Source organism: Dromiciops gliroides, chromosome 2 (assembly GCF_019393635.1).
Source record: "Dromiciops gliroides isolate mDroGli1 chromosome 2, mDroGli1.pri, whole genome shotgun sequence".
NCBI classification, from domain to species: domain Eukaryota; kingdom Metazoa; phylum Chordata; class Mammalia; order Microbiotheria; family Microbiotheriidae; genus Dromiciops; species Dromiciops gliroides.
In genome coordinates, this window is record NC_057862.1 from 396,663,851 (window position 1) to 396,727,107 (window position 63,257).

Sequence of the window (63,257 nt, forward strand, 5' to 3'; positions counted from 1 at the left end):
CCATTTAACACTAGCTGTGTGACCCTGGGCAAGTCACTTAACCCCAATTGCCTCACCAAATATATATATATATATATAAACTCAGCTCAGCCTTTTTTTTTTATATTTGAGAAATGAGACTTTTGTCAGAGAAATGCTATAAAAATTTCCCCCCAATTTCTAACTTTTCTTCTAATTTTGGCTGCATTGGTTTTGTTTGTGCAAAACTTTTTTTAATGTTATATAATCAAAATTATTTATTTTATCTACTGTGAGCCTCTCTGTCTCTTATCTGAACATGTATTCTTCCCCTATACATAGATCTAACAGGTGATTTCTTCTGCACTCCCCTAATTTGCTAATGATATCACCCTTCATATTTAAACCATGTATCTATTTTGAGCTTATATTGTTATATGGCACAAGTTGCTGGTCTATGCCTAGTTTCTGCCAGCCTACTTCCCAGTTTTCCCAGCAGTTATTGTCAAATAGTGATTTCTTGCCCCAATAATCAGAATCTTTGGCTTTATCAAACACTAGGTTACTATGCTCCTTAACCTCTAAGAGCCCCCTTCTCTTTGATATTGCCAACACCTTGGGACAGACCCTCATCACCTCAGTCTTAGATTATTGTAATAGTCTGCTGGTTGGTCTCCCTGCCTCAAGTCTTTCCACACTTCAATCCATCCTTGACTCAGCAGTCAAAATATTCTACCTAAAGTTCACATCTTACCACAGTCATTCCAGTCTTTCCCTATTACCTCTAGGAATAAATACAAAGCCTTCTGACTCTTAAAGCCCTTCATAACCTGGCCGCTCCTTCCTTTCCTGTCTTCTGACACTTTTACCCCCTTCCATGAACTCTGTCATCAAGTGACACCAGCCCCCTTGCTATCCTTTGCACATGGTGGTACATTTTCTTTTCTTTTCTTTTCTTTTTTTTCCAGTGAGGCAATTAGGGTTAAGTGACAGGGTCACACAGCTAGTAAGTGTTAAGTGTCTGAGGCCGGATTTGAACTCAGGTACTCCTGACTCCAGGGCCGGTGCACTATCCACTGCGCCACCTAGCTGCCCGGTGGTACATTTTCACTGGCCATCTCTCATGCCTGGAATTTTCTTCCTCCTCACGTCTATCTCCCAGCTAAAAACCCACCTTTTACAAGAAGCCTTTCCCAATCCCCTTTCCCTCTGTGCAGAAAAGTGCCTTTCCTTTGTGATGATTTCCTATTTATTGTCCATAGCTATTTCCATGTTGTCTCCTTTACTAGACTGTGGGCTCCTTACACATAGGAACTACCTTTTGCCTTTCTTTGTATCCTCAGTGTTTAGCCCAGTGTCTGGCACAAAGTAGGTACCAAAGATAGTAAACTCTTGTTGATGACTTGAATTTTGGAGGTCTCTAAATTTGTATCATGTCTGATGCTGGTTAGTGTCTCCTACAGTTTATTCATCTCTCCATCTTTCGTTTCTGAACTGGGGCTTTGGGCCAAGGCTGGCTTCATCCTCCTGCTATGCTTTTGGGTGGGGGTAGTGAGCCCTGCTTAATCTCATACTGGGTCATCTGGATTCCTGTGCTGTCCTTCTCCTGGGCTTGGGCCCACTGGATCTTTGACTTTCAGAGTGCTGGATGTTCAGGGATCTCTATAGCATCTCAGAACAAAGTAGTAGGGACCTCAGAGTCGGGAGGGCCTGAGCTTAAGCAATGCTGCTTCTCCTCAGGGATTCCAAGGGCCCAGCTCTGTATATGTGTTTGCAGCTGTCCCCTGGCTTTCTTGGGAAGCCTACCATTCTTGCTGCCTCTGGAAAGAGATAGCTGCAGGCTACTCCTATCTCCAACCATTCTCTGGTTATGTTGAAAGACTACAGGCATTTTTTGTTTGTTTCTTTTTTTTTTTTTTTTTTGGTGAGGCAATTGGGGTTAAGTGACTTGCCCAGGGTCACACAGCTAGTAAGTGTTATGTGTCTGAGGCCGGATCTGAACTCAGGCACTCCTGACTCCAGAGCCAGTGCTCCATCCACTGCGCCACCTAGCTGCCCCTGTTTCTTTTTGACTACAGGCATTTTTGCCTGTTCTGGTACCAGCTTTGATGGCTGCCTCTTTTCATACTGTCTGTGGGCCGCTGACTGACTTTTTGTGTGATTCTACAGTAGTAAAGGTCACTGACTGCATTCCTTGATCATTATCCAGTCTTGAACTAATATCAGCTTTTTGCTCAAATAGGTGAAGAGGAGTTAGGCAGCCTTCTTTTATTCAGGCAGCCATCTTGGTTAGAAATCCCCTAAACACCATTTGTTCTGGGAAAAAAAGTTGGGGTTTTTAGTGGACCACAAGTTATATATGAGCCACCAAAATGATGTAGTGGCCAGAAGAGCTATTTGTGATCTTGGGCTGATTTAAAAGGAGCAGAGCTTCCGGGAATAAGCTTGTGAAAGTCTCCCTTTTCAACCCTTACCTGAAGGACTGAATTCAATTCTGGGTACCAGACTTTCAGAAGGACATTGTTAAGCTGAAGAGCATCCAGAGAAGGGTAACCGGGATGCTAAAAGGCTGTAAGTCTATGTCATATAAAGACTGACTGAAGGATCTAAGCATGTTTAGCCTAGAAGAGAAGGCTCAAGGGTGACATGAGAGATGTCTTCTGTCACCTGAAGGCTGTTACTTAATAGAGAGACTAGGTGGCGGCTAGGTGGTGCAGTGGATAGAGCACTGGCCCTGGAGTCAGGAGGACCTGAGTTCAAATCCGGCCTCAGACACTTGATACTTACTAGCTGTGTGACCCTGGGCAAGTCACTTAACCCCAACTGCCTCACTAAAACCAAAAACAAAAACAGAGAGACTAGATTGGTTCCGTTTGACCCCAGAGGGCAGAACCAGGAGCCCAGATTGCAAGGTGCAGAGAAGCACATTTAGGTTTGATGTTAGGAAAAACGGAAGGGTTGAGGTATCTTTAATGTATGTCCCTCCCCCATATCAATTTAATATCTCAGTATCATTGATGCCAGTGATTATTTATTTATCAATTTAACCAGTTGAATTCTCTTCAATATTGATTATCCAATTAACATCCAGTAGCTCTCCCAGGGATATTTACAAAAAGATATATAAGGACCCAAAATATAAAACGATTCCCCCAAATGGAGGCACATTCTCCCCTCTATGGAAGAAAATGAGTCCCAGAGGGAGAAAATGATTGATCAAAGCTCACAATACAGCGTGGGGTCATGCACTGTCTGTGTCTTTAACCCCAGCCACTTTGGGGAGGTTAAAAGTCCCATACAGATGTATGAGACTATTATATGATACATCCTGTTCAATGCTAGAAGTCTTAGTATAAATTTATGCACCCATTTTTCAAAGCCCCCCAGCCTGAGAGTGTTCCTCCTCCCTGGGATACCAGCCATACCCTCAAAGCAGGCCCAGGGATAAGGTATGAGAAGTTTTTTAAGCCTGGCTTGTTCTCCTTGTCCCAACCCCTATCAAGACTCTGGAGAAGAGGGTGTGGGGAAGGACAGGGGCTGACTAGAAAACCATGGAGGAATGTGCCCTCCCTTGGGGCAGGGGAATGAAATCATGGGAGAAGGAGAGGAATGTGGGGCAAGTCTCATCATGGTCCCCTCCCCCCTTCCTCTTCTCTTCTTCCCCTCTTTCCAGGACCAACCACTCCCCTTCTCCATAAAGACCACCCACACTCCCTGTGCCTGGCCTAGACTATCTTCTTTCCCCACCCCCACACCCTAAAGACTAAATAAAGCCTTTAAAGAGATACCATCTGACATTGGGATGGGGGAGGGGCAAACATTCTGGGATATCTCACTGGAAGAGGAAAGAAGGTTTCTTGGAGGGGAGGGCACAGATTGTTTGAGTCAAAAAAAAATATCAGATTGGGAAAGGACCTTAGAGATAACTATTCCGACTCTCATTTTACAGATGGTAAAACTGAGGCCGAGGATAGGAACTGATTTGTCCAAAGTTTCACTGCCAGTTAGTGGCACAAATAGGAGTAAATCAGCTAGGAGGTGCAGTGGATAGAATAATGGACCTGGAATGCAGGAAGTTGTCATTCAGTCATTTTTACAGTCCTGTCACACCCTTTGTGACCCTATTTGGCGTTTTCTTGGCAAACATACTGTACCGGTTTGCCATTTCCTTCTCCAGTTCATTTTACAGATGAGGAAACTAAGGCAAACAGGGTGAAATGACTTGGCCAGGCTCACACAGCTAAATGTCTAAGGCCAGATTTGATCACAGGAAGGTGAGTCTTCCTGACTCCAATCCCTGTGTTCTATTCACTGCGCCACCTAGCTACCCCTAGGTATGCAGGAAGACCTTTGGTCAAATCCAGCCTCAGTTACTTACTAGCTGTGCGATTCTGACCAAGTCACTAAGCCTCTGCCTCAATTCCCCCATCTATAAGATGGAGATAATAATAGCACCTACCTCCCAGGGTTGTTGAGAGGATCAAATGAAATAATATTGCTAAAGTGACTTGCAAACTTTAAAGTGCTACACAGATGTTAAGTGTTGCTGTTTGTTGTTCATTTCCTGATTCTCAGACCACTGAAAGAAGCCGTATGAGTGCCATGCACATCTAGGTTTATGTATCAGATTTTTAGATTGCCAGCCACTATTCCCAAACAAGTCAACTCTGTCATTTCGGTTTTGATTTCCAGATACCAGATTGATTTTTCTTCTGTCTGGCAGCTAGAGAAGTGAGTCACAGGGCCCCTTACTGATTAGTCAAATGGTTAGGGATAAGTCCTGAGCCCCACAGGGAAACTCAGCATCATTTCAGTCTCAAATAAAGCCACAGGACTCCAGGATTTCTTTTCTAGGAAGCCTGGAACAATTCATGAAGAAAAGCACATTGCTTCTCCTGCCCACAAATTAGCTACAAATTATTGGTGGCCCCTGCTTTAACTAGATCCTGGAGCATATCAGGAGGGGTGGGGGTGGGAGAGACCCTGGATTAGGAGACCTGGGTTAAGAGTCATGGTTCTCAGGAGAACATTGTACACAGTATCAACAACATTGTGCGTTGATCAACTGTGATAGACTTGATTCTTCTCAACGATACAATGGTCCAAGATAGTTCCAAAGGACTCATGATAGAAAATGCTCTCCAAATCCAGAAAAAAAAAAAAAAAAAGAACTGTTGAATCTGGATGCAGATCGAACCATACTATTTCAATTGTTTTTGTTGTCGTTTTTCTTTTTTTGAGGTTTTTCCTTTTTGCTCTGATTCTTCTCCCATTACATGACTAATGCAGAAATATGTTTAATGTGATTGTACATATATAACCTATATCATATTACTTGCTGTCTTGAGGAGGGAGAAAAATTTGAAACAAGAAAACTTATAAAACCAAATGTTGAAAACTATCTCTACATGTAACTGGAAAATAATAAAATATTTATATGGGGGAAAAAAGAGTCCTGGTTCTGCCACTTACTGACTGTGTTACCTTAAGGGAGTCTTTTCATCTCCCAGGGCCTTAGTATCTTCATCCATGTGACCCACATCTCAACCTCCTTAGCAGGAACTTCCCTTTTACAGTCTCACTGTCATTTTGAAATTGCTGATTTAATTGAGAAGAGAATCTACCATTTTCAGGGTTTGAGAGAAGTCAGTGCTCAGCCTAGGATTTAGCTGGTCCTCTTGAACACCTGTAATTCTCCTGTTCTCTTCGTTCACCCAACAGCCAAGGTCAGTCATTCCCTGAGTGATGCCCAGATCCGGAAACTGGTTTTGAGTGATTCATCACTCCCTTCCTCAAGAAAAAACAGTGGCTCCCCATTGCCCTTTAAAGTCACAGATTAGAGCAGGGAAGGACTTTAAGAATAGATCATCGAATCTAATCTCTTCATCATACAGAGGAAGAAAGCAAGGCCCAGACAGAAACATAGCGAACACTCAGCCTAGAATTATCATTTGGCATTCAATGCCCTCTGTGATCTAACCCCAGGCTATCTTTCTAAACTTAGCATGTTCTCCTGCCCCGTATCCCTTGCTATCCTCTACCCTACATGTCTCCTCATTCCCTTCCTTTTCCTGTCTATGTGCCTTCTTTCGTGCTGTGTTCCTTAACCAGATTGCCCTCTACAACCCTTCCATCTACATACCTCAATCTTACCATCCTTCATGGTCCAGGTCACATCCCACTTCCATCAGGAAGTCTTTCCCAACTAAAGATCCTTTCTTGTATTTCCAAAGTTAATACCACTAATTATCTCATATCTGCGAAGCCTGATGCTCCCAAGTCTTTTTCCCTCCTATGCCTCACAGTGACAAAAACAAGGCCAGTCACAGTAATAAGAACAATTGACATTTAAATAATGCTTTGGGGCAGCTAGGTGGTGAAGTGGAAAAAGTGCTGGCCCTGGATTCAGGAGGACCTGAGTTCAAATCCAGCCTCAGACACTTAACACTTACTAGCTGTGTGGCCCTGAGCAAGTCACTTAATGTTCACTGCCCTGCAAAAAAATAAAAATAAAAATAATGCTTTAAAGTTTGCAAAGCTCTTTAGAATAAGGTAACATGACCCGACTTGGTGCTATCAAATGGTTCAATCACATCAGAATTAATATCAGAAACTGATAAGATTTTATCAGTAACAATTACATCAAGGAAGAGGCAGCATTACCATCTGTTTTGTTGCTGGGACCATGATACCTTTCCATTTGACTTGCAGCTGAAACCTTCTATAGAAGTTGTTGCCACAGAATATAAACTCCTTGAGAGCAATGATTGTCTTGTTTTTCTATTTGTATCCCTGATGCTTAGCCCTGGGCTTTGCACATAGTGCTTAACAAGTCCTTCATTCATTCATTCACTCATTCATTCTTTTTTTTTTTTTTGGTGGGGCAATGGGGGTTAAGTGACTTGCCCAGGGTCACACAGCTAGTAAGTGTCAAGTGTCTGAGGCTGGATTTTAACTCAGGTACTCCTGAATCCAGGGCCGATGCTTTATCCACTGCACCATCTAGCTGCCCCCATTCGTTCATTCTTACAATCTGTATGACTTTGCCCAAATCACTTAAATTCCCTAGACTGATGTTTCCTCAATTGTAAAATGAGGGGTTTGTACTAGAGGCTCTCTTCTATCTCTAGATCTATGATTCACTATCCACATTTTGCAGATGAGCAAACTGAGGCTCAGAGAAGTTAAATGACTTGCCAGTAGTCATATAGCTGATAAGTATCTGAGGTAATATTTGATTTTCTGACTCCAAGTTCCATGTGCTCCCCACTACTCTATGCTGCCTGTCCTTGTTCGTCCTTTGTTTTGGAGGATCAGTGACATCCCAATGTTGGAGTCAGCATATGTTGGAGTCAGCAATGTTGGAGTCAGCGTGTTCAGCTGTGGCCAATCAGTTCAACATGAGTTTCGAAGGCACTACCACAGATCGGGCACAGGTGGTCCTTTAGAATGTTTATTAGAGTGGAAGTGTCTCTGGATCTGAGCAGCTCACATTTCCTTTGTGCTTTGCTCATGGAATACAGTGCTTCTTTGATGCAGGCAGGCCATGCTGGACCATCCTGTGCCAGCATTTCCCATGTCCCACAGTCAATATTGAAGTTCTTCAGATACCTTGAAAGTGTCCTCATACTGCTTCTTCTGACCACGATGTGAGTGCTTACCTTTTGTGAGTTCTTTTAGGTAAGTGTGCATTTGGCATTCCAACAACATAGCCAGTCCATCAGAGTTGCCTTTTCTGGAGTCTGAATGCTTGGCAGTTCAGCTTGAGAAAGAACCTCAGTGCTGGTACCTTATCTTGCCAGGTGATCTTCAGAATCTTCCTTCAGCTGAAAGTGATTCAGTTTCCTGGCATGATGCTGGTAGATTGTGTAGGTTTCATAGGCATACAACAATGAAGTTAACACAGAGGTTCTGTGGGCTTTCATTTTGGTATGCAGCCTTATACCTTCTCTGCCACACTCTTTTGGAGCCTCCTAAATGCTGAGCTAACTCTAGCAATAAATGCATCAACCAGATCATCTATGTGGACACCAATGCTGTCTCCCCCCTACCTAACAATAATAAAATGTCATGCATAGCAAGCATTTAATAGACTACATTACATTGTTGCTGGGAAGAGAGACAGGCAGGATGTGAGAGTGATGAAGGCAATGTGTAGCACTCTGTGCTGGACTTATCACAGACTCATCCTCTCCAAGCGAAACATTTGAATTCAGCAAAAGCAGTGGCCCCAAGACAAGATGACTGTCAGGAGACTCGATGTTAACAGGCTACAGCATTTCTCAGTGCATGAACAGTTTATTGCTGACACGGAGGGAAAGCTAAATCAGCACACGGTCAGCAAACAGTGGAGTGGAAGAGGAGTGGGAAGCTTTCAGAGACTTGGTGTATAGCAACACATTTATTCATCTGGGCCAGAAACCTCATAAACATCAAGATTAATTTGACAAAAAATGATGGGGAAATTCAGAAGCTGCTAAATGAAAAATGGGAAATCTACAGGGTTTATCAGTGGAATTGTTCCTGTTAAATGGCAACATTAACTCCATCAAAAGCAAAGTGCAAAAAAAGCTCCCCTGACATATTTGTTGATGGGAATATGTATTGAAACCCCAATATTCCTATATAAAAAGTTCATTCCCTTGAAAGGGATAGCACATTATTATGTGGTGCTCTGACTAACTCCCTGGGGTGAAGGTGATAGGATCATAGAATACCAGAACTGGAGGGGACCTGGGAGATCCACTAATTCATCTCTTTCATTTTACTGAGGAGGAAACTGAGGTCCCCAAAGATTAAGTGATTTGTCCATGGCCACACAAGTATTGAATGACAGAGTCAAGATTTAAACCTAGGTCTTCAGACTTGAGATCTCAGCTGGTTCCAGGCTACGCTGAGAATATCCAGGAGGCAAGAAGATGAATTGTGTCTCTGAGGATGATGACTTTAAGACTTCAGCCTGTAGAAGAGAATGCTGTACATATGTGTCTCCCAAAGGGTGAGTTCCTCCGAGACCCTGCCAGCTACTTTGTCACTAGGCTTCAAGGGGAGTTTCTTAGAAAGATCACATGTATTATAAGAACCTGAAACTCCTACAACCAGTTGGGCTATTGTATATATGATGACTAGGCATTCCTTTTTCATCCTGAGGTCTAGCAGAGGCTACAACCTGAAGGACTGGTACTGAACAAGGCTCTTAGAATCCCCAGGCTGCTAAAGCCTTGCTTGCTGTGTGACTCTGGGTCTCTTTGAGCCTCAGGTCACCCCATCTTTTTTTTTATGTACAAGGTATTTTATTTTTTCCGTTACATGTAAAGATAGTTCTCAACTTTTGTTTATACAAGCTTTACAATTTCAGATTTTTCTCCCTCCCTCCCCTAGACAGCAGGTAATCTGATATAGGTTATATCTATATATCTATATACATATACATATACATATATATACACATAATAACATTAATCCTATTTCTGCATTAATCCTGTTACAAGAGAAAAATCAGAGCAGTTATGCAAAACCTCAAAATAGAAAAAAAAAAAAACAACAGCACCCAAAACAAAAGAAATAGTATGGTTCAATCAGCATCTATACTCCACAGTTCTTTCTTTTTTTTTTTCCTTGGATTTGGAGATCCTCTTCTGTCATGAGTTCCCTGGAACTCTTCTGTACCATTGCATTGGTGAGAAGAATATAGTCCATCACAGTAGGTCAACACTCAATAGTGATGATACTGTGTACAATGTTCTTTGGTTTCTGCTCATCTCACTCATCATCAGCTCACGTAAGACCCTCCAGGTTTTCTCTGAACTCTTCCTGCTCATCATTTCTTACAGCACAATAGTATTCCATTGTATTCATATACCACAACTTGTCCAGCCATTCCCCAATTGATGGGGCATCCCCTCAACTTCCAATTTCTTGCTACCACGTAAAGAGCAGCTATAAATATTTTGTACATGTGGGTCCCTTTCCCCCTTCCATGATTTCTTTGGGCAAAAGCAGGTCACCCCATCTTATCTCACTGCCAGTCTTAAGGGGTTCCCTCACCAAGATTCATCTTCCTGGCCATGTCTGCCACAAGGAAGTATGCCAGTTGAGCTTGACATTCATAGAGGGGGAGTCCATGGAGACTATCTAATATCCTTTAGGCAGCTACTAGTGATCTGCTAGAGACACTTAAACATCAGTGGATGAGATTATCACTGGCTCATTTCTCACAGATCCCAAGACTTCCAGATGGCTGTCTGCATCAACAGGGACTGAAATATTGACCTTGGAGGACAACCTTTCTGACAAATAAAACTGAGCATTCATTGTGCATATAGACCTATGTGTACTGGGCATGACTAGGGGGAAGGCAAAGGAAGGTAGAGACAATACCTTTGAGGAATTTACAGTATGTCTAAGACAAAGGGACAGGACACTGACCAGTGTACCAGTATATTTATTTTCATATCAATAACTCGTAAAACCTATAACATGCTTCCCTACTTTTCCAGTCTTTTTAGACCTTATTCCTCCTCCCTCCCCTACTCTGTTCCTTGAAAAATACAGTCCATCTCTCAGTGGAGCATTTTCATTGGCTGGACCCCTGGCACGGGATCCTCTCCTTCCTCTCTTCCCAGGCTCCCTTCAAGTCCCACCTAAAATCCTATCTTTTACAGGAAGCCTTTCTGGATTCCCCTCACTTCTAGTGCCTTCTCTAGGTTGGTTATTTCCAATTTATCCTTCATATAGCTTGTTTGCACATAGTTGTTTGCATGTTGTCTCCCCCATTAGACTGTGAGCTCCTTGAGGGCAAGAATAGTCTTTTACTTTCCTTTGTATCCCCTGGGCTTAGCACAGTGCCTGGCAAATAGTAGACAATTAACGTGTTTATTCACTGACTTACTGATCCACACCTGGACACCTAACCAGTTATAGCACTATAGATGCAACCACAAAAAGGCCAAAATTTCTGGGAAGGAGAAGGATAAAGAAAGGGAGATGCTGAAGGAACTCGTCAGGCAGGTAATGAGTCTTGGAGGGTTTCCTGGAAGAATTAATCAAAGGAAAGAGGAATAGTGTTTGTGATCAAGGAGTCTGCATACTGCAATAGGTCGATGTTTCTATATTCAACTCCTCAGCACACAAAAAGGGTCAAACCTGGGCAAAAAAAAAAAAAAAGGTTAAATAAGGAAAGTGCAGGGCAGCTAGGTGGCACAGTGAAAAGAGTTCCCAGCCTGGAGTCAGGAAGACATCTTCTGGAGTTCAAATCTGAGCTCAGACACTTATTAGTTGTGTGACCCTGGGCAAGTCACTTAACCCTGTTTGCCTCCGTTTCCTCATCTGTCAAATGAGCTGGAGAAGGAAATGTCAAAGCACTCCAGTATCTCTGACAAGAAAATCCCAAATGGGGTCACGAAGAGTTGGGCATAACTGAAATAACTAAACAACAACAAAAAGAAGGGGCAGGAAATTTGCAGGGGCAGAGAATTGGTGGAGCCCTTCCTAGTTGGAAACATATTTTCAGGAAGGAGAGGGTAACAATATCACCCTCTTCTATGTGTATCACGAGAGATGAATCTGTTACACACTTTGCCTTCTGTTCTTGGACCATCATCTCTATTGCCTCCTCACTGGGAACCTTGACTTTGTCCCTGGGTCCCATGGCTCTGATAGGTGAGCTTTTGCCTTACTTTGTAGGGCTCATGGCCTTCACCTTACTTCCCCATTGATTCCACACCATGCTACCGGGCATATTCCCACCATCTTTTCAAGGTCTTCTTTATGTGTAGTCTACCACTACTAGAATGTAAGCTCCTTGAGGGCAGGGACTGGCTTATTTGTTTGTATTTGTGTCCCCAGTGCTTAACACTGTGCTTCTCACATAGTAAGCACTTAATAAATGCTTTATCTATATAGAATGAAGAACACTAAGCTCCTATTGATGAAAAGAGTGCTCATGTGTACTGGTGCTGTTTCCTGGTAAAATAATTCTAATATATGCTTTGATAGTTTCTCTTTCTAGTCTGCAGGATGATTGTTTGGGTTTGTGCCTTGTCGCTGTCTTGTGGGGATCTATCCAGAAGCTTCTCGTCCTCTTTCAGAGAAAGATAAAAGGAATTATCTCCCCTCCCTTTAAGGACAAAAGAAATTCTTTCTCCTAAGCTCTCTGTACTTGCCATCATTAACCACACAAGTTAGGATTAGCAGCCAGAAAATGTTCATATGTATGCATAAATATTTAACAATAATGGTAAATGTCTGAGGGACAAATTGTTAGAAAACAGCTGTCGGTAGCCCATAGTTGGCCTGGAGGAAGAGCAGGAGAGCAGGTGCCCAGCAATGAGGTATGTCATACTGACCTTATGCATCTCAATTGCTCCAAGTAGCTCTAGAAGATGAACTCTCCCTGTCCTTTTTCCAGAATCCTTTTCCAGTGCCAAGTTCAAAGGGCACAAATTCTAATGGGTAACTAGAATCCTGGAGTGCTTACTACCTGGCCAGATAGGAGGTGGAAGGTTACAAAAGTAACTCCCCAGTGCCAATCCCCTTCTTCCAAAAGGCTTTGAGTTCTTGCCAAAAGGCAAGAGTTCAGAGGATTTTGGAAGGAACCTTAAAGAACACATGATTTTGAGCTAAAAACAACTTTAGAGACCACAGGATTTAGAGCTAGAGAGGATTTCAGAAATGATCTTCAAATAGCTAATTTCACAGAGGAGGAAATTGCAAACCAAAGAGTTAAATGATTTGCCGAAAGTCATGCAGATTTTAAGTAGAAAAGCAGGGATTTGAACATCAGCTCCAAGTTCAATGTTCCAAAGAACTAAACCATCCACTTCTCACCATGTCTGGAGCCCTTTAAGGTTTATACCACTGGGTCACACTGAAATGAGAAGGCATTTTAAGATGGAATTGGGAATCTGACCTTCACTTTTTGAACAATTTAATGGTGTGTTCATTCTGGATATCAGCCTTTAGAAGTCATCAGTAAGCAAAGGAAAATACAGTCACCAGATGTTTCCATTTCATTCATGCTGCGCCTTTTCAATTGAGGGGAAATTTATAAATAATGGAAACAGTATGGCACAATGGAAAGTTCTAGGTGTCAAGTCTTGGCTCTTGCCACAAATTGGTTGTGTGATCTTGGGTAAGTCTCTTTCTCTGGCCTCAATTTCCTCATCCTTAATATGGGGGAGGGGGCTTGCACTAGAGAATCTTTAAGGGCTCCCTGAGCTCTGATATTCCATATTCTAAAATAATTTGGAGATTTTTGACCCCACAAATCTCAACGTAGCTGAGAGGGACTTGGAAAATAGCTGGATTTGCCCCCCCCCCCCTTCTTCCTAAAGGTGAAAATACTAAATGCCATCAATTTCCTAAGCACATCCCGGGAGGGAGTATGCATTCAACCCAGCTGTCAGTGCCTTTTCTATCTTCACCCACAGACTTAGAATAATAGAATGTAAATATCCTTGACAGAGACTGTTTTTCAAATTTTGTGTTTTTCTCCCTGGTACATTTTGTATACATGCACACAGAGTATGTTGGATTGAACTGGATTGATCACTGACATTCAGAACCCCAAGATTTTTGGTCAGCAACCAAAACACATTATGATCTTAAATTGTCCTCACAAGGAAGGCTGGTAGATTATTTTCTTTTACAAAAATTTTCAGCAACAAGTGTTGAAGCACCCAATCTTGTTTGGTAGAACACCCCCTTCTCATAATTAAGATTTCAGTCAATCAGTTAATAAGCACTTATTAAGCACCAACTATGTGGTTGGCACAGATAAATACAGGGAATACAGGGGGCATCTAGGTGGTACAGTAGATAAAGCACTGGCCCTGGATTCAGGAGGACCTGAGTTCAAATCTGGCCTCAGACACTTGACACTTACTAGCTGTGTGACCCTGGGAAAGTCACTTAACCCTCGTTGCCCTGAAAAAAAAAGTGGGGATACAGAGACAAAAAACAAAATAGGGTACACACAAGATAAATGCAAAGTAATGGAGTTGGGGGAATACTAGAAGCTGGGGTGATCAATAAAAGATGATCAATAAATCAAGCAGTGTCACTTAAGCAGCACTTTTTTTTTGTTAGTGAGGCAATTGGGGTTAAGTGACTTGCCCAGGGTCACACAGTTAGTAAGTGTTGTCTGAGGCCGGATTTGAACTCAGGTACTTCTGACTCCAGAGTCGGTGCTCCATCCACTGGGCCACCTAGCTGCCCCCTAAACTGCACTTTTTTAATATTATTTTAAGCTGGGCTTTAGTGTAAGGAGGTACTTGATCTTTTTTTTTCTTTTTCTTTTTTCTTTTTTTTTTTTGCGTGGGGTAATGAGGTTTAAATGACTTGCCCAGGGTCACACAGCTATAAGTGTCAAGTGTCTGAAGTTGGATTTGAACTCAAATCCTCCTGAATCCAGGGCCCGTGCTTTAATCCACTTCCACACCTAGCTGCCTCATTAAGCTGAATTTTTAAAGAAGCTAGGGTTGTTAAGAGGCAGAGGTGAGGAGGGAGTGCATTCCAGACTTGGGGGAGGGGGTAGCCTGTACAAAGGCACAAATAAAGGAGATGCAATGCCATGCATGAGGAATAGTGAGTAGGCCAGTTGTGTTCAAGGCTTTAAATCTACTATGCCACACCAGGCTGTTTCTTTCAGAGTAGGTGCTAAAACTGGCTCTCCAATGTCTTCCAAGTCCTTCCCCTTCCCAGCTTGTGTATCTGAATAAGGGGCTTCATAACTTGAGTTTATATATGTAAATCTCTCTCATCTATCTATCTGTCTGTGTCTGTCTAGCATCTATCTCTATCATCTATCACCTATCAATATATCAATCTCTATCAATCATCTATCTATCCATCCATCCATCCATCTATCATCTATCTATCTATCTATCATCTATCTAATCTATCTATATTTATGCCATTGAATTGGCACTTTGAACCAGTCCTTCGCTGTTCATCTTCACTTTGTTTCCCTCAGGTGAACAGCACCCTACGTATAGCCCCAAATACCTTGGCCATAATGAGAACACACACATTGGAAAAGACCTTGATGTTGGGGAAGATTAAAGGTAAAAGGACAAAGGGACAGCAGAGGATTGGATGAATAGATGGTGTCTTGGAAGCAATAGAACATGAGCTTGGATAGACTTTGAGAGAGAGTGGAGGACAGAAGGGCCTGGCATGCTGTGGTCCATGGAGTCACGAAGAGTCGGACACGACCGAACAACAAAACTGACCCCTTCCCCAATCAAAGCGAGGGAATTGTCCCTCCGAACTCTTTCGGGTAGTCGAGAGCCAGCTAGCTCCCCTGGCAGCCTCTCCTAGACGGGGCCAAGCCAGATCAGACTCTGATGACCTAGGCCGTCGAAGCCAAGCCCAAACTCGGCCAAAGGAGGTTTTGATGGGACCCGGCCGATCGAACCTGGCCGAGATAAGTCTGGCACAAGCGACCCACCGGTACTGGCCTCGCCGCGCCAGCCCGGGTTCCAGCCCCTGACGATTCTTCTCGCCCTTCTCCCTCTCCCCTCCCCCTGGGAGGAGGAGACTCGGCTTCCTTCGTCCCTCCTCCTCCTCCTCCTCCTCCGCCGCCGCCGCCGCCGGCGCTGCCGCTTCTGCTGCAGGAATCTCGGCTGCCAGGCCGCCGGCTGCCCAAAGCCCGCACCGCTCTGCGTTCCGCGGGAGTGAGCTGAGCTGAGCTGAGCCGGGCCGGGCCGGGTCAGGCTGGGCTGGGAGCAAGGTGCCCAGGTGAGTCAGGGCGCTGGGGAAAGGGGAGCCGTCCTCATCCCGGGCCATCCTGGAGAGAGAAACTTTACGTCCCTTCCATAGGGCGGGCAGGCGAGCACTGAGGCTTTAAGAGCCAGCGTAACTACAGAATTACCGAGTTTTCGGGAGGACGGAGGGGTGTGGGCATCTGCCAGTCAGAAGCCTCGACAGTCCCACTGCTCCTCTAACCTAACTTTCTTCCTCCAACTTTTTTTTTGGGGGGGGGGGATTCCATTCTGGAGTGTGTTTGTGTATCTGTCTCCTGAGGGACCAAATCTCCCCTTCCCTGGCCCTAACCGGGTGTTGGGGGGAGGGGGGACCAGGGTTTGGAATGCAGCGGTCCCCGGGTGGGGGGAAGTGGGGGAGGCCAGGGGTGGGATTTGGAGCTCTCCCCACTGAACTTAACGTGGTCACCATGGCGAGCGTAGGATAGACTAGCACCGGCGGCCAATCCTGGTGGGGAACCCTCTCCTCTTGGTCTGCCCCCCCCTCTCCGCAGGGGCCAATGAGGACCTCGCAAAAAAGGGTGGGCGGGACCTTCCAGTGTAGGGGGAGGTGGGGAGTAATTGGGCGCGGGGGCAGCGGGAGGAGAAGTGAGGTACGGAGGTAGGAATATCCTTAGGAACTCCGAGAAGGGTCCGTTCTGGCCCTAACCCTTGAGCACTGGGTGGTTGAAGAGAAACCGAGTATATCTCCTGGGAGAAAGGGAGATTTGGGTAGGAGCAGGAATGCACATCTGGAAATGTGATGCGTTTATCAGAGGCCATAGTGGGCAGGTGGAGGGGCCAGGCAGGAAAGAGATGAGTTCTGGCTTGAAAGTAGGGAGTGGGTCCCACTTTCTTCATCATTAAATGGGCATCATACTAGTGCTGCTGGCATCACAACTGCGCAAACGACTTGCAGTAACCGGTGTGTGTACAACTGATAAGTTTCTAATGCTCACGAATTCTCTGATTTGATGTAACAAATAACGAATTCTCCCCCCCCCTCCCCGCCCAAATCCATTAAACCCCTCTTCTCTGCAAAGCATTGTACTAGGCACCTGGGGGAGTGACAGGCCTTAAAAAAGAAACCAGCCCTGCCCCAATGGAGCACAGAATCTGGGGGGTTGGGGGGGGAATTGATATACACTGAAGATCAATACCCTATTGAGATTTATGATTCTATTTTGGGGGGTGTTTTTCTTACTGGTTCAGGTTGCAGCCTTTCAAAGAAATAGAGGAAAGTTGCTGTGGCCCAAAACTTCAGCATCACCCTGCAGCCTATCTGGTGATGAACTAGACTAGTGCTCAGAGAGGCATGCAGACCACCCCCCCAGCCCATATCTGAAGACCACCACCCTCAACACGCAATTTAGCATAGAAATGCAAAAGAAAATACTTATAGGTGTTCTGAAAAAATTTCTAGAGGGGCTATTTGTGTTAGATTTTAAAAGAAGAGTAAGAATTAGGCAAGTGAAGGAAGAAAAAAGGGACATTCTAGACATAGGGAAAGCATGAACAAAGTTACAGTGGTTAGATAGGTCAAGGGGTGTTTGTTGGCAGAGGAGGGGGAAGAGCATAGTCCAGTTTGTCTAAGCATAGAATATACAGAAGGGAATGGTTTGAGGTAGAACTGGGAAAGTAGAACTATCAGATAGTTTAGGGCCTGGATGCCTTGCAGAGGAGTTTGACAATAGAGAACTCCCAGAAAATTTTGAGCACCCAAGCCACATGAGCAGATAACATGCATAATAAAGATTATTTAATGCTTCTGTTTGATATTTAAAGCCCTTCAGAATTCAGCTCCTGCTGGTTCTAAACAACTCATTATTCTCTCTCATATACTCCATGTTCCAAGCAAACTGTGTCTACCTGCTTTCCCCATAGATGACATTTCATCTCCTGCCTTCTGCTTTTTGCTCAGGCTGTGCCATACACCTCCAATGTTCTCCTTCATTTCTGCCACTTAGAATCTTTACCTCCTTCCAAGGTTCAGGTCAAGTGTCACCTCCTATAATGACCTTTCCTGATCCTCCTCTGTTACTTACTACTACCTGTGGGACCATGAGTAAGTCTCTTAATCTTTTTGAGCCTCAGTTTTCTCATCTGTAAAATGAGTTAGCACTAGATCTCCCTTCTCTTTTCAGTCTATGATGCTACAGTTCCCCTCAGTTGTTAGAGTTCTCCCTCTCTTCACTGAATTACTTCGTATGTATGTTGTACTTATTTGTGTACATGATCAGATGAGATAATGTTGATAAATCCTTTGCAAATCTTGACCTGCTATCTATGTTATTTTATTGCTATTGTTTCCCCCTGTAGAATCTAGGCTCCTTGAGGGTAGGGGTTGCTTCTGATTTTTGTTTTTGTGTCCTCATCCAGTAGTAGGAGCTTAATGAATGCTTACCAAATTGAGAAGTTTAAAGGGGGGGAAATGATGAAGTCATTTGGACATGTTGCATTTGATGTGTTAATAAGGCATACAAGTAAAAATGTCCTAAAGTCAATTGGAGATACTCAAAAAGAGGGATCAGGACTAGAAAAGTAATGAAAGGAAGAGAGTGCAGTGGGAAGACCCATTCCCCCCCCAACCCCCATAGTCATGTAGGTAGTGAGACATTATCCTCTTAGTTTCCAGTGGGAATGGGGGAGGGAATTTAAGAGATGTTGCAAAGATGAGATCAACAGGATTTTTAAAATTGGGTTCCAATTTTTATCCCTCCTTTCCTCCTTCCCCTCCCCCCTCCCTAAGACGGTAAGCAATCAGATGTGGGTTATACATGTATGATTATATAAAACATTACCATATTAGTCATTTTGTACAAGAAAACTTGAATAAAAGAAAAGAAAGTGGAAAAAAAGCATGCTTAGTCTGTGTTCCATCAATATCAGTTCTTTCTTTGGAGGTGGATAGTATTTTTTTCTTAAGAAATGCTTATTTGTTGATTGATCAATCAAGGCAAGAGTGCAAAGGTGCTGTTGGCTCCCTAGGTACTGTGTGCTCTCTCTCTCTCTCTCTCTCTCTTAATCAACAGGATTTTGTTTTGTTTTTTTGTTGTTTTTGCAGGGCAATGAGGGTTAAGTGACTTGCCCAGGGTCACACAGTTAGTTAAGTGTCAAGTGTCTGAGGTTAGATTTGAACTCAGGTCCTCCTGAATCCAAGGCCAGTGCTTTATCCTTCTGCACCACCTAGCTACCCCCCTTCAACAGGATTTTGTAATTGATTGGATATGAATGGTGAGGGAGAAGGAAGAATTTAAGATACACCTGAAGTTATGAACATTGGAAACTAGGTGAATAAAGTTGTCGCAGACAGAAACAGCAAAGTCAGAAAGAGAAGTTCAAGGGGAAAGCAAAATCAGTTTTGGATGTGTTGAGTTGGATGTGTTGGTGGGACATACAAATAAAAATATCCAGTTGGAGTTGCTGGTCTGGAGCTCAAAAGAGAGAATCCAGTTGGAGGAATAGAGATTTGGGAGTTATCCACATGGAAATGTTAGCTGAAACCAAGGAAGTCAATGAGATTGGTAAGGGAGAGAAATAGCATTGGGAACCTATATCAAGGGGTTGAGAGGTGAGGAACCAGTGAAAGAAACAGGAAAGGTTAGAAAGATAAGAGGAGAACCAGGAGAAGGTAATCTTTCTCTCTCTCTGAAGCCAAGGGAGAAAGTATCCAAGAGGAGGAAGCAGTCAGCAGTGTCAGAAAGCTACAGAGGAGATGGAGAGGTTTTTTTTTAGAGCCTATTAGATTTGGCAATTCAGACCTTATGGTGACTTTAGAAAAGGTTCGATAGAGTAGTGGTGGTAGAAGCCTAATTGTAGAGGGTTAGGAGAGAATGGGTAGTGAGGAAATGAAGATGTCAGGTATTAGATACCTTTTTCAAGAAGTTTAGTAAAAGAGGATAAAGCACTAGCCCTGGATTCAGGAGGATCAGAGTTTAAATGTGGCCTCAGACACTTGACACTTACTGGCTGTGTAACCCTGGGCAAGTCACTTAACCCTCATTGCCCCACAAGAAAAAAAAAGAAGTTTAGTAGAAGAGAAATGGAGCAGAATTTGTCTTGTTCAATTATTTCTGACTCTTGGTGACCTCATTTCGGTGTTTTTTTTTTTTTTTGCGAAAATACCGGAGTGGTTTGCTATATCCATTTTGTTTTTACAGATGAGGAAACTGAGGCAAACAAGACTAAGTGACTTGCCCAGGGTCACACAGCTAGTAAGTGTCTGAGGCCACATTTGAATTCAGGAAGATGAATCTCCTGACTACAGGTCCAGTATTCTATCCACTGTGCTACTAAGCTAGATAGATGTAAAAAGGCAAAAGAAAAATTTCCTTTTGTTTGTGAATCAGGGTGATCTGAGTATATCTGTGGGTACCAAGTCTTTGTTTAAATAACTCCCATGACAGGGAACCCACTACCACCAGAAGCAGCCATTCCATCTTGGGTATCTTTAAGAGTTAGGGAGCTTTTTCCTGACACTAAGCCTTAAATTTGGCTTCTTTGCAACTTCCACTCCTTACTCCTGCTTCTGCCCTTTGGGACCAAATAGAACAAGTCTAATCATTTTTACACATGAGAGCCTTTCATATCCTACCTCTACCCCTCCTAAACTTCAGCCATGAACTTTTTTTTTTTTTTTTTTTTTTTTTTTTTTGGTGAGGCAGTTGGGGTTAAGTGACTTGCCCAGAGTCACACAGCCAGTAAGTGTCAAGTGTCTGAGGTCAGATTTGAACTCAGGTCCTCCTGAATCCAGGGCCAGTGCTTTATCCATTACACCACCTAGTTTCCCTAACCATGGACTCTTGCACCATACCCTATACCATTCTGGTTCCCTCCTCTAAACAGTTTCCAATTTATCAGTGTCTTCCCTCACTCCCCAGGCTGGAAGTGCAAAAACCACCATTGACCCAATCCCACTGCTGATTAGCACAAAAGCTTTGACCTGCTCTGTTTCCAAGCTGACCAATTCACCAATCTTTAGGTAGTCTAGTGGATCCACTGCTCTCAGGCACTTAACACACTGGGCTATCTGGCACCAATATTACAATAGTATCAATACCTGATTGGCTTCAGTCCTGCTGTACCTCAGAGATCCTAGACTCAAGCAATGCACCAGCCTCAGTCTCTCCGGTAGTAGGAATTATAGGCATGCTTCATCACATCCATCTCAATGTTATTTCTAAAGCATGCTGCCCATAACTGAACATAAGTTTCCAGATGTGGTCTGAGCAGGGCAGAACACTGATGGACTGATTATTCATCTCTTTATTCCTAGATGCTATTCCTCTCTTAAGAGTGATGGACTAGATTTCTAAATTTTCTTCCTTAGATCTTACATGCTGTGATTCTGCACCTATGTTGGTAAGGCAGGGATTCTGGGGAAGGAGTAGGGCTCCATGGGCCAGAGCAGGGAACTTATGAGACCAGGATCATGGGTTCAATACTCATGTAAGCCAATTCATTTTACTATTTCCTTGACCATACACTGTACTCTATGTGATGCAATGGGTAGAGTCAGGAAGACCTGAGTTCAAGTCCTGCCTCAGAGACTTGCTAGTTGTATGAGCCTGAGCAAGTCACTTAACCCCTTGAAGCCTCAGTTTCCTCATCTGTAAAATAAGGATAATAATTGCACCTAACTTAGAGTGGTTTTTTTGAGGATCAAATAAGATAACATACATATGTATAGCACTTTATAAAACTTAAAGTGCTATGTAAATTCTAGCTAAAATTATTCCTAAACTCAGCCTTTCTGCACACCCTCTTTCACAAGGGACCCTGAGTGAGAGAATTTGGAGGCATAAGGGCAAATCTATTCCAGCCCCTGTCTGTTACACAAAGCCCCTGGATCCTCAAATATTGCTTAATCTTCATGACACCAGGGGCTGGATGTACCTTTGAACTGTCTAGTCAAGGGGAGGACATTATAGAAGGCTTTTCTGATGTTCAGAAGATCCATTAAAGAAGACACCTGGGGGAAAACTGCCTTGTAGATTCTGCATTGGTAATCAGAAAGTGGGCAAAGGAATTGCTCTATAAGCTAGGCTGTCTTCTATGCTTTCCTACCTTGGTGGTGAGTTCATTGCCTTGAATTGATCCATGAGATATATAGGAGGCATCTGAGAAGGACTTAGGGTGGGACAGGGTACCATCTTACCAGACCCTAAACTGAGTTCCTTACCTCTGTCCCAATATGGCAAGGGGACAGGAAATGAAATCATGTGAGGATTGGTTGAAGGAACAAAATTTATAGGTAGCATGAGAGATTTCTCCAAGTATCTGAAAAGGGAGCGAGCAAACGGGATGTTTGTACTCACAGGGTCAGACTAGGGAAGTGGAAGTTATATGGAGGCAGATTTTTTATAATATTCAGAGCTATTCCAAAGTGGAATAGACTGCCTTGTCGTGGGTGGGGGGGGGTCCCTCATTATTGTAGATCTTCAAGCAAAAGCCAAACAATCGCTTGTTGAAGTTGCTATAGAGGGATGCCTGTTCAGATTGGGATTGGACTAAATGCCCTCTGACATCTTTTCTAGGTCTGAGATTCTGTGTCCCCTCTGTTCTGATCACCCTTTAAGGCATAGGCCAGGGTTTCTTCCCTTCCTACGCTCTTGGGTCTCTCCACAGTTACCCAAGCCCAGCATGCAGGTTATATGGGAAAAGGCTTCCTGACACTGTGGGCTGACCATTCTCTACCCCCCTGTACTTATCCAATTAAGGCACCCTCCCATTGAGGTTTCCTGCAGTGGCTCACCAGCCTGGCAGGTCCAGCAGGCCTGTGGCCCACAGATCTCTCTAAAGTCTTCCTCCCAGGGGCTGACAAAGTGTGGCCTCAAGTCTGGTACTGGAGAAGTATTAGCAAGGAATGGGGAGGTGGGTGGGTGAGGCAGAGTATGGCTGTCCCTCTGGGGAAACTCATCCTTCCCTGGAAAGCGTGGAATTCCCCCTGTCAGTGCAAGGAAGGGTAATATGGAGTGAGAGGAGACTGCTGGTCCTGCCTGGCAGGCTCTTTCCAATCCCCATCATTATTATCCTGGGTCGATATTTAGTGGTCAGTTAGAGCCTCATTTGAAGGAGATGATGAGAGAGGATTCAGTCTTTGTGTGGGCCAGTCGGCCTTGTTTGGTCTAAGACCACAGTCTGTCACCCCAGCTCTGATCTCAGGTGCTTTTCAAGTCAACAGACATTTGGTCAGTTTCTATTCTGTGTTAGACTCAGGAGGAGAAAGTTGAGAGAAGATACCTCCCCTCATGGAGCTTACAGTCCACAAGGGGATATGACGCAGACACAGATAACTAACCAAGTTGTGCCAGCTGTCTTCAAGCATGTTAAGGTCTGTCATATACAAGAATGATTAGACCTACCCTTTTTGGCCCCATATGGGAGAACCAGAAGAAGTTAGTAGGAATTGTATTAAGAGGAAAAATTAGACCTGAGATCAGGAAGAGCCATCACAATGGCAACCTCCCTCTGGTTCTGTGAAGATGCAGCCCTTGACTGACTCCGTGCAGTCTTTGATTTGTATCCTTGGTGCCTAGCCTCATGCGGCAACTGGCTCTTAGCAGGTGCTGAATAAATGCTGTTTGTCGATTGATTCTAGTGCGACATAGGATCACTGGGTCATGGATTTAGAGCAGGAAGGGACCTCAGAGACCATCTCGTCCCCCTCCTTCATTTTACAGATGAAGAAATTGAGGCACAGAGAGTTAAGTGACTTCCTTGAGATCACACAGTCAGTCAATTAGTCAATTAGCGTTATTAAGCTCCCTACCAGGCACTGTGCCTAAGCACTGGTGGTAAGTAGCAGAGCCTGCATTCCCATCCAGGTCTCCTGACTCCAAAGCCAGCACTTTTTCCACCATTCCACATGTCCTCAGTAAGCATTCAGACATCCTTGGTGATATTCTTTTATAGCAGTTGCATACGGATACCCAGCCTCTCTCACTCATGTGGTGATTAAAAATTTATGGGGTGGGGGCAGCTAGGTGGTGCAGTGGATAGAGCACCTGCCCTGGAGTCAGGAGGACCTGAGTTCAAATCCGGCCTCAGACACTTGACACTTATTAGCTATGTGACCTTGGGCAAGTCACTTAACCCCAAGTGTGTCACCAAAAACATTATGGGGTGCCCTATCTATGTCCCAAGTTTTAGGGAAAATTAGCTGGGGTTCTAATATATTGCTACTTAGAAATTAGAGGCTACTGCACCAGTTTGGGGGCATTAAGCATATTAATTAAGCATATTAAATGTTAGAGAAAGTGAGTACATGGTTAGAAGCCCTATATACCTAGGATAGAGAGAAAGACCCAGAGGGCAGTGTGGGAGAGGCAAGGGCATGCAAAAAGAGAGCTAGAGACCCCTCTTCAGGGTTTTTAACCTGTCTCAGGTAGAGGTGGGTCACTCCACCTTGATCCAAGCTAATTGGCCAGTAACATTCAAGTCCATTGATTGGCATGACTTGAGGGTGGTCTTAATTGTGATTTAACTTCCTTTGAAATTCTACTGACTCTGGGCTGGCCTTAAGAAAGAACAGGCGAGGCTCTCTGGGTCTCATAGAACCCCATTATTTTCTCACACTCATCCTGCCCTTGAGTCACTTGCACTTCTGTTTCTTGTGGAATGCTGCTATTGCACGATTCATTGCCACAGCTGATATTTACACAGACCTTTAAGGTTTTCTGAAGCATTTTATGTGCATTGCCTCCCTTGATTTTCACCACGACTCTATGAGTGGGTCCTATTGTCGTTTAGGTCATTTCCAGTCATGACCTACTCTCTGTGACCCTATTAGGGGTTTTCTTGGCAAGATCCTGGAGGAGTTTGTCATTTCCTTCTCCAGCTCATTTTACAGATGAAGAAACTGAAGCAAACAGGGTTTAAGTGACTTGCCCAGGGTCACACAGCTAGTAAGTATTTGAGATTGGATTTGAACTCAGGATGATGAGTCTTCCTGACTTCCAGAAGGAAGAAAAAGGTAAGAGAAGGGGAAGATATACTCAGTTGAATGTAGAATTCCAGAGAATAATAGCAAGGAGAAAGAAGATTTTCTTAAATGAGCAATGCAAAGAAATAGAAGAAAACAATGAATGGGAAAAATAAGATATCTCTTCAAGAAAATTAGAGATATCAAGGGAATGTTTTATGTGAAAATGGGCATGATAAAAAATGAAAATGATTAAGAAGCTGAAGAGGTTAAGAAGAGGTGGCAAGAATGTGCAAAAGACGATACAAGAAAGATCTGAACATCACTGATAACCATGATGGTGTAGTTATTGATGTAGAGCCAGACATCCTGGAGAATGAAGGCAAGCATTACTAACACTAAGGCTAATGGAGGTGGAGGCTAGTGGAATTCCATCTGAGCTATTTAAACCCTAAAAGACAATGCTGTGAAGTGCTGCACTCAATATGCTCCAAAATCTAGAAAACTCAACAGTGGCCACTGAATTAGAAAGATCAGTTTATGTCCCAATCCTAAAGAAAGGGCAATGCCAAGGAATATTCCAATTACTGAACAATTGTGCTTGTTTCACACAACCAGCAAAGTTATGCTAAAGATTCCACAAGCCGGGCTTCAGCAATATGTGAACTGAAAATTACCAGAAGAGCAGGCTGGTTTTCAAAGAGAGAAAGGAACTAGAGACTAAATTGCCAACATTTGCTGGATTATGGAGAAAAACAAGGGAGTTGCAGAAAAAACATCTACTTTTCCTTCAATGACAACACTAAAGCCTTTGATTATGCAGATTGCAACAAAATGTGGCAAGTCCTTCAAAGAGCTAGGAATACCATGATCATCTGCCTTGTCTCCTGAGGAATCTGTATATGGGTCAAGAAGCAACAATTAGAACCAAACATGGAACAACTGGTTGGTTTAAGATTGGAAAAGGAGTATGACAGGGCTTCTATATTGTCACCGTATTTACTTAATTTATATGCAGAGTTACATCATGCAAAATGCCAGCGCTGGATGAATCAAAAGCCAGAATTAAGGTTGCTGGGAGAAATATCAATAATTCCCAGATATGCAGATTATGCCACTCTCTGACTTGAAGTTTAACATCAAAAAAACAAAGATCTTGGCAGCTGGTCCCGTCACTTCCTGGCAAATAGAAGAAGAAACAGAAGCATTATCAGATTTTATATTCTTGGGCACAAAGATCACTGTATATGGCACTGGGGCCATGAAATTAAAAGACACTTGCTCCTTGGAAGGAAAGCTATGGCAAATCTGGACAGTGTACTAAAAAGCAGAGGCATGACCTTGTCAACAAAGGTCAAAATTATGGTCTTTCCAGTAGCAATGTATGGCTGTGAGAGTTGGACAATAAGGAAGGCTGAGCACTGCAGAATTGATGCTTTCAAATTGTGCTGGAGAAGACTTTTGAGAGTCCCTTGGACAACAAGGAGATCAAATCAGTCAATACTTAAATTAATTCAGACTATTCACTGGAAGGTCAGATACTGAAGCTAAAGCTTAATTACTTGCTAATTACTAATGAGAAGACAGGACTCATTGGGAAAAAACACCCTGATTTTGGGAGGGATTGGAGGCAAAAGAAAAATGGCGAGGCAGAGGATGAGATGGATAGAAAGTGTCATGGAAAAATGAACATGAACTTGGACAGATTTTGAGAGATAGTGGGGGATAGAAGGGTCTAGCGAGCCATAGTCATGGGGTCACTGTGAGTCAGACGTGATTGAACAACAACAGACAGCATATGGCATACCTTTCTAGAGACTCACAGGAGAGCCTATGACTGGATAAAGCTAGGCCCAAGAGGCAGAGGAAGTCCAGAAATTAATTTATTAGATAGGTAGATCTTATTCTCATCTAGCAGGGTTTATTTTCTTTTCCCCAAAATCTGAATCTCTTACAGACTTCACACTTCTCTCAGTGGCACCACCATTCACCTGCCCTCTTCACCGGGAGAATTTCTGAAGACTTGGTCAGAACAGTGAATCACTGTTAACTCTTCCTTTTGCTTCCAGCAAAATAGGACAAACTTCTCCTTAAAACTTCTAGAAAAAGATTTTGGAACAGTTCTTGCGAATGATTAAAAGCGGTCAAGAGAGAAATAGTCAATAAGAATTTATTAGGTGCCTTCTGTGAGCCAAGAACAGTACAAAGTGCTGAGAATATAAAGAAAGGCAAAAGAATGTGGTCCCTTCCCTCAAAGAGCTCTTATTCTAATGGTGGCCTGAATCAGGTGCTTCAGAGTACTTTAGAACATGGTCAGTCATTGAAGACGCCAAGATCATCCACTCCATCCTAGGCCATCACTTAAATACAATTCAAGACAGCAAGGCGATATCATTGGTCCTCTTCTAAAAAGATAAACAGTAGCCCTCTTCATTTCAAAGGCTCCGGTTATCTTTAATCCTTTCCTCTCCCTCAGTCATTCTACCTCCACAATATCTCTTCAGTTCAACTCAACAAACATCTAAGAGACACATGGTAGGTGCTTAGTAAACTCTTAACTGTTATATATAGGGGCACTGTGAATGGAGAGAAAGACAAAAATGGTTCCTACCCTGAAGGAATTTATATTCTACTTGAAGGATTCAATTGACACACTGAAAAGTAATCTCAAGTGAGGAAAGGTTTCCTGAGGGAAACTAAGAACTCTTAAGAGGCAGAGGTGTGGAGAGATCACATCACAGTTATGGTAGACAGACAGACAGCCCATAGAGGAGCAAAGACCAGGAGATGGAATGTCAAGTTGGGGAACATCCAGTAGACCAGTTTGAGGAAAGGAAGGGAGAAATTAGAGAACCCTTTCTGGAGGAGGTGGCATTTAAGTTGGGATAAAGAGTAGGTAAGGACTTGATAGTAAGGAGGACCCTTTGGTAGAGGGAACTGTGTAGACAAAAGCATGGAGATGGGAGAATACACATATGCTGTTGCAAATAATGCATACTCTATCAAATAGTCCAGTTTGCCTGGACCATAGAATATGAGAGGGGAGAGTCATATGCAAGTCATATGGAGACATATTATAGAGGGCTTTAAATGGTCATCTCTTATACCTCTTCCCTCTTCTCCATCATCTTTGCTACCAGAGGGCAAGTATTTGGCTTAGTGGATAGAGCACTAGGCCTGGATTCAGGAGGACCTGAGTTCAAATACAGCCTCAGACACTTGACACTTACTAGCTGTGTGACCCTGGGCAAGTCACATGACTCCTGTTTGCCTCAGTTTCCTTATGTGTTAAATGGGGATAACAGAACACCTACCTCCCAGAGTTGTCGTGAGGGTCAAATGAGATAATCATTGTAAAGCACCGTCATTGTCACCTGGTCCCCTTCCTGGATTGTCACAGTTGCCTCCTCACCCTTCGTACCATTACCACCCCTTGAGGATGTTTCACACCTCTGCCAGACCCATCTTGCTCATGCATCATATTCTGGTCATGCCATTCCTCCTCTCGAAGATTTCTAGCAGACTTATTTTAACATCCGTGCTCCCGGACAAATTCTGAACTGCTCCACTTCCGCGCCTTTGTCCACACTGCTCTCTCTACTGGAAGGTCCTTCTTCCTCCTCCATAGCACACATTCTTGCCCATTCCTTAGAGCCCAGCTCCAGTGCCACTTCATCCACAAAGCCTTCTCTTGGCTGCTCCCTTGCCTCCTCTCCCCCAGAAAGACCTTTTCCTCATAAGACCTCACAAAATACTGTGTTCTGCAGTTCTCTGTTGCACTTACCAGGCAAAGTGTATTATAATTATCTATATTATTGTTTTAGCCCTTCTCTACTAGACCAGAAGCCTCTTGGAGACTTATCTAAATTCGTATCTCCCTGTAGCATGATGCTTTGCAAACAATAGAGCTTAATGGATGTTCATTGACTCTTTTTTTTTTTTTTTTTTTGCGGGGCAATGAGGATTAAGTGACTTGTCCAGGGTCACCCAGCTAGTAAGTGTCAAGGGTCTGAGGCTGGATGTTTACTGACTCTTGAGAAGCACCTCAATACCATGGAGGTAGGTGGCTTTGAAACATGACTCATCAGACCCTGGGCAAGTCACTAACCTTTTGGGGTTAGTTTTGGGTCAGTTTCCTCATCTATAAAAGGAAGGGATCCCTTCCAGCTCTGGATCTCTAGTCCTGAGATCTCAAGGGTTCTGGGAACTAAGAGTAGAGAACAGCCTCATCCTTCCTCTCAGGGAGCCGCATGAGGTTTGGCTGTGAGGGTGTGAATGGCTGAGTGGAAAATTGGCGGAAGCCTCTTCCAGCTCCCCATCTCTCCCCACTCCAGCCCCTCTGTCTGTCCGATGTCTAGCCTTGGTCTTTCATGTGGGTCAATCTGTAGTGCATTAGTGAGCAATGGGTGTCATTCTCTCCTCGCTCTCCCTGCCCCCGCTCAGTTATGTGGGGAAGTCTCCTGGAAAGGTCACAGAAGGAGCCAGGGAGAAAAGCAGATCCTCACCTTCCCCCCTCCCCACCCCCCCAAGCTCTAGCTCTAGCAGAGCCTCTGGATCGCTCGGCTGGAAATGCTGGGACCCAGCCACATCGCCCGGGCCTGCCGTGGAGCAGAGTAGGGAGGAGGATGTGGCTTTAGGCTCTGATCCCTCTCTCGGCAGCTCTCCAGGCCGACCCTAACCCTGCCTCTGCCTCCCCCATTCTGACCACTGAGGAATGTCTTCCCCGCTTTGTTGTTCTCTGAATTTGGGGTCTGGCCCTGGCAGGGGGAGGGGGTGGGGGAGGGGGGAAGAGAGGAGGAACCCCATCAACAGGAGCCACTGGGCCTGGCTGAGAGCAGACATTCTCTCGATGCAGACCGCTTGGCTCCCTGGGAGCCTCTCCAGTTTCCTGCTTTCTGGGCTTTCCAAAGTATTTTTTCTTTCCTCAGAATTCTTCCCATATGGAGCTGCTCCAAGAATACAAGGAGAGGGATTAGTGTGTATATGTATATATGTGTGTAGCCATGTCGTAGAATCCTATAGAGGGTCCATGTGTAACTAACTATACCCATGCAGTTGTGTGTATGCGTGTCTGTGTATGTGTGTGCGACTACATAAGCACAGCTGTTGCCCCTCTGTATGTCTCTATAATATAGCATGGATGTGATCTTGGCAGGTATTGTGCATATGTCCATGTCTGTATATGTGGCAACCTTGATATATGGGCCTTGGGGCGGCAGCAATATGTGTTGTGGTGAGAGGGAGGTAGGAGAAGACAATGGCAGGATGTTGGCCAGAAACCCAGACACCCTCTGTCTGGCATGGAATTCTCCTTTTCCCCAGTCCTTCAATGACTGCAATTCCCATCAGGAGGAGATCTAACCTTGGATTGGGGTGGGGAAGCATAGCTGCAGCTTTTCTTCCCAGGGCCTGATATAGTTTCCACGGACTGTAGGAGGACAATAGATCATAGATTTAGAACTGGAAGGGACCTTAGAGATGCTCCAGCCCAATCCTCTCATTTTATATGGGAATAAACTGAGATCCAAAGGCGGGTAAAGTGACTTACCCAGGGTCATACGGGGAGTAAGTCATTGGGCCAAGATTGAAACCCAGGCCCTCTGACCGTGAGCCTAGAGTAGTGGTGTCAAACAAATAGAAAGGGGTGCCACAAAAATGTACCTAAAGATGGTACCTAAGGATGGATCAATATGCAAGCTGCATATGGGCTTAGAAAACCACATATTAACATCATCCTTGTTCTATTATATTTTATTTATTTTATTAAATTATATTTTTAATGTAAATTTAAGTACATTACAATTACATTTCAATCTGGTCTAGTAGCATGTTTGATATTTCTGGCCCAGAGCTCTTTCCCTTACACCACAGCTTCTTGTTCAGAGAAGCAGAGATCAGTATGAGCAAAGTGAATAAAGTGGTCAGGAAAATCTTCCAGGAAAAGTTTGGGTATGGGACTGTGCCCGCTGTTAGTCCTCAGGATGTATTTCTGGACCTCAGCTCAGCCTCCGCCCCCCCCCACACACACACACACATACACACACTCCTCAAACCAAAGGTGTGGGATCCAGGATTCTTGCAAGGGGTGGTGTGCACATCTTTTGACTTGATCTCTCCTTCCCTCCCCACCCTAGAGATCCAAGGAATCTCTGTCTCCTTCTCTGTCTGTCTTCTGCCTCCTTCTCTGTCTGTCTTCTGCCTCAGTTTCTCTTCCAGGCAGTAATGTAGAATTGGCAGGCATCCATTTTGGCCAAGATGGCTGAGATGTCCTGTATCTTGGATCAGTGTGTGCTGGGTATGTAGGCTTATGTAGAAAGGGGAATGGACAAGTCTGGGGCAACTATGGGAGTAGGAAGAAGCTGAGGCAGCACCCAGAGAGACAGAATGCAGGAGCCCAGAGGGTCACTTCAAGTGTGCACAAGGTCAGAGCTGGCATGGACAAGATAATTTTTCCTAGAGTACTTTGGATCTCTTCTTTGCCCCCATCACACTGTATCATTGGTGTACATTTATTATCTCCCCCATCTCCAGTAGAATGTAAGTTCCTTGAGGGCAAGCTGGGACTATGTTGTTCTTATTTTTCTATTCCTAGTACTTTGCACATGGTACATAGCATAATAAATATCAATGTATTTCTTGAAAGAATGGGGCCTTTTGGGGGCAGCTAAGTGGCGCAATGGATAAAGCACCAGCCCTGGATTCAAGAGGACCTGAGTTCAAATCCGGCCTCAGACACTTGACAGCTACTAGCTGTGTGACCCTGGGCAAGTCACTTAACCCTCATTGCCCCGCAAAAACAAAAACAAATAAACAAACAAAAAGAATTGGGCCTTTTTAGGCTTAGCTAGAGAGGACCTTAAAGGTCATCTAGTCCAACCATCTCATTTTACAGGTGAGAAAACTGAGGCCCATAGAGTAGAAGTGGCTTCCTAAAATTATATAATTAGTAAGTAGTCAGTCAATCAAGCATTTATTAGGTGGCTTCTATGTGCCAGGCACTGTGCTAAACATCGGGAACACAAAAAGAGGCAAAAGTCAGTCCCTCCCCTCATGGAGCTTACAATCTAATGGGCAACAAAACAAGTAAACATAGATGTACAGAAAAGCTACATACAGGATAAATAGGAAATAATTAACCGAGGAAAGCCATTAGAATTAAAAAGGGTTGGGAAAACTTCCTGTAGGAGTAGGATATTAGTTGGGTCTAGAAGGAAGGGAAGCTGGTAGGCAGAGATGAGAAGGGCAGGCATTCCAGGCATGGGGGACAGTCAAAGAAAAACTCCAGAGCCAAGAGGAGGAATGTCTTGTTCATGGAACAGCAAGGAGGCCAGTGTCAGTGGATTGAAGAGTGTATGGAGGTACAATGTGTAAGAAGGAAGGTGGCAAGATTGCAAAGGGGAGGGCAGCTAGGTGGCACAGTGGATAGAGCACCAGCCCTGGAGTCAGGAGGACCTGAGTTCAAATCTGGCCTCAGACACTTGACACTTGCTAGCTGTGTGACCTTGGGTAAGTCTTTTAACCCTCATTGCCCCGCCCCCCCCAAAAAAAAGATTGCAAAGGGGAGCTAGGTTCTGAAGGACTTCATTTATTTATTTATTTTTATCTATTCATTTATCTCTGTATTCATTCATTCTTTTATCTATCTATCTATTTTTTTAGTTAATTGGTTATTTATTTTTCAGGGCAATGAGGGTTAAGTGACTTGCCCAGGGTCACACAGCTGGTAAGTGTCAAGTGTCTGAAGCTGGATTTGAACTCAGGTCCTCCTGAATCCAGGGCCGGTGTTTTATCCACTGTGCCACCTAGCTGCCCTGCTCTGAAGGACTTTAAATGCTAAATAGAGTATTTTGCATTTGGTCCTGGAAGTGATAGAGAACTACTGGAGGTTATTGAGTGGGGATGTGATGGGGGCCTGGTGGGGAGGGGTAACACAGTTGAACCTGAGCTTTAGGAAAGTCATCATGGTGACTGATTGGAGGATGGATTGGAGAGGGGAGAGATTTGAGGCAGCAGCCCCAGGTGTGAGGTGATAAGGGCCTGCACCAGAGCGGGGACAGTATCAGAGGAAAGAAGGGCACACATTTGAGAGATGTTGCAAAGATAAGATTGACAGGCCTCAGCAACTTATTAGATACGGGAGGTAAGAGATAGTGAGGAGTCATGGATGACATCTAGGTGGGAAACCTGGTAAACTTGAGAATGGTGTTGTATTCTACAGTATTAAGGAAGAATAAGTAGCATTGTCACCATTCAGATCCAGGTGCTCTGACTCTGAATCCAGTAGTCTTCTCCTGTCACACAGAACAATGACAAGATTCGAGCCTATAAAAGCCAAGAAGGGGGATGGAGATGAGAAGCAAGAGCCTAAGACCTGACCACTAATTCCTGGATGCTCGGAGGAGGGCAGCCCCTTGAAACTTGAAGGAAAACATTGCAGGCCAGATCCTGCTTCACATGGTGTGGAGGAAATTTAGTGAGGAAACTTCCCTGAGAGGTGACCAAAGTTGGAGATATGGGGGGCCAAAAGTCACAAAGGGGTCTGATGTTTGGTTTGGGGTTTGTTTTTGGTTTTTTTTGTGAGGCAGTGAGGGTTAAGTGACTTACCCAGGGCCACACAGCTAGTAAGTGTCACGTGTCTGAGGCTGGATTTGAACTCAGATCCTCCTGAATCCAGGGCTGGTGCTTTATCCACTGTGCCACCGAGCTGCCGGGGTCTGATGTTTTAATAACTTTTTGAAAATGATTTTTTCTTTATTTTTCACCATTTACAAGATTTGATTTTCCACATGTAATATAGATTAATTTCATGTATGTATATATATATATTGTATATGATGCTCTGGTATCATAAATTAAAAACAAAAGTAAGGGAGTTATTAAATGTTAATGTCTTTTGGCCCACCCTGTACAACAAAGTTCTGGAAGTGCTTGTGTAGACTCCAAGAGGGCAGAGCCATGGTAGGTTATTTAGGGAAGCTTGAAGTGTTGGGGACCCTGTGGATACCTGATCTTTGAAAGTGGCACCAAGGAGAATAATCCTGACCTCCCAGAAAGGAAGGCCCCAGTTAGGTACCAGTGCCCAACAGAGGCAGAGCCTTGAGCTGGATGAACTGCATACCACCTGATATTGTGGGAGAAGAAGTGCAAGGGGGGCCTCCCCAGGATGCTCTGGGCCAGTGCTGAGATTTCTGGACTGGGTTTTGCCGGATGAGCAGGGAGGGAAGAGCTACGGAGAGAAGTAAAATAGACTCCCAGCTCCTTCTGAGCTGAGAGTGGGGAGAGGCAGGCAGAGAGAGAGAAGAGGGAGGGACAGTGGGGAGGAAGGGAGAAAGAAAAAGGGGGAAGGGAGAGAGGAAGGAGCACCTGAAAAGCCAAGATTCCCAGCCTGAGTCACTTTTCTGAAGTACCTAATTCTTGCAGTCATAGATTGGAAAGGACCCCAAAGGCTGTCTACTCCAGCTCCTTCATTCTATAGATAAGGAAACTGAGGCCCACAATGACTTGCTTGTGGTCACATGGGTAATAGGCATCAGAGGTGGAGTTTCAACCAAAGTCCACTGAATATAGTCTATGTTCTTTCCATGGTACCATAAAGCCACTGAGCTGAGTGACAGTCCCACTATGCAAACCAATGTGAGGTGGTAGAAAATTATGTCACGGGAGCCAGAAGATCTAGGTTCTAACGTTGTTCTGATTTGCTGTGTGACCTTGTGCAAATGTCTTAAGCTCTCTGAACCTCAGTATGTTTTTTTCTTATCTGTTAAATAGGGATAATAATCCCTGCCCTACCTTTCTCCCAAATGGCATTATTTGGACCAAATTAAATAATAGAGGTGAAAATGCTTTATAAAGACTACTGCCTTTTCTTTCATTGTGACGTAAACTCAGAGTGTCGATATTATTATTGTTTTTGTTTTCTGTCCCAGCCTCTGAGGACACCTCTGTGGAGGAGTCAACTGGCCCTCCCAGCGGGACAGTGAGGGCATGACCAGCTGCTGCCATCAGTCACCACACAGGGACAGGACCCCAACCAGCCATGCCATTTGCAGGACCCCTGTGAGAGTCACAATGATCAGCCAGAGGTGCCAGCCCACCCTCCTTCCTGAGTTAAGCACTGCTGTTCCCAGAACCAGCTGAGTTGATGCTCTGATTCAAGTCTGCCCTGGAGCCACCTGCCAAGTCCAGAGTGTGATCCCTGCTCTTTGGCACATGCACCATGAGTCACAGTGCCAGCTCCAGGCTGGCCGACTCTCCACAGCTCTCCAAGAGCAGCCTCTTGAACATCCTGGGCAGCCCTTCGCCTGACCGGATGGGCCTCCCTGACTCTCTGCCACCCACCCCACAGAGCGGGACCCCCTCTCCAGGGCCCCCACCACTGCCCCTGTTGCCTAGTGGGTCCCCAGGGTTGGATGGTGACTGGGAGAGCCGGGAAGAGCTGCGCCTTCGAGAACTGGAGGAGGCCCGGGCCCGGGCAGCCCAGATGGAGAAGACCATGCGCTGGTGGTCAGACTGCACGGCCAATTGGAGGGAGAAGTGGAGCAAGGTGAGAGCTGAACGAAACAAGGCACGGGAAGAGGTGCGGCAACTTCGGCAGAAGCTGGAGGCCTTGACTAAAGAGCTGACAGGGGCCCGGCGGGAGCGGCAAGAGGCCCTGAACCAAAGTGAACAGCTGGGCAAGGAGGTAGCTCGACTTAAAGGGGCCCGGCTGCATGAGGAAGAAGAGGAAAAGGACCCCCAGGAGTGCGAGGAGGCTCAGGAAGAGGAAAAGGGCAGGGGCAAGGAGAAGGAGCTGGACAACAGGGTGATCTCAGAGAAGGAGAGCCAGGGGGGTGGCCTCGAGCAGGAGCCTGTGCGGGATGTGGGCTCAGAGAAACCAGCCAAGAATAAGGTAAGCAAACGGTACCTGAGGAAAGGAGAGCCTCTCTCTACTTGGGAACCGGCTGGGTTCATGCCTGTGGTCAGGCCACCGGGCACAGTATCCAAGGACGTAAGGGCCAGAGGCCTAAAGCTCTGTATTAAAGCCCCTCTAAGAGGTGTGCCCAGAAATGTTGGGGCAGGCAGGAGCCCTTCCCCCTAATCTGGATTCAGCTACTCTAGCACTTCCAAAAGCCAGGTGATTCCTTCTATCTCCCCACCACCAGGCCTGGGGGCTGGAGAGAACCCGATTGGATCGTGAGCCTGTGGATGGTTTATCCAGAGCTCTCCAAGAGCAGCTTGAGACCCACAAGTTCTTCCTTGGGGCCAGTGGTTTGTTCCTGGTGATCAGGGCTTCTGGATGGATGCCTGAGTGACCACAGCTTGGGTGCTGGGGGAATCCGGGGCACAAACGATCCATCCTGTGGATCTATGACACTGTCTAGGAGAATCTGTGGTCAACTGAGTAATAAGAACCCAAATCGCCAGATCACTCATTGAGCACTAGCTATGTGCTTAACACAATGCTGGGCCCTACTGGAAGCAGATAAAGGGGCTAGAAGTGAAGGAACACTGCCCTAGAGCCTAGGTCCTAATCTCTGCTTTACCACCGGCTGGCCATATGACTTTGAACATGTCATTGCCCCTTGGCGATCCTTTCTCATCCCTTTTCAGTTTTTGATGTCCAGTCATTTTCAGTTGTGTACGACTTCGTGATCCCATATTTGGAGTTTTCTTGGCAAAGATACTGGAGTGGTTTGTCCTCTCCTTCCCCAACTCATTTTATAGATGAGGAAACTGAGGGAACCAGGGTTAAGCAACTTGCCTAGGGCCATACAGCTACTAAGTGTCTGAGGCTGGATTTGAACTCAGAAAGATGAGCCTTCCTGATCCTGGCACTCTGTCTGCTGCACCACCTAGCTGGCCAGCTTAGTTTTCTGTACAATACAAGAGCTGGATCTCTAAGTTCCCTTCCAGCTTTAACACTTGAAATTTCATTTCTGTCACTGTGTACCATGGGAACCATGGATACAGAGCGACAGATGGGGAAACTGAGACCCAGAGATTGGAAGCCACATCTCCCAAGTCCCCTGGCTAGTAAGTGGCAGAGCCAGGCCTAGAGCCCAAGTTTCTTGACCCTGATCCAAAGACTTCCCACTACACTAAGATTAGCATTCACCCTAAACCCAAAGTAACAGGGGCTGGAAGAGGGAGGGAGCCTGCTGAGTAATGCCCCAACCTTGGCGGGGTTCTCTACAGGAGCTGGAACTGATGGAGAACCTTCTGAAGAGCAAGCAAGAGGGGCCCGAGAACTGGGAGTCACGAAGCATGGGTAGCGTCCGGGCTACCTTCAGCCGGCAGGAGCGGAGCCGACTACTTTGGGAGGAGGTGTCCACCATCGAGGAGGATGTCACCAAGGTGACTGCCCTGAAGCTGCGGCTGGATGAGTCCCAGAAGGTGCTGCTCAAGGAACGAGAGTGAGTATGGGCAGCTAGTGGGCATGTGGGGTTCTTCAAGGGGACCTACTCCGGCTGTGTTTGAACAGCTCTTGTGGCCAGCCGATCAACACAATGGCCGGCGGGTTGCAGCAGCCACAGAAAAAAACTGGGACCCAGCCTAGAGGGCAAGGGTGGACCTCTCAGCATAATCTGGAAGACAAGATGGCAGAATGTGGTATGCCTGGCCAGGAGAGAAATCCCAGCCCTGAACAAAGGCAGGGAGGCAGACTGGGGTAGAACAGTGTACACCAGTACTGGGATGAGCCCAGAGCGATGTACAAACCCAGTCAGGTAGTGTCAATGAGGCAAAGAGTAGGGGACACTGGTGGGGGAGACTGCCTGGAGATGGTGGTGGGTCTTCTTTTATATTTTAAAGGAGGGAAGGGATATGAAGCTGCTGCTTCCCCAGTAGGACCTTTGACCACTCCCCTCAATAACCAACACTTCCAGGAGGGAACAGAGAAATACAAGCTCCAGTGGGAACACTGCATGGAAATCCCTAAGGGATAGAACAGGGAGAACCAGACTCCTGAAAGGCTAACCAGGCCTTCCCCACCTACCCACCCACCCCTAAACCCCCAGGGATAAGCTGTCACTGAGCAAGAACATTGAAAAACTGGAAGGGGAGCTCAGCCAGTGGAAGATCAAATATGAGGAACTAAGCAAAAACAAGCAGGAAGTACTGAAGCAGGTGAGACCCTCTCCTACCCTCTGCTAGACTTTCTAGCTCCTTTCTCCCATGCACCCTCCGTCCTTAACCTTCTTCATTTAGGGAGGTGAAGACAGAACTCTTGGTCTCTTGTGTAGGCTTGCCTGTGTCCACCAGAGGGTGCTCTCAGCCCAGGAGAAAAAAGTCTGGCTTAGGAGTACAAAAAAATTAGTAAGAAACATTAAAAGCTGGAGAAGACTGGAAATCCTATGATCCAGCTTCCTAATTTTATAGATGGAGAGACCCTGAGACCCAGACGTAACTTTCTTCTTTCCTCCCTGCTTCCACCCCAACCTGGCTTTGAGCGTACGACCTGCTTCCCCCTTATGTCCTTGAACATTGAAACCCTCCAAGATGAGCTTCATCAGTGCTTTCCTTTAATCTGCCCCTTAAGACTTCTTAGCATTGGGGCAGCTAGGTGGCACAGTGGATAGAGCACCAGCCCTGGATTCAGGAGGACCTGCGTTCAAATCTGGCCTCAGACACTTAACACTTACTAGCTGTGTGACCCTGGGCAAGTCACTTAACCCCAATTGCCTCACCAAAAAAAAAAAAAAAAGACTTCTCAGCATCTTTATGAACTTTCCTCTTGGTCATCAGAGAGGAGCTATCCCTATCTGTCTCTTTGGGCCTATTCTCTTCCACTTCTGGCATTCCTAAAAGTTACTTCAGTCTTTCCCTTTTCAATGACTTCTGCCTCTGTTCCTAAAAACATACACAGGGCTTCCCAGTCATTCTTTCTTTTCTTTTCAACCTTCCCTTGACCATTTAATGCCATCCAGCTACTATCCCATTTCTCTTCTTTCTTTCATTGCAAGAATTTTGGGGAAATTTTCTCACCCTGATACCTTGATCTTATTACTACCCTCCCACAACCCTTTGTAATCTGGCTTCTTTTACAGTTGTACTAAAACTGTTCTCTCCAAAGTCGCTGGTGACCTAATCTCCAAATTCATTGGCCTTTTGTCTTTCTTCATTCTCCTTGACCTCTCTGGGACTTTTAACTCTACTGACAATGTCCTCCTACTGGACACCACCCTCCCGTGGCTTCGGAGATAACACATTTGCTTGTTTTCTTCCTCCTCTAACTGTTACTTCCATTTCTTTTGCCGCTTCCTCATTCTTTTCCTGACCCTTTGAAGTGGCCTTATCGTGTCTCTACCCCTTCTCTCCCTTGGCCATCTCATTTATTCTAATTACTTCCATTACCACTTCTGAGCCTGTAATTCCCAAATCTACCTAGTTCTAATCTACCTTTGGAATTCCAAGCCCATATCTCTAATTGCCAATAAAATATCAGACTGTCCCACCTCTCACTCACCATATCTAAAACTAAGCTATCATCATTTCCCTCCATCTGCTCCTTCTGACTTCCCCATTTCTATCTGTAGCACCACCGTTCATCCTGTGTCCCTCTTTTGAAATCCTGATCTTATAGTTGACTCTTCTCTCTTGCTGACTTCTATTCAAGTAGTTATGACAGAAAACCATACTGATGTTCCTTCCCATATTGTCCTTCCCATATCTCACACCAGCTCCTTCCTTCCATGATTACTGTTATCAGTCTAGTACAACCCTTCATCACCACCCACCTGACCTAGCACAGTATCTTCCAAGCAGGTTTTTCTACCTTCACTTTCTTCCTTCCCTTCTCCCAACTTTTCCTCCATTCATCCTATTTTTTTTAATGGCTACATCACTCCTCTGCTGAAAAATCTTCAGCGGCTCTTTTGCTTCTTGAATAAAGTGCTACCTCATTTGTCTGGGATTCAAGACCCTCCTTCATCAAATGTCACCCAGCTTTATCTCATATTCCTCCCCTCCATATACTCTATGGTTCTGCCAAAAGACTGCTGTCTGTTCCCAAAGAAACTGCGTCTTCCTGCCTCCATGCCTTTGCTTATATAGTTCTGGCTTCTCTGAGCCCACATCCCGCACAGACTCCCTCATTTCACCTGTTGAACTCTTACCTATCCTTCAATGCCCGGCTCAAATGCCAACTGCTTCCTGAAACTTCCCTGATTTCAGGGAAGTCTCAACCTTCCCCTTCAGACTTCACATAGCAGTTTGGTTTTGTACCTTTCTATTGCACTTATCATGGAATGTTATGAATTATACTTAAACGTGTCTGTCTCATTCTCTTACTTGGCTCTAAGGTCTATGAGGGCAGAGACTAGGTCTTAATTAAATTTTTTATCTCCTCCATTCTCTAATACAGTCCTCTGTACAAGTAGGCAACATTTGCTGAATGAATAGAGATAACGTGTATTGTAAACAAAATGCTAGATGTGAGATCAGGAAGACCTGGGTTCAAATCCTGACTCATATAATAACTAGCTATATGACTCTGGGAAAGTCATTTAACCCTTCTGGGCCTCAGTTTTTTTCCTCTGCAAAATGGGCTAGATGGGGTTAGACTTGAAAACTTCTGAAGTCCTTTGCAGTGTTAAACATGTGTTTCTGTGATCTACAAATGACTTGCACACAGTCACACAAACTTAGTGAAAGAGCCAGGGCTAGACTCTAGATCTCTAACTCCCAGTCGAGGACTATACATTGCACTAAAAATAATCACCACATAATTAGGAATTGATAGGATTTTAGAGGTCAACTAGGTCCATCATGCTCAAACCCTCTTTGGATGACCCAACAACACTAGGGCTTTCTTCCCACCCCATGGAGACACAGCTCTTTTATCCAATCTTTGGAAACCAAGTAGGTGGGCCACGTGACATCCAGGGTCCACCAGGGCTCTGACATTTGTAGCCTAAGGGCATCCCTACTCTAACATTCTATGTTCTAGAGTCCCTTCCAGTACTCAATCTGTGGCTCTGACTCTGTGCTCTACTCTTCACCCCTCTGCCCCAAATTGTCCACCTCTGTCCTTGCTCTCTGGATTCTCTGGTGACCCAGACACATGGGGTGGGGAAATTGGTGCTGTCTCCACAGCTCAACATCCTTAAAGAAATGCACCAGGATGAACTGGGCCGCATGTCAGAGGACCTGGAAGATGAACTTGGGGCTCGGTCCAGCATGGACAAAAAGATAGCAGAACTTCGGAGTGAGGTAAGGTGGAGAGAACACAAAGGGTTGGAGGGAGTCAGAGGCCCAGCCACCAGGCTCAGCCTTGGGTCTAAGAACCTTCCAGGACCCTGGTCTTCCACCCTAGCCAGGCAGGCATTTATCATTAATAGCACTTCTGCTACGGGCAGGCACAGTGTGGGGAGAAACAAGGCAAAAAGACAATGTTCTCTGAGCACTTGGTATGTGAAGATCCTATGCTCAATGCTGGGAGAAACATAAAGGTGGCCAAGATCCTTTCAGTGTACTCAAAGAGGGTCTGGTTTAGTTAGGGAGATAGGTGTAATGTGTGTATGTGTGTGTGTGTGTGTGTGTGTGTGTGTGTGTGTGTGTACACACACACAACTATAGTTTTATATATACATAGACACATGCACACATGTACATACATCTATTCATACATATACACAACTGTAGACATGTCTGACAGGCATATATATACATATATAGGTATGTGTATGTGTATATAATGTGCTCGTGTATATGTTTCTATATGTATGTGTACATTGATGTCCATGTCCATATACATCCATACACACAAATACCAATAAAATACAGAGTTCCCTATCCTTGGGGATCTTCCAGTAATAAGGCTTTATTCCTCAGGAAGCCCCCATCCTCTTTGGGGAGGACACATACATGTGAGGAAGACATAGGACACGTATAGCACAAACATACAAACAGACCCCAGCTAATTATAGCTGCTGCAGCTGGACTTACTTCCTGTAACCAGAAATGGCCCAGCAGAATTGGGAGCTGGGGGAGCCCAGCTGGGAGACTCTTTCATCTCCCACGTGAAGAGTAGGTCCCCTTGCAACTCTCCTCCAATTTTGCTTCTCCCCCCCCCCCAGATGGAGCGTCTGCAGGCAGAGAACGCCGCCGAGTGGGGCCGTCGAGAGAGGCTGGAGACAGAGAAGCTAAACCTTGAGAGGGAAAACAAGAAGCTTCGGGCCCAAATTGAGGACCTAGAGGAGGTGCTGGCCCGAAAGCGGCGTCAGACAGCCAGCGCCCTGGATTCCGACCTCAAGGCCATCCAGGCTGAGCTCTTTGAAAAGAACAAGGTGGGGGGACCTGGACCTGGGTAGGCCCTGCAGCCCTGGTGAGGGGGAATGGAATATCTAGCATTGCTACATTTATGTGGCGCTTTTAAGATTTTCCAAGCATTTTACGTATATTATCTTGTTTGATTAACAACCCTTTGAAATATCCCCATTTTACAAATAAAAAAATCGAGGCTGAGTTAAGTGACTTGCCCAGAGTCACATTTTAGCAAGGTTGCAGGATGTAAAATAAACCCAGATAATTCATCAGCATGTCCATACATCACCCACAAAACCTGCAAGAAGAAATAATAAGAGCTACCCCAAATTGCTAAAATTATTATTTCAACTGGCTTTTTAGTTGAATTTTTAGGATTTTCCAAGTATATCATCATAGTGTCTGAGTAGGAGTTGATTTCAGGTCTTCCTGAGTCCAAGTCCAATGTTCTAGCCTCTAACCCATGGCCAGAGCACAAGAATCAGCCGCAAGCAGGGAACATCCAATCTCTTCTACTAGAATGGCCTCTGGGGACACAGTCAATAAACATTTATTAAGTACCTACTATGTGCCAAATTCTGTGCTAAGCCCAGGAGGTACAAAGAAAGGTGAAAGACAGTCCCAGTTCTCAAGGAGCTCATGGTCTAATGGGGGAGACAACATGAAAACAACTATGTACAAACAAGATATCGACAATAAACTGGAGAAAATCAACAGGGTGACAGACTGTAGACTGTGAAGTGAAAAGCAGAAATATTATCTCCATTTTTTTTTTTAACCTCAGGAACCCACAGTCAAGGAAGACTTAGAAAAACTGTGAGGGAGTCAAGTTTGTTTTGGGTGCCTTTCCCCTTTTTTCCCTGGAGGATTGTGTCCAGTTCTGGATACCCTATTTTGGGAAGGATTAATAATTCAAAGGGTGTCCAGAGGATGTAACTAGGGTAGTGGAGGACCTCAGGATCATGGCATATGAGGTTCCAAGGGAATGGGAAGCTTCTTAAAAGCAGAGGCTGTTCTCTTTCTTTCTTTTTTTTCTTTCTCCTTCCTTTTTTCTTTCTTTTCCCTTTCTTTTTCTTCCTTCCTTTCTTTTTCTTTCTTTTCTTCCTTCCTTCCTTTCCTTCTTTTTCTCTCTTTTTCTTCCTTTCTTTTTCTCCATCCCCTAACATAGCGCCTATAGTAGACACTTAGATACTTGTTGAATGAATAAATCAGTTGAAGGAACCAGGGATATTCATTCTAATGGAAAGAAGTCTTCGATGAGACATGATATCTGCCTTTAAATATTTGAAGGGCCATTTAGAAGAGGGACTTTACATGTGCTGCTTGACCACAGAGGACAAAACTAACAATAATGGGGGGAAGTGAGAGACAGATTTTGATGAAAAGAAAACCTTTCTCCAATTTAGAGTTGCTCAAAAGTGGAAGGGGTCGCCTTGGGAAGCAGTGAGTTCCCCCTCCCTAGCTGTCTTCAAGAAAAGACTGCATCATTTGTTCTATATTTTGTAAGGTAGATTCTTGCTCAACAGTGGGCCTAGATGGTCGCTAAGATCCCTTCTGAATCTCAAATTCTATCATCCTCTGGTGGTGCCCCTTTCTTCAAGGACCCAGAGTCCTCTTTCACTTAGCATTTGGCAAGCCCATTCCTATCCTAGCAATCAAAGGAAGAAAGCCTCTTCATTCCTCTCTCAAGAATATCAGTTACCCGTTCATGGCCGAAGTCTTCTGCCTCTTCTCCATTTCTCTCCCTTCTTGGCATTTCCACTATACTTTTCCCTATGGCCTCCAACCTCCCTTTCTCAAAAATCTTTTCTCTTGGTCTCCATGATATTGTTTTCTCCTCTTATTTCATCTTAGCTTCTTAATAAACAAGTGTGTCTTAAGTGCTTACTTTTTCAATTCAGTTCTGCATACTTTATTGAATATCTGCTATGGTAAGGTGGCCATCCAATCAAGGTGATTCAGCCCATCAAGAATTTACCATCTAGTTGGGGGAAAGAGATACATATGGATGGAATTAAGTAACACCGAAGACAATTGGTTACCACAGTTCACTAGCTGTGTGACCTTGGACAAAGTCATTTCTCCTCTCTAGACCTCAGGTCTTCCTCTGTATAGTGATGAGGTTGGATCCTTGAAGTACTTTCTGGGGCTGATTCCCTATGCATCTAGGCTCCAAATGCTTTAAAACTTCAAAGAAGATCACTGGAGACTAGAATTGAGGAAAGAGATAGGCTTCACATTGGGCTTTCCAGGATGAATAGGATTTGGATGGAAAAGGAATAAGGAAGACCATTCCAGGTAGGGACCATGAGCTAACCTCAGCCAGATTTTCCCTCAAGAGTATTGTCTGAGTCACTCCTATACCTGTAGATTATTTTTGTTGTTGTTCAATCATTTCACTTGTGTCTTCCTCTTTGTGACACCATTTGGAGATTTCTTTGCAAAGATGCTGGAGTGGTTTTCATTTTTCTTCTCCAGCTCATTTTACAGATGAGGAAACTGAGGCAAACAGGGTTAAGTGACTTGCCTAGGGTCACAGAGCTAGGAAGTATCTGAGGCCAGATTTGTACTCAGGAAGATGAATCTTCCTGACTCCAGGTCCAGTACTCTTTCTATTGTGCCACCTTACAGCCCCATAGACCACTTAACAGGTTGATAAGGCTCTAAAAACCAATTTACACTAAAGTGTTGATGACCAATAACTGCTTTATAAAAGACTTACATTTTAATTCCCACCTTCCATGTTTTAACCTTGAGGAATGAACCTCTGATGATGAAGTGTCAGATGTAGAAAAAGAGGTGGGAGAGATACCTTGGAGAGGAAGAATTTGCCTCAAAACACCCCATTTCCCATAGTGGAAAGAGTGCTAGACTGGGGACCAAAATATTTGTATATGAGTCCTGGCTCTGTCTTGTCACCCCCTTATTCAATCAACTCCATTGTTCAGTCATTTTAGTCATGGCCAACTCTTTTTGACCTCATTTAGGGTTTTCTTGGCAAAGATATTAGAGTGATTTGCCATTTCCTTCTCCAGCTCATTTTACAGATGAAGAAACTGAGGCAAGCAGGGTTAGGTGATTTACCCAGGGTCACACAGCCTGAGTCCAGATTTGAACTCATGATCATTCTTCTTTCCAGGCCAGGTACTCTATCCGCCATGCCACTTTGCTGCCCCTATTGTCCCCTATAGCTCCCCATTGCCTTCACAATCAAATAGAAAATTCTCTGGCTTTTAAAGCCCTTCAAAACTTGGCACTTTCCTGGGGGCAGCTAGATGGCGCAGTGGTTAAAGCGCTGGCCCTGGATTCAGGAGTACCCGAGTTCAAATCCAGCCTCAGACACTTAACACTTACTAGCTGTGTGACCCTGGGCAAGTCACTTAACCCCCATTGCCCCGCAAAAAAAAACCAAACAAACAAACAAACAAAACTTGGCACTTTCCTACCTTTCCAGGTCTTACACCTTCCTCTTCTCCCCTCCAGTCCAGTGAGACTGGCCACCTTGTTCCCTGAACAAGAACCTCCATCTCCTAACTTTGAGCATTTTCCCTACTTGTCCCCCTATCTGGAATACTCTTCCTCTTGATCTCCCTCCTGGCTTCCTTTAATTCTCAAATAAAATCTCACCTTCTGCAAGAATCCTTTCCTAGGCCTCCTTAATCATGGTGTGTTCCCTCTGAGACTGTCTCCAACTAATTCCGTATATTTCCTGTTTGTTTCTCCCCCTTCCACCAGACCATGAACACTTTGAGAGCAGGGACCGTCTCTGCCTTTTTTTTTTTTTTTTTTGTATCACCAGCACTTGACACATAATAGGTGCTTAATACATGCTAATTGATTGACTGACTAACTAGCTATGTGAAATTATGCCATTCACTTCCTCTCTTCCAGCCTCAGTTTTCTCTTCTATAAAATGGCAATAATTTAAAAAATGTTAATAATAATATTTGCACTACCCACCTCATGGGTTTGTTGTGAGCATCAAATGAAATTATGTAAGTAAAGAACTTCATGAGTCTTAAATATGTCATATCGCTAAATTATAGAATTAAGAGAACATCAAGTCCAATCCATATCTAAACAAAAATCTCCTTTACAACATACTCAGCAAGTGGTCACCAGCCCTGTGCTTGAGGATGTCTAGTGAGAAGGAACCCAAGATGCCAGGTCAGACAGCTGGGCGGTAGCTTAGTGCAGAGTGATGAGCCTGGAGTTAAGAAAACTTGAGCTCAAATCCAGCCTCTGAAATGTACTGATTGTGTGACTGTGGGGAAGTCATTTAACCTCCGTTTGCCTCAGTTTTCTCAACTGTAAAATGGAGATAATAATAGCACCTACCTCCCAGGATTGTTATAAGGCTCAAATGAGATAATATTTGTCAAGTGCTTAACACAGTATCTGGCACGTTATTGTTGTTTCATGACCAGCTCTTCATGACTCCATTTGGGGTTTTCTTGGCAAAGATACTGGTGTAGTTTGCCATTTCCTTCTCTGGCTCATTTGACAGAGGAGGAAATGGAGGCAACCAGGGTTAAGTGACTCACCCAGGGTCACACAGCTAGTGAGTGTCTAAGGTCAGATTTGAACTCAGGCTTTCCTGACTCCAGGCCCAATGCTCTCGCTACTGCACCACCTAGCCACCCCCTGGCATATAGTAGGTGCTGTATAAATGCCATCCTCCTCATTATTTTTGCTATTTTTATGTTTGCCTGTATTCAAGTCATTGATAACAATGTTAAGTGAGACATAGATGACATAGTAGATAAAGAGGTGGCCTCACTCAGGAAGACCTGGGTTCAAGTCTCAACCTCTGACACACACTGGCTGTGTGATCCAGAGTAAGTCTTTTATTTTTGTTTTTTTATTTTTTTGTAGGGGCAGTGGGGTTAAGTGACTTGCCCAGGGTCTTACAGCTAGTAAGTGTCAAGTGTCTGAGGCTAGATTTGAATTCAGGTCCTCCTGAATCCAAGACCTGTGCTTTACCCACTATGCCACCTAGCTGCCCCAAGAGTAAGTCTTTTAAATTCTCAGTGCCTCCCCCTCCCCCAGCAGCTCTCTAAGACTAAAACACAAGGTGCAAAGATACTCTTCTGCTTTAGTAGAATGAGTCATTCATCAAGAGCTCCTTTACATTGATAAAATAACTGATCTAATTTCAAAAACAAAAACAAACATCAGAGCCCAGAACCAGCACAGATCCCTGGGGTACTCTACTAGAGACCACCTTTCAAGGGGATTTTTTAAAACCTGAATTTTCACTGATACAGGGAATCCCCAATGTGAAAACCTCCTCTGCCAAGGCAGTTCAGTGCCTTCTGTGTACCTTAGAGCTTTGAAGAGTTTCCTGAGGCCCTAAGAAGGGCCACACAGTCAGAGTGTGTCAGGGGCAGAACTGTGCACAGGTTGTCTGAACGCTGAAGCCTGTTTTTTAATCCACCAGCATGTGTGTCCTGCCATCCAAGTGAGGTGGATTCAGGAGCACTATTTAGCATCCTTCTCAGGCTCCTTCTCATCCACCTCACCCTTAGCCCCTGCCTTCTTCGCAGGAGCTGGCAGACCTCAAGCATGTACACACCAAGCTGAAGAAGCAGTACCAGGAGAAGATGGCAGAACTGGCCCATGCGAACCGGCGGGTGGAGCAGCATGAGGGTGAGGTCAAGAAGCTGAGACTGCGGGTGGAGGAGCTGAAGAAGGAGCTGGCCCAAGCCGAAGATGAGGTGATGGGGCCAGGGGTGTGACCTCGCAGTGGTGCTGGTGATAATGAAAATAATAGTAATAATAGTTGGTATTTATGTAGGGCTTTATGATTTCTAAAGTGCTTTACATATATATTAGCTCATTTGATCTTCCCAACAACCCTGGGAAGAAGGTGCCATTATTATTCCCATTTCACAGATGAGAAAGGGGAGGCTGGCAGAGGTTAAGTGATTTACCCAGGGACACCCAGCTATTCAGGATTTGAAGGATTTTTTATTTTTAAAAATTTTATATATACACATACATATGCATATATACACATTATATATAATTTTAAAAATTAAACGTGTGTCTATATACACACACATACACATACATTTATTTAAAGAAGGACAGATAGGTATAGTGTTTCTTGGGCTAATGAGATTATACATAATATAATATATTTATTTAAATATTTAAAATTTAAATATATAAATAATTGTTCTGTTATGTGGTTTTTATGTATGTATGTACATATATGTATATATGGGTATGTACATATATACGTACGTACATACATACAAGCAAAATTTCATTAGCCCAGGAAGCAATCTGTGTCCTGAGCTTGGCAAAACAGGGGGTCTCCTCATATTTTGTCAGCTCCTTCCAAAAATTCTATATGGTAGATGCTATTATCTCCATTTTATAGACAAAGAAACGGGGACTGAAAGAAGCTGAGTGACTTACCCTAAGTCATATAGCTAGTAAGTATCTAAAGGCAGGATTTGAACTCAGGGCTTCCCGACTCCACCTCACCACCTAGTTGTACAGCTCCAGTGTTGGGGCTCTGTGTTATATACTACAGGATAGAGAGATAAGGGAGGTACAGCCCCTGCCCTCAAGGAATTTCCCATCTAGAAAGAAAACTGAAAGGCAGACATAAAAAGTGAACCAATGATCATATAGAGACAGCTCATGTAGTGGAAAGAACATTAGGCCCAGAATCAGTAGGCCTGCCATTGAACTCCAGTTTTGACCTAGAATTGATGCCTTGAGCAAGTTACAGCCTCTCTGAGCCTCAGTTTCCAAAGGAAAATAATCTTTGCACCATCTGCCTCACAGGATTGTTGTAAGAAAACCAGGTTATATTATAATGTAAATATTATATCCTACCAGTTTATATTATAATATAAATATTAAATTATATCTGGTTATATTATAATGTAAATATTGTATCCTATCAGGTTATATTATAATATAAATATTATATTATATCAGGATATATTATAATATAAACCTTATATTAGGTTATGTTATAATATGCATTTTATAAAAAGATTAGTTCTCATTATTAATGTAATTACTGATGGTTGTCGTTTTTAAAAATAATGATGTGATGCTAGGCAATAGATGGAGAGTACTAAATCGGTAGGGGGAAGGGGGTTACAGGCCATAGGAGTTCAAAGGAAGGAGGAATTGCTATGAGCTAGGGGGGTAGGGTAGGGACAAAGATGGCTTCAGGGAGGAGTTAGAGATAGGCCTTGGAATAGGCATTGAAGGATGGCCAGAATTTGGAAAGGCACAGGAAGGGGAAAAGCAGCCAGAGAAGAAGGCTTGGGTGGAGGGAACTGTGGATTTCACTTGCCCACAGCAACCCTGGGTCATCATCTCCTGGAGGGGCAGGAAGAAACCTGTGCCCAGGGTGATTGTTGCTGTCTCCACCCCATAGCTGGATGAAGCACATAATCAGGCTCGGAAGCTGCAGAGGTCCCTAGATGAGCAGACAGAGCACAGTGAGAACCTGCAAGTACAGCTGGAGCATCTGCAGTCAAGGTATATGTGTGTTTGAGAAGGGCATGGAGGCCCTGGGGGTCAGGGGGAGCAATAGCCTGGGGGTGCCACCTCTCCCATGAACAGAGTGATCACGCCCAAATTTCCTGTGATGCTTCAGTGGTTCAGGGAAGACTCCCTGAATTCGGGCCCTTGGTATCCTGGGAGATTGGGTGAGCCACAGGGATCAGCTTTGGGGTAGCCCCCACGGAGGGTTTCCCATGCTCAACTTAGTCAGGCAATTCTTACCATGAATGGGCCTGCCACAGTGGACAGAGCCTGGAACGGGGTATTTGGGGGGAGAAGACTCAACTCCTTCAGTATCCAGGGGCAGGATCCTGTTGTTGTCCAAACAGGAAGGGAAAGGGGCCCAGGGGAGGAGGAACCTGAGAAAGGAAGAGGAAGGGGATGGAAGAAATACTTGGGGGGTGGGGAGCACCAGGAAGATGCCAGCACAGCTGGAAAAGTGAGGATTGAAATCTGGGGAAGGGGGGGACCCAGAAACAATGAGAAGAACAGGAAGGACAGATATCAAAGGCAGGAAACAGGGATGGAAGGGTTAAGGAAGAGTGGGATCTGGAGGGTAATTGGCAGGTCAGATAAGAAGCTCCTTGGGAAATGAATCTCTTTAGCTTCCCAACTTTGGCCCTGCTCCTCAACAAACTGGGCCCCAACCGAGAATAGAGATTTGCATGTATCTGATCTGGGCTCAGCCCCCAACAGCTGAGGGTGCCCCAGATATCCGAATATGGTAGGAAAGTATAGTAAGCCTGGGTTGGGGGGAGTCTGGGAATCCTCATAAATACATCCCCACTGTCTCCTCACCACTCTTCCACCCCAAGGGGGATGGGAGCCCCAAAATGATTGGTCCAGGACCCTCTGTCATTGACAAATAGCAGAGACCATCAGCTGCATAACAACTCTTCAAACTGGTCTAATCCACTTACCCTTTTCGCCCTTCCTGGGCCCGGTGGTGGGAAAGAGGTGGCCAAAGGGAAGGGTCAGCCCTGAGTTGATGAGGAGGAAATGTTCAGTAAGTGCCTTTAAAGAGATTGCCTTATCAGCGAGTGTGTGATGGCTGGTCCCTGGGGAGCTCTACAGGCCTGGACTTTCATTCACCCTCTCACCATCTATCAAACTTCAGCTTTCACTCATTCTCACACACTCCAGTTTCTCCCTCCCCTTTCCTCTTTCTTAGATTCCCATTCCTTTTTGCTCTCTCCCCTTCTCTCTCTTCCTCCACCCCTCCTGACTTACATTTCTACTCTCTAACTTCTCTTTCTTAATGTCCAGCTTTTTCCTCTCTCTGTGACCTCAGGCAAGTCTTATCCTGTGTCTGGGTCTCAGTCTCCTTGTCTATCAAATAAGGGTGCTGGACTAGGTGAGGTCCCTTCTGACGTGAGGTATTCTGTATTCTCACATTCTGTAATTCAGTGCATGTTTTCTACTTAATTAACTTCCTCTTTCTTTCCTCACCTGCCTTCCTTATTCCTTTGCCTTGACAAGAAAAGAGTCTATATTACACACACACACACACACACACACACACACACACACACACACACACACACACACACACACGGCAGCTAGGTGGTGCAATGGATAGAGCACATGGAGCAAGGAAGACCTGCCTTTGTAGGGCCTCAGACACTAGCTGTGTGACCCTGGGCAAGTCACTTAACCCTGATTGCCTCTCAAAAATTTTTTTAAATAGTCTCTATATAAAGGACCAGGCTTTGTGGCTGGAAGCTCCAGGTCTCTCCATAAGCCCTGCTCATCCTTTCTTTTTTTTTTTTTTTAAAGTGAGGCAATTGGGGTTAAGTGACTTGCCCCGGGTCACACAGCTAGTAAGTGTTAAGTGTCTGAGGCCGGATTTGAACTCAGGTACTCCTGACTCCAGGGCTGGTGCTCTATCCACTGCGCCACCTATCTGCCCCCTGCTCATCCTTTCTTAAGGCCTAGAGTTGAATCCTCCTTTATTTAGCTGCTGAATTCTCCACTGGCCTTTCTCACTTTTTGTTTCCTAACTGGAGCCTCTCAGGAAAGAATGCTTTAAGTTCCTTATAAGGGAGCAGCTAGAGTGCATAGTAGGCCCAATTTGTCCTTCTTCCCTAGTAAATAGAGTCCCCTCCTCAGGCCCTGTCCTCCAAGATACTTGTGTGGCTAACAGCAGTGATGTACCTGAAGCCAAGACTCCCTGAGAGGCCAAAGGACCTTTGATTTCCATAAGCAGGATTAGCCAGTTTTAAAAATCTGCAACCCTACCCAGGCAGCTAGGTGGTATGGTGGATAGAGCTCTGTGCCTGGAATCAGGAAGATGTGAGTTCACATCCAGCCTTAGACACTCATGAGCTGTGTGAACCCTGGGTAAGTCGGTTGAACTCAATTTGCCTCAGTTTCCTCATCTGTAAAACAGCATCTACCTCCCAGGGTTGTTGTGAGGATCAAACGAATAATTGTAGTGCTTAGTGCAGTGCCTGGCATGGAGTGAGCACTATATAAATGTTAGCTATTGTTATTCACTACCTTCCCTAGCTACCTTTTTATTTGCCCTTCTGCCAAATAGCACTTCTGTGTCTCATTGTCCAGATCTGTACCCACCCAGCAATCATCTGAAAAGGATCCCATAAACTCAGATGTTAATGACTAATAAACCATCCCATCTTTTCAGTGAGAGCATCTGAACAGAGGAGGCCTTAACCCACAGGAATGCACACATTCATAGAGCCATTCCCAGCTGGGCTGGGCTGGGCTAGTTGCTCCTCCTGAGCCCCCTGACCCTGCCTCTGGGCACCACCATCTTCAGATCTATGTGTCTCCTTATACAAGTCACAGCCCTGCCAAGGAGATCCTCTCATGGGGCCTGCTGCACACATGGTCCTGGACCCTGGCTTTTTGGGGCAGAGTTCTTACTCCTAGATCCCAGGAGATGATTAGTTAGGCTCCAAAATCCCCTGAGGGAGAACACCTCGGGGTTGCAAAAACAGAAAAGGAGTTCTACACATTTTAAGATCCTCCCATTTTCTGGCTCTTAAAAAGTTGTTTAAGATTACAAAATAAAAGATTTGGTGTTTAGGGGCCTTTCCAGCAATAAATCCCCTTAAAATGGCCCGTGGCCCAATGAGGGCTGAGCTCTGAAGTGCCTTCATCTAGGGAGGGGCTACCAAGTGGTTTTTCCCCTTTTTTTCCCCTCCAACTTTTTGTTTTTTAATGTTCTGGGGACAGCGCCACTAAATCATGCAGGAGTAATGGAGGCTTGGTCCCTTCCCTTCCCCCCTCCCTTAATAATTCATGCCTTCCAGTAAAGATGAAGCCATTGAAGCCACTTTACCAGGAGAGTTATGGGTGGAGGAGGGGGGAATGGGGTGAGAAAGGGAGGGGGGCCTCTCCATCAGCAATTGCGTGGCTTTGAGTTGAAGTTTGGCTCATAAATTTCAGGCCGATGGAATTTTAATTTGAGGAAGAGCAAGGGCCTGGGAGGAGGCTGAGAGCTTTTCCATTGACAACAGGAAAGTGAAGCGCTGACACAGAGCCCCTGACACCCCTGTTCACTGCCCTATCTCATTTCTATGTCCTTGAAATCTTCAGAGGTCCCCTGCCACCTCCAGGGTGTCCAAAAAAGGCCCCTATCTGTCCATTTGGGAGCTCTCAGTCTTTATGGAGGACCACAGCTATATTGCGGGCAGATGTTTAACTAGTCTAGTATGTGTCTAGGACATACACAGAATGAAGTTAAGTAACAATACCACCTAGTATCTAGTCAACATGCCCAAGACACTGGCATAGACCCCAAAGGCTGTGGGAGTATTCAGAGAAGGGAAAGGTTGAGGTCAGGGAGGAGGAGGGGAGACCCGAGAGGATGGGCAAGCAATGCCCCAGGTGAAAGAATGTTCTGAACAAAAGTGAAAAGCTGGGCATGTGCAAGGTGTGTTCAGCCAATCATAGACTGGCCTGACTGGAAGGGAAGGGTCCACTGGATAGGTGATGTGGTGTTGTACAAAGAGACTCCCCACCATTTTGGGGGGGAGTTAGAAGCCCTAGTCTGGGGTCATGGCTTTTTTTTTTTCTTCCAAATTTAGTACCTGGTTGATCTTGAACTAAATCCCTCTGGACTTCATCTTGTAAATTAAGTGGTTTGGATTAAGTGATCTCCAAGATTCTTTCTAATCAAATGACTCATACATTGAGGAATTAAATGTTAGGGAACAGTAGAAGATAATGCTCAGTGGACTGTGCAGGGCCTTGAACACCAGACAGAAAAGACTAGATCTAATTCTGAAAGGCAGTGGGAAGTTCCTGGAGGCCTATTAGGGAAATGGTTTATTCCCTGAGCTATTTTCTCCTTCCTCGATCATCCTGATTGGAGGAAGGAAAGACACTCTGGCCCAGACTCAGGGATTACTGGGATGGTGGCCTACCTCTTCAGCCCACACAAGCCCCAAGGTAGCCTGACCCATATCAAGTTGGATTGAGGTAAGGACCCATGTTAGAGTATTCCTACCAATTTCCTCAACTATAAAAATGTGAATAATAGTAGCACCTACGGGGCAGCTAGGTGATGCAGTGGATAAAACACCGGCCCTGGATTCAGGAGGACCTGAGTTCAAATCTGGCTTCAGACACTTGACACTTACTAGCTGTGTGACCCTGGGCAAGTCACTTAACCCCAAATGCCTCACGAAAAACAAAACAAAAATAATAGCACCTACCTCCCAGGGTTGCTGTGGTGAGGATAAAATGGAATAATATTTATAAAGAGCTTTGCAAACCTAGGAGTACTACATAAGTGCCTGTTGTGCTTGTTGTTGTCCCCTAACAAATGAATTGCAAAGCTTCTGATCCAGGACAGGCTCTGAGCTATTAGAAAGAGAGACAGAGACAGAAAAACAGGCAGGCCCAGGAGAAGCTGCCCCTCTTCAGTGGACATGTGTATGTATGTATGTATGTATGTGTGTGTGTGTGTGTGTGTGTGTGTATACACACTGGGAAAGAGAGAAACAGAGACAGACACACAGACAGAACACAAACACATGCACGACAGAGAGAGGGAGAGACCCAGGAGATGTTGCTCTCTGTAACTCAGCACAGAGACGATTGTCTCCAGCGGGCCCCCCCACCCTCACTTCTAGTCACAAGAAAGGATGAGCTCTAAGGTCCAAGGGGAATCTCTCATCCTCCCAAGTCCTTGCCCTCCGGAAGACAGCCATATTCTTTGTCCCCCTCCCCTCACTTCCCTCCTGCCGCTCCCTAAATAACAATTCCTGCCTGTAATGTGCTGCTGCTAAATACTATGGATTAGAAAAAGCTGTAGAGCAATGTCAGTCTTTTCGGTCAAGTCCATTCCACACGCCTGCTCAGAGCCAGAGGACAAGGGGCTGCTTAGGAGGGGGGTCAGGGTGAGTCAGGCAGGAGCAGCTGCCTCATCCTCCGTGCTGCCTTTGCTCCAGCCGGCATATACTCGGAGCTCTCATTTCTATAGTACTTTAAGGTTTCCAAGGCACTTTACATATATTCTCATTTGATCCTCAAAACAACCCTGTGAACTACATGCCAATGTCACCTCCGCTTTACAATGGAGAAAACTGAGTGCTAGTAAGGCTAAGCTACTTGCCCAGGATCGCACAGTAAGGATCTGAGGCAGGATTCGAACCCTGATTTTCCTGCCTCACAAGTCCAGGGCTTGGTCCATTATACAATCTCTGATCTTCTACACCCCCAGGCAGGGGCCTCTTTTCTCTGTTAAGGGAAGCTTTATTACCCCAGTCACCCAAGCTCCAAACCTTTAGTTATCTTTGACTCATCCCTCTCCTTAGTCCTTTTCCCCATCAGTCACTAAGTAATTACTTCAGAATGTTCCCTACTTGCCTTTCCATTCTCCCTGTCTCCATCCTGGTCCAGGCCCTCCTTATCTCACACCCGAACCAACATAAGCCTCCTTTACAGTCTCCCATTTTAGCCTGGGCCTCCTCCACTCTATCTTATGGTAGACAGCAGATTTCTCTTCCTAAAAGTGTCGCCATCACTCACTTCAACAATAAATGCCTAAATCCACTAAGTGCCTGTTGTGTTTGGGCCTCTGCCCACTGGCCTGGGAGCTTCATGAGGACAATGCAGGTATTTTACATAAACTTGGCTCCCCACCCCCGCCCCTCCCCTAGGACAGAGTTCTGTACACAGGAGGCACCTAAAAATGTTTGTTGAAGACAACATGAGGACGCACTCTATGACTTCTCCGGTCAGAAATCATTTTGCTGGATTTTTAAGATCCCTTGTGGAGTTGGAACCATTATATGAGAGAGAAGATATTTAGAATAACATAATAATCATCTGATGTTCAGGTTTGGAAGGTTCCTCTGAACCTGGGGAAACAAATAGGAACAAAAGGAAACAAGCATGTGCCAGGTGCTGTTCTAAGGGCTTCACAAATATTATCTCATATTATTAATCATATGATCTCATTTGATCCTCACAACAACCCTGGGAGACAGGTGCTATTAGGATGCTCATTTTATAGTTGAAGAGGTTAAGTGACTTGCCCAGCTTGTGAATGTTTGAGGCTAGATTTGAATTCAGGTCATGCAGGGCCTGGAGTCAGGAAGACCTGACCTGAGTTCAAATCTGGCCTCAGACACTTAGAAGCTGTATGACCCTGGGTAAGTCACTTCACTCTGCCTCAGTTTCCTCATCTGTAAAATGAACTGGAGAAGGAAATGGCAAATTACCCCAATACCTTTGCCAAGAAAACCCTCAATAGGGTCATGAAGAATCCGACATGACTGAAACAGCTGAATAACAAGAAGAAACTCCTTTGCCCAGCCTTCTTTCTGCTTCCTAACCTAGGCAAGATTCCTCACTAAGTGGAGGATGCGATAACTTTATTCCCACATCTGTGTCTTGGCTCCTCCTGTGCTTCCCACCTGGAATGCCCCCTCATCCACTCTACCGCTTCAAATCCTGCCTGTCTTTGTAGTCCCAATTTCCCCATGAACTGTTTTTGGCCTCTCCTATATTTCTACAATGTTGGCTGTGTCTACCGCACAGCTCAGCATTATGTTTATTACTCACAGTTGTTCTGCATTTATTAGTTTTATCTCAAGGAAACTTTAAGCTCCCAAGGGCAGGGACCATGAACATCTTTATATGACTTCACAGAGCCTGGCTCAGTTCTGGACACAGGCTACATCAGTCTTTCAAGGACTGGTGGGTTTTCTCAGTGTTTGTATTCCTTCCACTGACACAAATTGCAACCTTTTTACAATTTTGTAGGCACTCTGTACCTAGCACAGTGCACATAGCATGCACTCTATAGTTGTTGATCTGAATAAATGGATGATTAAATTAAGAAAAAAAAATTTAGTAGGTACCCTTTAAAAGTTGCTGTGGGGGGGGGCAGCTAGGTAGTGCAGTGGATAAAGTGCTGGCCCTGGATTCAGGAGGACCTGAGTTCAAATCTGGCCTCAGACACTTGTCACTTACTAGTTGTGTGATCCTGGGCAAGTCACTTAACCCTCATTAACCCTGCAAAAAAAAAGTTGCTGTGGCCAGTGTGGTGATGCACACTGGTAATTCAACTACTGGGGAGGCTGAGGTTGGAGGATCTCTTGAGCTTGGGAACTCTTGGCTACAGTGGCCAGTTAGATACTCATTTAGATGCTCCCACGAATTCACCAACACTGTGAATCTCCATCCCCTCTCCTTTCTCTCCCCACCTCCCCCCCACTCTCTACCAGGAGCACTGGGGGCCACCAGGCTGCCTAAGGAGAAGTAAGCTATCCCAGGTCTTCGATGAAACAGGTGAAAGATCTTATTTTGATCAGTAGTGGGATCAGATGCAGGGATAGACCCTGCACTTCAATCAAGACAAGGAGATACAATCTTTTTTTAAAAAAAATGCAGTAGCCAGGGGCAGCTAGGTGGTGCAGTGGATAGAGCACCAGCCCTAGAGTCAGGAGGACTTGAGTTCAAATCCAGCCTCAGACACTTGACACTTACTAGCTGTGTGACCCTGGGCAAGTCACTTAACCCCAATTGCCTCACCAAAAAAAAAATGCAGTAGCCAAAAATTTAATTACTCTGCAGCAGCACAGTGCTGAGCCTGTCAGTCTTCTCCAGCAGCTTGCCCCTACTCATTCCCTGTCCTTCAATCTTCGATCTATCTTTGTGTTCCTTCCCTAGTGCCTGAAATCATATGCTAGTCTCCATCATCCTTAAAAATCCCTTCCTAGATCCTACCATGCCTCAGATTATTGTCCTATATCTCTCCTTCCCTTCTCAGCCAACTCTTTGAAAAAGCTTCCTACTGTTATTGCCTTTGCTTCCTCTCCTCCTAGCTGTGTGACTGTGGGCAAGTCACTTAACCCTGTTTGCTTCAGTTTCTCATCTGTAAAATGAGCTGGAGAAGGAAATGGCAAAACACTCCTGTGGGCAAAAAACTCCGATGGGGTCATGAGGAGCCAGACATAACCGAAAAATGACTGAATGATAACAACAACATACATATTGTCTTCCCCTAATAGAATATAAGCTCTTTGAGGACAGGGACTGTTTTTGCTGACCAGCCCAGTGCCTGGCACACAATGGGCACCTAATAAATGCTGACTGACCAATCAAGATGATGCTTATAAATGGAACAGATGGTCCTTTAGGAAGCCTGTACTTTCCAATTCAGGAGGGCCTCAATTGAGCTTGTGCTGTTCTGGCATAACTCGAAGAAACTGGGATCACTTCTGCTCCTTTATGAGGCATCCACTTTTGTAGATGCTGGGCACGCAGTCATGCTCAATGCTTTGGGTTCATTAATGATATGAGATCTATGACCCCTCTCCCAAATTTTAAACTACACGCATAAGACATTAGCTTCATTCCTGTCCCTGGGCTTCATAATACCCAAGACAGTTGAGTAATAACTCTAATTCTTTATACTTAATAATAACCTCTAGTATTTATATAGCACTTTAAGGTTTTCAAAATACTTTACATACGGTGTCTCACTTAATCCTCACAGCAGTCCTGTGAAGTAGGGACTATTATCACACCCATTTTATGGATAAAGTAACTGAGGCAGACAGAAGTTAAGTCACTTTGCCAGGGTTATACAACTAGGGAGTATATGGGGCAGGCCTTGAACTCAGAGCTTCCTGACTCCAGACCCAGTGCTCTTTCCATCTTGCCATCTAGTTGTCTCTAAGTATATAATATCTAGCTGCCTCAATATGTTTATTGAGCACTTTATACTTCTAAAAATGCTTTTACTTCATGGGAGATCCTCAGACCAACTTAGGGAATATGGGACCATAAATTACCATTCTCATTTAGAAAATAAGGAAACTGAGGCACAGTGAAGATAAGAGACTAGCACCAAGTTACACAATTATTGAGCCCCAGGAGGACTCATTCTCTTCAGTCTGGTGCTCCTTCTAATATACCATACAACTAGAGAATCTATTGGGACGAGGTTAATGGATGGCCAACCTCTAGAGCTTGGTTGAGAGCCAAACTGCCTCCTCCCCCTCATTTTGACAGATAAGGAAATTGAGGTCCAGGAAGACTCAAGAGTCTTCCCAAGGTCACAGCAGCAGCCAGTGTCAGAAGCAAGATTTGAACACAGGTCCCCTGACTTTTGGGCTGGTGTTCTTTCCACTGTACTATATGCCTAACAGGGACTTCCATTGCAGTTATCTTGATGTACCAATTTTCCCCTGCCTTGAGTGGGACCAGCAGCACTTAGAATTTCCTCCGTGTGTTCTCTATGAAGTCTCTGACCCCATCTCCTTCCTCTTCTCCGCTCCTCACCCGGTCTGTAGGCTCCGCCGGCAGCAGAACGCCCCGCTCTTTGGAAAGATCCGGAGTTCTCGGTTTGGGACTGAAGAACCCGGGGATGGTACCAGTGACCTGGATGAAGATGAAGACCTACAGATCCAAGTCCCTTAGTGCAAGGGAAGGAGGAGGGAAGGGCCAGCCTGCATCAGGGAACATTACTTGGGCCAATTCTCCACGAACTATAACTGGTCCTTTTTAGTGTCGACAGCCCTGGGCCTGTGCTGGGAGCCCTGAGACAAAACGGGAAGCTGCCTGGAACCTGGGCCTTGCCAGGCTGAGGCTGAGGGTAGGGTATACCCTCCTCAGGACAGGCTGAGGTGATCCGGCAGATCCACTGGGCCGGATTTCATCCCCCTGCTCTCCCAGCTGATACCTCTCATTCCTCTTTGTCTCTCTTTCCTCCCCCTCCCCTAGCCTTCACCCTCCCCTCAACCTACTGCAGAATCAACAAGGACGTTACTAAAAATAAGATAATGACTTTATTGGGCCATTAAAGAGCAAAGTGGGCACTGAGACCAAGCAGGGTCCTGCCTATCCAATTCCCTGAAGAGGTAGGAGAAGTATTCTATTATACATATATATATATATTATATTATATACATGCATACATGCATATATGTGTGTGTGTACTTGTACCTGTTTTATTTTTATAAACATGAGCTAGGGGAGAAGCTGGCTGTTGTTAAAGGGACTTGGGGATTTAACTCAGACTCCCACTCCCCAGTTTGGGGTACCCTTTTGGACTTTTGCATTAAAAGAAGACAGCCAGGAAACCATTGGGAAGACTACACCCAGCCCAGCTCCAGAGGTCTGTTGGGACAGAGGATTGGGCAACAAGCACATTTTTACAAACCCAACCTTTTTTAATAAACTGAGTTAAGATCACTTGAGGTTGAGTCTGGCTTTGTGGAAAAGCAGGGACTGGCGGATGCAACAAAGAAGGTCCTTGACCTTGAAAATAGCTTTCTAAGATGGGAGAGACAGAGTCTCAGGCACCACTGCCTCTTCCTCCTCCACTCAAGGTCAGAGGGGGCATACCACTTAGACATACCACTCATGCTCTGGGAGAGTCACTGAGACTCGGTGGAAGGAACCCTGGACTGGGAGTTAGGAGGCCTGAAGCTTAATTCTGGTTGTGCTGCTGTGACCTTGGGTCATCTGCCTCCCCTCCAGGCGTCTCTGGTACCCCTAGAGGATGAAGGGATTGGCCCAGACGATTTTCTAAGGTCCTTTCTAATGACGACAGGGTATGATACTATAGTTCTCTGACCACAGTGGTGAGGAGGAGGGCAAACCGACCAGACCATCTCCTGCAGGGAGGTTATTGTTCTAATAGCCCCACCCCACTCCCCCTCCACCTCTTCCCCGACAGGCTGTTAATAAAACATGGGCCCTGACAATTTCCATGTCACCAAGCCACACTCTAATACCGTTCTTGGAGACAGGCCTAAAATGATGATAAAAAATTTAAAAACGATGGTGCAAGCCGGTTTTATGGGCAATGTGGGGCTTGTTACCATGGCAACAAGAGGCAACAGCTCGCTTCCTGGACGCTCATTTTCCTTGAGAGGAGGTGCTGGAGGGAGTGTTGGGTGATGGGGAGACACAGGGACGTTGATCCTGCCCCCATGTCCCCTCCACTTCCCAAAGCTCAGCCAGAGGGATGGGTCAGGGGCCCTCTCTAGGAGAGGGACTGTTTCCTGCCCTGGGCAGATTAAAAAAAAAAAAAAAAGGAACTTGACCATAAGGAGAAATTAAAAAGCCTTGCCCTTTGACCCTATGTCCTGTGCACGGGATGACATCAACCTTCAAAACCAAATCTCCAACCAGTCTTCCTTCCCCCCGCCACACTTGGGGTCCCCCTCTACCATCCCCCATCCCATTCAGCTGCCGGGACATTCTCAGACACACAACAGACCTAGTCAGGCTGGGCTGGTATTTCCCCGCCAGACTCCCTGGCACCTCAAGCAAGATAGTGTCTGTGCAGAACAGTAATTACAGAGGCTGTATCTTCCTTTGCCTGGCTGCCCCGTCCACTCCTTCCATGTGGCAAGATCTCGAGGAACCTCCCATCTCCACTGGAGATTGTGGGAGAGGGGGGCAGGGAGGGGATGTTTGAGAAGACCCTGGGGGATGGGAATTTTGGTGCTGTTCAAAAAAAGCCTAGAGGTGGCATGTCCTGCTGTGGCCTGCAGTTTTATTCAGCTTTTATCAGCTCCAGGAAGCAAACTGGAAAGAGCAAAGGTCTAGAAATCAGGTGACCCACGTTCCAGTCCTGGCTTTGTAAAATGAAGGGATTAGACTAAATGATCCCTACGGGCCCTTCCATCTTTGACATGTGCTGTGATTCTATTAAGAATCATGACAGTGGGTGAGCCAATGTCCTAGCTGGGCCCCAGCTTCTCCTGTTTTTGTTGCTTACTTGGTTTGACCATAGAAAGGAGGGAGGTTTCTATGGTACCCAGGCAGGGTTCCCCATATCTCACCACTCCCAATGACCACCATCAACTGAAATTCCTCTGCAAATAAATTTTCTTTTGGGTCTTTTCTTTGGCCTCAAGTATTTCCTATAAAAATGAAAACATTCCACCCAAAAGAAAGAAAGAAAGAAAGAAAGAAAGAAAGAAAGAAAGAAAGAAAGAAAGAAAGAAAGAAAGAAAGAAAGAAAGAAAGAAAGAAAGAAAGAAGGGAGGGAGGGAGGGAGGGAGGGAGGGAGGGAGGGAGGGAGGAAGGAAGGAAGGAAGGAAGGAAGGAAGGAAGGAAGGAAGGAAGGAAGGAAGGAAGGAAGGAAGGAAGGAAGGAAGGAAGGAAGGAAGGAAGGAAGGAAGGAAGGAAGGAAGGAAGGAAGGAAAGGGAGGGAGGGAGGAAGGAAGAAAGAAAGAAGGAAAGAAAAGGAAAACGTTCCTGTGAGGAGTAACCCTAACTCTAAACACCAGGGTAATCACTTGCTACCTTAATGGGACTAGTTGACAACTAGGTGAGGGCAAAACTTTTCTCCACTGGGATCTGGGAAAGATTCCTTGGGTGTTGAAGGAGATGGGTTAGGTTAAAGGATGGCAAAGAAGGGCATAGTTATAAAAGGATTATCCATATTGAAGGGTGTCTAGTCCAAGCTCCCTCATTTGATAGGGGAACAGACCCAGAAAGGGAAATGACTTACCCAGCATCTCAGAACTAATGGTTCAGCTATGTGTAGCATTCATCCCTCCTGACTCCATGACCAATAAGTTGTCCACTGCAATGGGCTAATTTTACAATTTTGCCCTTGGCCCAACCCCAGGATCTTCTTTCTCCTGTCAGGAAAACCTCCCACTGCCTATCCCTCCCTCCACCCCAAGGGCCCTACATACACATGGCATTCCTGTCTCCGTGTGTGGACAAGAGTTGGGAACAGCCTCATTACAACAGGGGAAGCAAGACTGAAGTGATCACGATTCAGAGAAGCCTTAAAGGCAGCAGCAGCAGCAAGGAAAGGTAGCAATCACCTCTTGATAATAGAGCTCTTTTTTTGCCAGGGAAGGGAGGAAGAGAGAGAGAGAGAGAGAGAGAGAGAGAGAGAGAGAGAGAGAGAGAGAGAGAGAGGAAGGAAAGGAGGGCTGTCAGGACCAGAGAACAGACCGACTTTTTCCAGTTGGGACAGAGAGAGAAGCCAGTGCCAGGTCCTCACCTGATGCCTTTTGGCTTGCTCATACAAGGCCAGCCCTCAGCCAAATGAGGATGCCTTCACAGTTTGTCCACAGCATCTTTTCATTTCCCCCATTCTTTCTTTTTCTAGCACCCTGACCTGTCATCTCCTTCGATAGAGACCCTGGACTGATCTCCCACTCCCATTAAAATAGGGAGATATAACGGAAGCTCCAAAGGACCTGATAGGACACAGTGATACACATAGGATACACAGGGATCCTAGAGAAGACCATAGAGATCATCTCTATATCCCCACACCCATTTTGTGGATGGGTAAACTGAGGCCCAGAGAGGGGGAAGTGACCAAAGTTAAAACTGGAAGGCACTTCGAAGGTCATTTTGTCCAACCCCCCTACTGGCTTCTGGTTAGGGAGAGA

At 45.1% G+C, this 63,257-nt stretch overlaps 1 protein-coding gene across 1 annotated transcript; it reads left to right on the forward strand.

The window, feature by feature from the left end:
• The first annotated feature begins 15,565 nt into the window (after positions 1-15,565).
• On the forward strand, positions 15,566-60,078 carry CCDC102A (coiled-coil domain containing 102A). The gene is made up of 9 exons (XM_043985773.1): positions 15,566-15,699; positions 34,551-35,512; positions 36,799-37,016; positions 37,620-37,728; positions 40,696-40,812; positions 41,679-41,888; positions 47,412-47,582; positions 49,274-49,377; positions 59,178-60,078. The coding sequence occupies exons 2-9, from the start codon at positions 34,841-34,843 to the stop codon at positions 59,302-59,304; spliced, it is 1,728 nt and encodes a 575-aa protein (XP_043841708.1). The 5' UTR covers positions 15,566-15,699; positions 34,551-34,840; the 3' UTR covers positions 59,305-60,078.
• The last annotated feature ends 3,179 nt before the right edge of the window (positions 60,079-63,257 follow it).

What these genes read in the sequence shown, in the direction of transcription:
- CCDC102A (XM_043985773.1), top strand. Translation starts at nt 34,841, where the DNA reads ATGAGTCACAGTGCCAGCTCCAGGCTGGCCGACTCTCCACAGCTCTCC. An exon ending in GTGCTGCTCAAGGAACGAGA is followed by an intron (nt 37,017 to 37,619) that starts GTGAGTATGGGC and finishes CTAAACCCCCAG; the next exon opens with GGATAAGCTGTCACTGAGCA. An exon ending in TAGCAGAACTTCGGAGTGAG is followed by an intron (nt 40,813 to 41,678) that starts GTAAGGTGGAGA and finishes CCCCCCCCCCAG; the next exon opens with ATGGAGCGTCTGCAGGCAGA.